Source organism: Oncorhynchus kisutch, linkage group LG23 (genome assembly GCF_002021735.2).
Source record: "Oncorhynchus kisutch isolate 150728-3 linkage group LG23, Okis_V2, whole genome shotgun sequence".
Lineage (NCBI taxonomy): Eukaryota > Metazoa > Chordata > Actinopteri > Salmoniformes > Salmonidae > Oncorhynchus > Oncorhynchus kisutch.
Window position 1 is genome coordinate 13,952,030 of NC_034196.2, and position 72,089 is coordinate 14,024,118.

At 41.7% G+C, this 72,089-nt stretch overlaps 3 protein-coding genes and 1 pseudogene across 5 annotated transcripts; 3 read left to right on the plus strand and 1 right to left on the minus strand.

The window, feature by feature from the left end:
• The first annotated feature begins 2,830 nt into the window (after positions 1-2,830).
• LOC109868172 (bone morphogenetic protein 1-like) lies at positions 2,831-23,007 on the plus strand (annotated as a pseudogene).
• A 1,524-nt stretch (positions 23,008-24,531) lies between these two features.
• LOC109868651 (zinc-binding protein A33) lies at positions 24,532-36,246 on the minus strand. Its single transcript, XM_020458356.2, has 6 exons — positions 35,459-36,246; positions 34,865-34,960; positions 34,550-34,783; positions 34,069-34,091; positions 33,844-33,959; positions 24,532-25,866 (listed from the first exon to the last, which is right to left on the minus strand). The coding sequence occupies exons 1-6, from the start codon at positions 36,089-36,091 to the stop codon at positions 25,322-25,324; spliced, it is 1,647 nt and encodes a 548-aa protein (XP_020313945.1). The 5' UTR covers positions 36,092-36,246; the 3' UTR covers positions 24,532-25,321.
• A 7,896-nt stretch (positions 36,247-44,142) lies between these two features.
• On the plus strand, positions 44,143-46,154 carry LOC109868641 (proliferating cell nuclear antigen). 2 transcript variants are annotated; one of them, XR_004205007.1, is made up of 4 exons: positions 44,143-44,286; positions 44,424-44,614; positions 45,285-45,410; positions 45,700-46,154. XR_004205007.1 is itself a non-coding variant. In XM_031802971.1 (3 exons), the coding sequence occupies exons 1-3, from the start codon at positions 44,158-44,160 to the stop codon at positions 45,286-45,288; spliced, it is 324 nt and encodes a 107-aa protein (XP_031658831.1). In that variant the 5' UTR covers positions 44,143-44,157; the 3' UTR covers positions 45,289-45,693. The 2 variants fall into 2 exon arrangements, 1 of the variants encoding a protein (XP_031658831.1); XM_031802971.1 differs by lacking the exon at positions 45,700-46,154 and having other exon boundaries at positions 45,285-45,693.
• Positions 46,155-53,009: 6,855 nt separating this feature from the next.
• On the plus strand, positions 53,010-70,189 carry LOC109868729 (calsenilin-like). 2 transcript variants are annotated; one of them, XM_031803018.1, is made up of 10 exons: positions 53,010-53,187; positions 63,314-63,494; positions 64,974-64,976; positions 67,553-67,677; positions 67,990-68,059; positions 68,410-68,480; positions 68,645-68,752; positions 68,985-69,089; positions 69,457-69,519; positions 69,811-70,189. In XM_031803018.1, exons 1-10 carry the CDS (start codon positions 53,053-53,055, stop codon positions 69,856-69,858), a joined length of 909 nt encoding a protein of 302 aa, XP_031658878.1. In that variant the 5' UTR covers positions 53,010-53,052; the 3' UTR covers positions 69,859-70,189. The 2 variants fall into 2 exon arrangements, with proteins under 2 accessions (XP_031658878.1, XP_020314051.1); XM_020458462.2 differs by lacking the exons at positions 53,010-53,187; positions 63,314-63,494; positions 64,974-64,976 and adding an exon at positions 66,596-66,823.
• The last annotated feature ends 1,900 nt before the right edge of the window (positions 70,190-72,089 follow it).

Sequence of the window (72,089 nt, forward strand, 5' to 3'; positions counted from 1 at the left end):
GATGTTGTTTCGCTTATCAGTTAATAAACTATGTGCCATGGAATTGGTACATCGGAAAACTATTTTGCAATCTATATAGCACAGCTGTCATTTTTTGGGGGTCTTTAAGGGAAATTCCACGAAAACGTAATTATGCTGAGATTTCAAAATGTTACCAAACAAACCTAGTGACTAATTTTAACAATTTCCACTGAACATTTGACAAAAACACATTTACTGGAAGAACTATGCAGATGCAAGGTTATTTTACCGGAATTTAGGTAATAACAAAAAATTAAGTGACCACATATGTGACCACACACGGCAGACGTCCACATTTTTTTGATGTGACCACATTTTCCAAAAACCCTGCTAAATATCTGTTCTGAATTAAGATTCATAGATGTCTGCCGAAAGAATGTGTCATCAGCTATGACTTGACATCTTGACTTTGATTTTTTAAAATTTTGGTTATTGAACTATAGTAAGTGAAATGGGTTTTACATCCGGTGACAGAATGAATGTAACGGAATTACATCATGGGTACCTGATCTGTACCATACAGAAACGCATAATTATGGATATGAATAGAATTCTCTTCATGGTGTATCCTGAATAGGTAAACAAAGGCAGAAATAAGCAATATATACCATTGAATATTTAGATATTATTATACAAACTGGCTATTATTCTAATGTGCTCTGCCCCCAAACAAAACCACATTTGGTTGGTCTGTACCAAACCAAATCTGAACCAGTCATAGACATGTATGTTTCACACGTTTTGACATTACAGGTCACACAGCAGGGAACAGTAGAGTTCAATAGAGTACAGCACAGTAGAGTTCAGAACAGTAAAGTATTATATTTAATACAATACAATACAGTACAATACAGTACATCATACTGTACTCTAATCTAGTATGCTCTGTTGTACTGTACTGAGCTCTACTGTACTATACTGTGCTGTCCAAACTTGTGAAACATAGACGTCTCTGATTGGTTCAGATGTGTGCTCGATTTTACACACCAGTCACCAACGGGTGTGGCTGAAATAGCCAAATCCACTAATTTGAAGGGGTTTTGTATATATAGTGTATTTACACATTAAATATCACACTTCTGTCTACTTCAACTTGTTCCTATATAACTACTGTAAAAATTATAAATATACAAAAATAAATTGTATTGTTGATGGTAGTTATGCAGGTATACAAGCACAGCCGGCACAGGCCCATAGTACCAAATCTTATAGACATATAAATCATTTAATCCAAAAGTCCATTGCTTTAGTCATTTAGTTTTTAACAAAAATGTAATGTTTCATGATGTGATGGTAATGTTTTCTGGAAAACTGAGTAAAATCCATAAAATGGTCACAGTCAATACCAGTTTATGGTTCCTGACAAAATGAAATAAGTATTTCTATTGCTAAAAGTTTTTCTTCAAGAAACTACATTTAAAAAAAAGAAGCCAAATGTGCCCGTAGTTGCAAAACCCCCCAGATCTGCAGGAAAGTAAATCCAACGTAATCCCTAATTAAGATGTTATTTTAAGGCCTCAAAATGTGAAGACTGTGCAAGGGGTGTGCAGACCTTCACTAGGCACTGTAAAACACAAATGGAGCAAACACTCACAGACACCGGCCCCTGTAGACTGGAGATTGTACCACTGCTTTCTGTATTCTGTTCTACAACCCTGTTCTCTCAGTTCTATATTGCCTGGCAATCTCACCATATATTTTACTCCCACACCAAGAGACCATTTACAAAAGGCTCATTAAATATTGAATGTTTCAAACAATCCCACTAGCCTCATTCCCTATGGACAGGTGTCAGCAAATTCCCAGAAGGCATCTACTTGACCATATTGCTTTGACTATATTTTAATGAATTTTGAGTATCACATCTGATATTTGCCAGTCTATTTGACACTTTGTTGCTTCTAAAGTTCAGTGTGACATGGCAGGTTGGATTTAACAACGTTCTCATTTGCAGCAACGACCTGGGGAATAGTTACAGGAGAGAGGAGGGGGATGAATGAGCCAATTATAAACTGGTGATTATTAGGTGACCGTGATGGTTCGAGGGCCAGATTGGGAATTTAGCCAGGACACCGGGCTTATCAGCTCTACTCTTACAATAAGTGCTATGGGATCTTTAATGACCTCAGAGAGTCAGGACACCCATTTAAAGTCCCATCCGAAAGATGGCACCCTACACAGGGCAGTGTCAATCACAGCATTGGGATATTTCATTTTTTTAGACCAGAGGAAAGAGTGCCTCCTACTGGCCCTCCAACACCACATCCAGCAGCATCTGGTCTCCCATCCAGGGACTGACCAGGACCAACCCTGCTTAGCTTCAGAAGCAAACCAGCAGTGGTATGCAGGGTGGTAAAGCATGTAGAGGTCTGTAATTTTTATCATAGGTACACTTCAACTGTGAGAGACAGAATCTAAAACAAAAATCTAGGAAGATCACATTGTATGATTTTTAAGTAATTAATTTGCATTTTATTGCATGACATAAGTATTTGATACATCAGAAAAGAATAACTTAATATTTGGTACAGAAACCTTTGTTTGCAATTACAGAGATCATACGTTTCCTGTAGTTCTTGACCAGGTTTGCACACACTGCAGCAGGGATCTTGGCCCACTCCTCCATACAGACCTTCTCCAGATCCTTCAGGTTTCGGGGCTATCGCTGGGCAATACGGACTTTCAGCTCCCTCCAAAGATTTTCTATTGGGTTTAGGTCTGGAGACTGGCTAGGCCACTCCAGGACCTAGAGATGCTTCTTATGGAGCCACTCCTTAGTTGACCTGGCTGTGTGTTTCGGGTCGTTGTCATGCTGGAAGACCAGATGGGTCTCAGTAAGACCCATCTTCAATGCTCTTACTGAGGGAAGGAGGTTGTTGGCCAAGATCTCGCGATACATGGCCCCATCCATCCTCCCCTCAATACGGTGCAGTCGTCCTGTCCCCTTTGCAGAAAAGCATCCCCAAAGAAGGATGTTTCCACCTCCATGCTTCACGGTTGGGATGGTGTTCTTGGGGTTGTACTCATCTTTCTTCTTCCTTCAAACACGACGAGTGGAGTTTAGACCAAAAAGCAATATTTTGTCTTATCAGACCACATGACCTTCTCCCATTCCTCCTGGTCATTGGCAAACTTCAGACAGGCCTGGACTTGCGCTGGCTTGAGCAGGGGGACCTTGTGAGCGCTGCAGGATTTTAATCCATGACAGCGTAGTTCATTTTTTAACCTTTATTTAACCAGGCAAGTCAGTTAAGAACACATTCTTATTTTCAACGACAGCCTGGGAACAGTGGGTTAACTGCCTGTTCAGGGGCAGAACGACAGATTTGTACCTTGTCAGCTCGAGGGTTTGAACTCGCAACCTTCCGGTTACTAGTCCAACGCTCTAACCACTAGGCTACGCTGCCGCCCCGTGTTACTAATGGTTTTCTTTGAGACTGTGGTCCCAGCTATCTTCAGGGCATTGACCAGGTCCTGCTGTGTAGTTCTGGGATGATCACTCAGCTTCCTCATGATCATTGATGACACACAGGTGAGATCTTGCATGGAGACCCAGACCGAGGGTGATTGACCGTCATCTGCGCCAACAGTTGTTGCCTTCTCACCAAGGTGCTTGCCTATTGTCCTGTAGCCCATCCCAGCCTTGTGCAGGTCTACAATTTTATCCCTGATGTCCTTACACAGCTCTCTAGTCTTGGCCATTGTGGAGAGGTTGGAGTCTGTTTGATTGAGTGTGTGGACAGGTGTCTTTTATACAGGTAATGAGGGCAATAAATCTACTGGTAGATGCTGCACTTCCCAGGAGTCACGTGTATCCCCTGTCGCAAGCGGAGACGGTGGCTATGGAGACATATGTCTCCGAATCCCTGTGTCAGGGGTACATTCGGTCATCCACTTCACCCGCCTCCTCAAGTTTCTATTTTGTGAAGAAAAAGGATGGAGGTCTGCGCTCGTGCATTGACTATAGAGGTCTCAATCAAATCTTGGTGAGGTACAGTTACCCCCTACCTCTTATCACCATGGCGATTGAGTCAATGCACGGGGAGCGCTTCTTCACTAAACTGGATCTCAGGAGTGCGTACAATCTGGTGCGCATCCGGGAGGGAGACGAGTGGAAGAGATCGTTTAGTACCACCCCAGGGCATTCTGAGTACCTCTTCATGCTGTACTGGTTGATGAATGCTCCATCAGTCTTCCAATCCTTCGTAGATTATATTTTCAGGGACCTGCACGGGCAGGGTGTAGTGGTGTATATCGATGACATTCTGATATACTCCGCTACACGTGCCGAGCATGTGTCCTTGGTGCACAATGTACTTGACGACAGTTGGAGCATGACCTGCACGTCAAGGCTGAGAAATGCCTGTTCTTTCAGCAGGCCGTCTCCTTCCTAGGGTATCGCATTTCCACATCAGAGGTGGAGATGGAGAGTGACCGCATAGCAGCCGTGCGTAATTGGCCGACTCCCACCACGGTAAAGGAGGTGCAGCAAATTTTAGGGTTTGCCAATTACTACCGGAGATTTTTCCAGGGTTTTGGCCAGGTGGCTGCTCCCATTACCTCACTGCTGAAGGGGCGTCCTGTACGTGAACAAGGTATGTTACAGGTTACAGCTTCCCCCCGATTACCATATTAACCCCTCGTTCCATGTGTCTCTCCTCAGGCCGGTGGTGGCTGGTCCGCTCAAGGAGTCTGAGGTATGGGAGGTTCCTCTTCCCCCACTGGACATCGAGGGGGCCCCGGCGTACTAAGTCCATTCCATCCTGGATTCGAGGCGTCGGGCGAGGGGCCTCCAGTACCTCGTGGAGTGGGAGGGGTACGGTCCGGAGGAGAGGTGCTGGGTTCCGGTGGATGATGGGGGGGGGGGGGGGGGTACTGTCACGACTTCCGCCAAAGTCGGCTCCTCTCCTTGTTCAGGCGACGTTCGGCGGTCGACGTCACCGGCTTTCTAGCCATCGCAGCTCCATTTTTCATGTATCCATTTGTTTTGTCTTGTTCCCTGCACACCTGGTTTTCATTCCCCAATCTATCTACAGTGGGGCAAAAAAGTATTTAGTCAGCCACCAATTGTGCAAGTTCTCCCACTTAAAAAGATGAGAGAGGCCTGTAATGTTCATCATAGGTACACTTCAACTATGACAGACAAAATGAGAAAAGAAATTCCTGAAAATCACATTGTAGGATTTTTTATGAATTTATTTGCAAATTATGGTGGAAAATAAGTATTTGGTCAATAACAAAAGTTTATCTCAATACTTTGTTATATACCCTTTGTTGGCAATGACAGAGGTCAAACGTTTTCTGTAAGTCTTCACAAGGTTTTCACACACTGTTGCTGGTATTTTGGACAATTCTTCCATGCAGATCTCCTCTAGAGCAGTGATGTTTTGGGGCTGTTGCTGGGAAACACAGACTTTAAACTGTGCATGAAAGCATTAAATCTTCTAATTCATATACATATTATAGTAACACCTCCTTCAAAACAAACACTTTGCACCTAGATCTGACTTCAAAGAACCCTGGGATGCCACAGGGATTGGGTCCTGATTGTGATTAGAATGATTTCACAGAAGACTGATACCTCATTTCTGTCTCGTGCATGTTGTTACCCTGTTGGTGCTAAGATTATTTTTTTTACCTTTACCAACACTTTGGAGGCCAAGGTCATGGTGGCAGGCCAGGGTAAATATAGGGGTATCAGTTGGGTCTTTGTTTGGGACAATCTAGGCTTTCAGTGCTGGGCTCCACTGAGCCCGTTGGCACAGCATAAAGCCCTCGTTTAGACAACTCCATTTTCACATGCCTGCCATTCAAGGGTGAATTACCATGGGAACTGGGTGACAACTGGCTTCTGGGGGGACAGAAAGGGAGGTCGATAAAGTAGAAAAGTGTCAAACCGGAACCCCGTGTGAAAATGTCTTTACTTTCCTGTATTGGAACTGTTGTTAATGATGGTGATGTCTAGGATGAATGGTTATTTTCCAGTATTGGAACTGTTGTTAATGATGGTGATGTCTAGGATGAATGGTTATTTTCCAGTATTGGAACTGTTGTTAATGATGGTGATATCTAGGATGAATGGTTATTTTCTAGTGATGGAACTGTTGTTAATGATGGTGATGTCTAGGATGAATGGTTATTTTCTAGTGATGGAACTGTTGTTAATGATCTTAGGATGAATGGTTATTTTCAAGTGATGGAACTGTTGTTAGTGATCTAGGATTAATGGTTATTTTCCATTGCTGGAACTGTTGTTAATGATCTAGGATGAATGGTTATTTTCTAGTGATGGAACTGTTGTTAATGATCTAGGATGAATGGTTATTTTCTAGTGATGGAACGGTTGTTAATGATGGTGATGGATGAATGGTTGAGTTTTGACAGTACAAAAAAGGCTTAAAAATCAGCTGAATACAAATGAAACATTTTGTTTTGCAAAGAGAGAATAGGGAGATGTCTCTCTTAAAGCTGGATCCGTAATGGCGAAACTACCACATCCATTTGCGATATTACAACAACAAAGAAGTTACTTCAAACAACAAACACTTTTTTCCCCCTCATTTTTGCACATGTGATAGAACAGTGGAGTACTCTAATTTGCCACGATTAATTTTAATTTTACCACGATGCTGGATGCTCCTCTACCTTTCATCAAATAAACAAAAACCAGAACAAATGCACTGGGGCGACGAGTGGCGCTGTTTCCCTTTATGCGGATTTCAACTTCAGAGGCATCTTCTTAAGCCCCAGGAACGGGCCACAGTTGTTACAATTCAACAACCAATCAATCAGCAACCATCAAGTGCTTGGTATTGTGCCTCCTTTTTAAGGCTAAGGGAAATCTTAGTTGAGACAGCTGAAACGAAAGCTTGTCTCTTGTATCCCAGCAAAGTTGATCTATTGTAGCTTACTGTATCCATTTCTGTGGTGTGTTTAGAGTGTGTTTCTTTTTCACTGTGTGCTGTGTTGTGTTTCGTGGGCAGGGTGTGGGGACCGCCTACAGGACAGTAGTGGAAACTTCTCCTCTCCTGGTTTTTCCCAATGGATATGCAGCCTACGTCCACTGTATCTGGAGGATCTCTGTCACACCTGAAGAGAAAGTAGGTTGAAAACAGCCACAGGCTAGCCGTCAAACTCAGTTCATATCTGTGCAGTGAGTTTCTCAGTGAGTTCTGTCAGTTCACTTGACAACAAACAAATCGTATCCTACAACCAAAGGAGATGATAGTTCTGGTTGAATTTTCTTGAGGTGCATTGGCTTCAGTCTTCCCTGTTTAGAATTGTTCAGAAATAGCCTCTTAATAGCCTCAGGAGTCTGTGGCTCTGGAGTTGAATCCCTGCCTTGCAGCCAATGGGTTGTAGGTTTACATCACAATTTTTTTGTGGATTTCTTGGGAGCAGCAGGTTTCCTAGCGGTTAAAACCTCTTAGGGCTGAAATCCCGTTAACGGGATCGATATGACAACAGCCAGTGAAAGTGCAGGGCGCCAAATTCAAAACAACAGAAATCTCATAATTAAAAATCCTCAAGCATACAAGTATCTTATACCATTTTAAAGGTAATCGTGTTGTTAATCCCATCACAGTGTCCGATTTCAAATAGGCTTTACAGCGAAAGGACCACAAACGATTATGTTAGGTCAGAGCCAAGCCACAGAAAACACAGCCATTTTTCCAGCCAAAGAGAGGAGTCACAAAAAGCACAAATAGAGATCAAATTAATCACTAACCTTTGATGACCTTCATCAGATGACACTCATAGGACTTCATGTTACACAATACATGTATGTTTTGTTCGGTAAAGTTAATATTTATATACAAACATTGGGAGCGTTATGTTCAGTAGTTCCAAAAACATCCAGTGATTTTGCAGAGAGCCACATCAATTTACAGAAATACTTATCATAAATGTTGATGAAAATACAAGTGTTATACATGGAATTAAAGCTATACTTGTCCTTAATGCAACCGCTGTGTCAGATTTCAAAAAAGCTTTACGGAAAAAGAAACCATGCTATAATCTGAGAACAGCGCTCAGAGAACAAATAAATGTATCCGCCATGTTGGAGTCAGGAGAAGTCAGAAATAACATTATAAATATTCACTTACCTTTGAGGATCTTCATGAGAATGCACTCCCAGGAATCACAGGTCCACAATATATGTTTGATTTGTTCGATAAAATCTTTAATAATATTCCAACCGGAGAATTCCTTTGTCTTCAGAAAAGCAAAGGAACGGGAGATACCTCTCATGTGAAATGCGCGTGACCATGGCGTGACTGCTGCCAGACCTCTGACTCATTCCACTCTCATTCGGCCCCACTTCACAGTAAAAGCCTCAAACAAGTTTCTAAAGACGGTTGACATCTAGTGGAAGCCTTAGGAAGTGCAAGATGACCAATATCCCACTGTAACAGGAGCTGAGTTGAAAATCAACCAACCTCAGATTTCCCACACACTGGTTTGATTTTCTCTCAGGTCTTTGCCTGCCATATGAGTTCTGTAATACTCACAGACATCATTCAAACAGTTTTAGAAACTTCAGAGTGTTTTCTATCAAACTATACTAATAATATGCATATATTAGCAACTGGGACTGCGGAGCAGGCAGTTTACTCTGGGCACGTCTGGGCACCTTATTCATCCAAGCTACTCAATACTGCCCCAAAGGCCATAAGAAGTTTTAAGAGCATTGGGCCAGTAACCGAAAGGTCGCTTGTTTGGTTCCCGACTAGCCGAATTGGTGAGAAATCTGTCAATGTGCCCTTCAGCAAGGCACTTAACCCTAATTGCTCCTGTAAGTCCATCTGGATAAGAGCATCCTGAATGGTTGCATCACTACCTGGTACGGCAATTGCTCGACCTCTGACCGCAATGAACTACAGAGGGTAGTGCGCACGGCCCAGCACATCACTGGGTCTAAGCTGCCTGCCATCCAGGACCTCTACACCAGGCAGTGTCAGAGGAAGGCCCTAAAAATTGTCAAAGACCCCAGCCACCCCAGTTATAGACTGTTCTCTCTGCTACACATGGCAAGCGGTACCGGAGTGCCAAGTCTAGGACAAAAAGGCTTCTCAACAGTTTTTACCCCCAAGCCATAAGACTCCTGAACAGGTAATCAAATGGCTACCCGGACTATTTGCATTGTGTGCCCCCCCAACCCCTCTTTTAACACTGCTGCTACTCTCTGTTTATTATATATGCATAGTTACTTTAACTATACATTCATGTACATACAACCTCAATTGGGCTGACCAACCAGTGCTCCTGCACATTGGCTAACCGGGCTATCTGCATTGTGTCCCGCCACCCACCACCCGCCAATCCCTCTTTTACGCTACTGCTACTCTCTGTTCATCATATATGCATAGTCACTTTAACCATATCTACATGTTCATACTACCTCAATCAGCCTGACTAACCGGTGTCTGTATGTAGCCTCGCTACTTTTATAGCCTCGCTACTGTATATAGCCTGTCTTTTTACTGTGATTTTATTTCTTTACTTACCTATTGTTCACTTAATACCTTTTTGCACTATTGGTTAGAGCCTGTAAGTAAGCAATTCACTGTAAGGTCTACATCTGTTATACTCGACGCACGTGACAAATAAACTTTGATTTGATTTGAGTGCCTGCTAAATTACTCAAATGTAGTGTGCTACCCTTAACAAACTTTACTCCTTCCTTTTCTTTTCTTTTCTTTTCTTTTCTTTTCTTTTCTTTTCTTTTCTTTTCTTTTCTTTTCTTTTCTTTTCTTTTCTTTTCTTTTCTTTTCTTTTCTTTTCTGTCTGTCTGTCTGTCTGTCTGTCTGTCTGTCTGTCTGTCTGTCTGTCTGTCTGTCTGTCTGTCTGTCTGTCTGTCTGTCTGTCTGTCTGTCTGTCTGTCTGTCTGTCTGTCTGTCTCTCACAGATCCTTTTGAACCTTACCTCCATGGACCTCTACAGGACTCACTTGTATTGGTATGACCATGTGGAGGACGGAAATGAGTTCTGGAGAAAAACCCCTCTGAAAGGTCTTTACATGGACGAAGATTTAGAGTGGAACCCATCCACAGGGAACTCTTCAGAGAGGCCTGCTGTCTACATCTGCCAATAAGTAATTTAGAAAACATCTGTGCCTAATTTAATGTTCACCTGAGATTTTTAATTCCTAGAGCAGAACAGTTTATGAAAATGTAGAGAATTTCAATAGAATGTACAATATGTTCAGAATAATACACTGAGGCATAAAGATTAGACTTCACCAGCTGTCTGTGTAACTGAGATTAACTAAGAGCTGCCCGCCTCAGTGTTGTTATTAGTCATTACCCTGGAGTTGTTGTTGTTGTGTTTTTATTTGTTTATCTTTCATATCAGGACGTTACTGTGGGGACAGTCTACCTGGCCTCATTGTTTCCACGGACTGTCGGCTATGGATAGATTCCAGGAGCAGCAGCAACTGGGTGGGCAAGGGTTTCTCAGCCATGTATGAAGGTAACATCAGCCATTTCACCACTGACCATATTGTCTGTATATTGTCTAAATGTCCTTCTTTTAGTGTCTGAAAAGCCTTAGTTTTCTGCAATATTCAAATGACGTAAGCGCTATAAACACTTAAACACAAATCTCATGTTTTGCCACTATATTCCCTTGATTTAAAAAAAGAGGGAAGTTGATATTGTTGTTAGAAGAATTCATGGAAGGTGTACCCCCCCTTCCTCTCTCACCAGTCATCTGTGGGGGAGAGGTGAACAGGAACAATGGCCAGATCCAGTCACCTAACCGCCCGGATGACTACCGGCCCAGCAAAGAGTGTGTGTGGAAGATCACAGTAGCACAGGATTTCCATGTGGGCCTCTCCTTCCAGTCATTTGAGGTAAAGATTATGAAGCAGAAAGGGAAGTGGAATGTCATTTTCACTCAATCATGTACTTGTATGCAGTGCTTGACTTGGACTGAAATAGATGCCGGAAATTATTTTGGGTGACTGTACTGTTTATATTTAGGTGCCGGTTTATATTTAGGTACTTTTGAGCTAATATTTTAAACTCAGCAAAATAATAAATGTTCTCTCACTGTCAACTGCGTTTATTTTCAGCAAACTTAACATGTGTTAATATTTGTATAAACATAACAAGATCCAACAACTGAGACATAAACTGAACAAGTTCCACAGACATGTGACTAACAGAAATGCAATAATGTGTCCTTGAACGTTCCTCTGCATTGCCACGCACAACCTTTTCTCAGCTGGCACAATTTGATTGGCTGCTGTCCGATTCAAACTGTAATTTGTTAAATGAAGAGTTGATGCGCTGCACACTTTTTTTAATAGCATCATTTTTAATATTTGTGCTTGGTGCTTTTATCAAGTCATAAGTCATAAGGCTCAAGTCCAAGTCAAGTCACGAGTCATTGTTGTTAAAGTCAAAGTCGAGTTGCAAGTCATCATATTTGTGACTTGAGTCTGACTCGAGTTCAAGTCATGTGACTCGAGTCCACACCTCTGCCAGGACGTATACTTGAAGCATACGCGGACCAACTGGCAAGTGTCTTCACTGACATTTTTAATCTCCCCTCACCGAGTCTGTAATACCTACATGTTTCAAACAGACCACCATAGTCCCTGTGCCCAAGAAAGCGAAGGTAACCTGCCTGAATGATTACTGGGCCCCTAACATTAAAATAATGTAGTGAACAATATGTGCTATTAATGTACTAACTATAAGCTTCTGCTGCTCTATACTACAATTGTGCAGATTCTAGTTTCCACCTTCATCCTTTGCCTATATTAATATTATTGCAAACAATTTTGGTTCCGAATGTTAGCCAAAGCTGTCTGTGTCATGAGATTTTTATGATGCTTTACTATAAATAACTACACAATAGGTGACTTGTTTTTTAATACACTGCTCAAAAAAATAAAGGGAACACTTAAACAACACAATGTAACTCCAAGTCAATCACACTTCTGTGAAATCAAACTGTCCACTTAGGAAGCAACACTGATTGACAATACATTTCACATGCTGTTGTGCAAATGGAATAGACAACAGGTGGAAATTATAGGCAATTAGCAAGACACCCCCAATAAAGGAGTGGTTCTGCAGGTGGTGACCACAGACCACTTCTCAGTTTTTATGCTTCCTGGCTGATGTTTTGGTCACTTTTGAATGCTGGTGGTGCTTTCACTCTAGTGGTAGCAATTCTCTCTCTTTCTCTCGGAGGACCTGAGCCCTAGGACCATTCCTCAGGACTACCTGACATGATGACTCCTTGCTGTCCCCAGTCCACCTGGCTGTGCTGCTGCTCCAGTTTCAACTGTTCTGCCTTATTATTATTTGACCATGCTGGTCATTTATGAACATTTGAACATCTTGGCCATGTTCTGTTATAATCTCCACCCGGCACAGCCAGAAAGCCTGGTTCCTCTCTAGGTTTCTTCCTAGGTTTTGGCCTTTCTAGGGAGTTTTTCCTAGCCACTGTGCTTCTACACCTGCATTGCTTGCTGTTTGGGGTTTTAGGCTGGGTTTCTGTACAGCACTTTGAGATATCAGCTGATGTACGAAGGGCTATATAAATAAATTTGATTTGATGTCTAGGGCCTTGATGATAGACTGTAAATTAGTTACCACTGGTTGGACCACAGCAATGTGCTCACTCCATTGCGTGTCTGAAAGGTGTTTAAGACAGGAGCCAGTCTTTTCCTTGAGAATGGCCCATCGTTCTGGGCTAGCACTTGACAGATTGTAAAGACGATTCACACAGCCAAAAAAGACTGATACTTCTGGGCACGACTGAGCTGCATGTAATCCCACAAGATTAAGAGTTGAGAGAGTGGGAGGCACAAGGTGAGTATGTGGCCAGTGGATTATTTTGCAGTATGTTTGCTTGAATTCCCTTCACTTTCCCTGACATATTTGCACCATTATCATAGCCTTTACCACAGCAATCTGCTATGTCAATACCATGCCCTTCCAATATTTCACTGCCTGTCTTTCTAGCAAAATGTTTAAATTCAAGAAAACGTTCAATTATTTCCCAGTGACCTTGTCACACCCTGACCATAGTTTGCTTTGTATATTTCTATGTTTTGTTTCAGGGTGTGATCTGAGTGGGCATTCTATGTTGTGTGTCTAGTTTGTCTGTTTCTGTGTTTGGGCCTGATATGGTTCTCAATCAGAGGCAGGTGTTAGTCATTGTCTCTGATTGGGAACCATATTTAGGTAGCCTGTTTGGTGTTGGGTTTTGTGGGTGATTGTCTCCTGTGTCAGTATTTGTACCACACAGGACTGTTTCGGGTTTTCACGTTTCTTGTTTTTGTAGTTTATTCATGTACAGTTTCTTTATTAAAGAACCATGAATTATAACCACGCTGCATTTTGGTCCGCCTCTCCTTCCCAGGAAGAACCCCGTTTACACACCTGTTCACTGAACTTTATCTTTGTGTACATATCTCACCAATAATAAATTTTGCTCAGTACGAGAAATGTCGGGAGTTGCATCACATATTACCAAGTAATAGATTGCATCTTCTCTTTCATAAAGTATTGTTTACAAAACCCTTTGACCACATATTCCTGAGAAGTAGTTTTGGCTCTCAGGGCTGAGGTAATGAGTCAGTCGTGCTCCTTTCTTTTTGTCCCTGACTTTCTGTAAGTGCTCACGTAATAGCAGGTCATAATTTGACAACAGTTCAAGTAAGCCTAGGCAATGTACATTACGCACATCAAGATGGAGTGATTTCCCCTGGAATGGCAGATTCCTAGATGCTAAGTACAGTGTCACATCCACAATCCTTTCTAGAAGTGCTCAGTTATTTTTTTCTGACTGGATTTGTTTCTGCCGCTGACTGTCTGTAGCTGTTACGGTATGCGGCAGATCTTTCCCTTTCCAGTAACAGCTCTTGTGAAACACACCCTCCTCATCCTCTGGTAGTTTGTCATACATGCCTCTGCCATTACATTGATATCTTATAGTCATCTTTACTATTCAGAACTGGGTGATGGTTTACTTTGCTCATGAGAAAAGAACACACAGAATGCAATATAATGCCTTTACACTCTTACTATAAATAAGCCAGTCTCTCTGCACCTTTTCTCTTCTGTTTGCTGACTTACTGTACTGTTAATAGTTGGGGAATGGCTTGCCTTCTGAGTCTGGGGGTATGATTTTATACAGTTTTGTCTCCTCACCACACCTGTTGGCTAGTCTGCGAACACTTGCTTCTCTTTCATGGTCTTGTACTTTCTCTGGCCACAGTGCTGGATCATCTAAAACCTCATCTTCCTCACTTCTAATCTGTCCATACTCTTCCTTTCCGTTATTACTTGCTTTACTTGCAATCTCTTCTGTCACTCCTTCACTGGCACTGCTGCTACGCCTATGTAGATATTCCATAAAAAAGCAGCCGTTTCCAGCTACAATAGTCATTTACAACATTAATGTCTACACTGCATTTCTGGTCAATTTGTTATTTTAATGGACAAAATGTTTTGCTTTTCTTTCAAAAACAAGGACATTTCTTGGTGACATCAAACTTTTGAATGGTAGTGTATTTACTAGGCCAGGACTGTGCAAATGCTGGCCCTGGGGCAGTATGCGGCCCGCAACCTGATTCAATATGGCCCGCGGAATCATGCTCAGATCACGTAAAGATTTTGTGATAGTAATGTTTTGAAAAACATTTGTTATTCAAATTAAAAGCCCAATGAATACTTGCCTATGTGTAATGATTTAACTCCTACCGCTTGTGGGACATTTATTTTCAAGGCACGTATAAATAACTGCACGAGGACAGGCAGTTGATATACACGTCACAGTTACAAATAGTAGCTAGCTAGAAATTGTGCCAAAATTAGTTTTTCAAAGATTTCAAAGAAAAGGAAAGTAGACAATTGAATGTAGGGTGTTCCAGCAAGAGTGGACATCAAAATATTTATTTATTGAGGTATCAGGGAAAGCTGTGTGCTTAGTGTGCAAAGAGAGCATCGCTGTCTTGAAAGACTACAACTTATCCCAACACTTCCAGGCGAAGCATGCAGAGAAATATAGAAATATGTCTTCTGAGCAGAGTGCAAGTACATCGAAATAGTTGCTTTCTCAGTTGAAAAATCAGCAATGACTTTTCACAATACAATAATGACAAAATGGTGAGAGCTAGCTATGTACTGCCCCACAAAATGGCTAAACATAGCAAACCATTCGCTGAGGGCGAATTCATTAAAGAATGTTTCATTGACTCTGCAGCAATACTTTGCACCAACAAGAAAGAGCTGTTTGAAAATGTTACCATGTCAAGACAAACAGTGACATGGTGTGTTGAGTACATTGCAGAGAATATAGAACAACAGTTGAAAGACAAGGTAAAATATTTCACCTATTTCTCCTTGGCCCTGGATGAGAGCAATGATGCACATGACATGGTGCAGTTGTTGATATTCTTACGAGGCATAACCCCAGACTTTGAACTTACAAGAGGAGTTTGCTTCAGTGCAGTCAATGAAGAGTGCCCAAACTTGACAGGAAAAACCGTTGGCCTCTTGAAAAGGATACAAGATCAAGTAACTTAGCTGAATCCAGATCAGAATAGTTTTTTTTCCTGCATTACATTATTCATCAGGAGGTGCTCTGTAAATGTGTTCTGAAAATGAGTCATGTTGTGGATAGTCACAAAAGTGGTAAACTTCATAAGAGCAAAATCGTTAAACCACAGGTCATGCAGATCTCCCCTACCACACAAACGTGAGATGGCTGCGTTTGGGAAAGGTGCTTAAAAGGGTGTGGGACCTGAAGTCAGAGATTGCTGAGTTTTTGCAAATGAAAGGAAAATATGTGGATTTCCCTCAACTGCAAGACAAAGAATGGTTGACTGACTTTGCCTTCACCATGTACATCATGGCCCTCATGAATGAACTGAATTCCAAACTACAAGGGACGGGCCTTTTTGCACATCAGATGTACAGCCTTGTCAAAGCTTTCGAGGGTAAATTACTCCTCCTGACCCGTCAAGTAGAAGCCAACAAATATCACCCACCTTCCCATTACTAGTCTGTCACTATCAGATGACCAGCAAGTACACATCGCTGCTGTGTGCTTTGAACAGTGAGTTTTCTCGTTGTTTTGAGGATTTCAAAGTGTTGGAAAATGACATGCTGTTGGTTTCCTCTCCTTTCACCTTCAATGTGGATAACGCTCCCACTGACCTGCAACTTGTGCATATTGATGTACAGTCTGATGCAGTGATTGGAGAACTATTCAAAACAATGTCACTGACGAGGTTCTATGCATCTCTCGATTAACAAAATTTCCAAAGATTAGGAGTCATGCTCAAAAGAGATTTGTACATTTTTGGGTCAACCAATGTATGTGAACAGACATTTTCAGTGATGAAATATAACAAGTCAAGGCACAGATCATCTCTTTCTGACTCTCACCTCTCAGCAATCCGACGCATAGCGACGTCAGAAACCATACCTAACTTCGCTACTCTAGTCAATGCCCATCAGAGATTTCACTCCTCACACTGATTGAGTAGTTTAAATGTAATGTTGAGCTCTCTCTCTTTCTTGTGTTTTTGTGCATACCCGTTAACAAGAGTTCTGTCCGTGGTGCTGAATGCGCAGTGTACTTTTCCCTGCTGCTACTCACTGCTTCTCACGGTTTATTATCTATGCATATTAACTTTACAAACTGTACCCACGCGCATTGACTCTGCATTGTACCGGTACCCCCTGTATATAGTCTCGTTATTATGTCATTTTCTTGTGTTGCTTTTTTATTATTATATATATATATATTTTTAACTTTAGTTTATATTCGTAAATATTTTCTTAACTCTATTTATCGAACTGCATTGTTGGTTAAGGGCTTTTAAGTAAGCATTTCCCGATAATGTGTACACGTGGTGTATTCGACGTATGTGACAAATACAATTTGATTGGACTTGTGATGGAGATTTCTATGTCAGTTTGAAATAATCATATTTATAACCGACATAGCAGAGTAGATGTGAATTTGTAGGACAGTTGAGCATCCTGTGTCAACATTCTCCAATGTGCCTTGCCTGTCCTCTACCACAGATTGAGAGGCATGACCGCTGTGCCTATGACTTACCTGGAGGTGAGAAACGGGAAGTCAGAGAGCATTCCACTGCTGGGCTGCTTCTGTGACTAAGACAAACCAGATGACATCAAGACCAGCTCCAACCAGCTCTGGATGAAGTTTGTGTCTGATGGGTCAGTGAACAAGGCTGGATTTGCTGCAAACTACTTCAAAGATCAGAGATCAAGAATAGTGTCCATCTGTGACTAGTGTTAGTGATGATGATGAGATGCCACAGGATTGGGTAATTTTGCACCAAAATCCTTTACAACATTTACTACCAGTGAAGGACTTGTCATAATATATTAGTTGACATGAACATCTGTGGAACCATCTTCTAACATGGCTGACTTATGGAATAAAAGAGTTTCGTTACGTCTTCCTCCGCATATCAGTTTATTTGATATACTTAGTATATCAGTACAGGTGCATCAAAGCTGGGACCGAGAGACTGAAAAACAGCTTCTATCTCAAGGCCATCAGACTGTTAAACAGCCACCACTAACATTGAGTGGCTACTGCCAACACACTGTCAATGCCACTGACTCTACTCCAGCCACTTTAATCATGGGAATTGATGGGAAATGATGTAAATATATCACTAGCCACTTTAAACAATGCTACCTTATATAATGTTACTTACCCTACATTATTCATCTCATATGCATACGTAGATACTGTACTCTATATCATCGACTGCATCCTTATGTAATACATGTATCACTAGCCACTTTAACTATGCCACTTGGTTTACATACTCATCTCATATGTATATACTGTACTCGATATCATCTACTGTATCTTGCCTATGCTGCTCTGTACCATCACTCATTCATATATCCTTATGTACATATTCTTTATCCCCTTACACTGTGTATAAGACAGTAGTTTTTTTTGGAATTGTTAGTTAGATTACTTGTTCGTTATTACTGCATTGTCGGAACTAGAAGCACAAGCATTTCGCTACACTCGCATTAACATCTGCTAACCATGTGTATGTGACAAATAAATTTGATTTGATTTGATTTGATTTATTTGTGGGCTTTAGATGGAAGGCAGGATGTCCACCTGTGTGTACACTATAACATTTTCAATCATTTTACTTTGGCCATTTGCATTATGATGTTGTGGTTAGTGTACGCTCCTTCAATGGGAGGGAAGTCTGAGGGTGTCTTCGAAATGTTAACTTCATTTTCTCTTTTTCCTTCATGGGATTTCACAACGGCCTTTCTGGATGAAAGAGATGGAGTATATTATGAACTCTTTATTTCTGTCGACTGGAAATACTATGTGAAGGAAGTGAAAGTATTAATACAATGTGCAGCAGAAGTGATGGCTTCCTCTGGTTCCTTTCTTCTTAATGGTATATCCTGACAGCTTCTGTGAGTGGTAGAGATGGACGAGTGTTCCAAGTCTGATATTGGGCTCTGTGAGCAGCGCTGTGTGAATACCCTGGGCAGCTACCAATGCGCCTCTGGCCCTGGCTTTGAGCTCGCCTCAGACAGGCACAGCTGTGAGGGTGAGTGCAAGGGGTGCTTACTTATCCATCTCCTAAAAACACCGCCAACGTAGTATGAATCACACAACTTCACCATCACTGGACAGTCTCAAGGTGTTAAACAACTCAAGCCACAGTCGAACATCACCAAATAGCCATCTGAGCAATTGTCCTAATGAAATAATGAGCTTCTCAGGAGATAAATATCCCAATAGTGACATCATTGTAGTTAAAAAACACTAATCAGTCCCTGACTTCTAACTAAATGTTGATATTCTTTATCACTTGGACATCAATTAGACACAAACTTATTCATGAACTCAGTGTCTGCCACCTCAACGATCCTCCTTTATCCGAGGAAACAGTGTGTTTTTAGAACAGTCATAGCACTTCATCACAGTTGTATTATCAACGATGCACTAAATGGATTTTGAAAAAGCTAGGATACATGCAAAGAGCCTTTTCACATATTCCAGAGCAACAAGACCTGATTCAAAGTCAATTATGAAAATGATTCCATCATGCTTTGATTGGCATCTGAGGATACATTCGTTTTTAATTTTTTAAACTTTATTTTGCATCAAGAGGACATGATTGCACTTTGCGTAGTATACATTTTCCATTGCTAGCGCTAAAGTTATTTTTCTTTCCTAATGCCACTCGAAATATGGTATTCAAAATTACTCTACTTAACGATAATGGATGCTTATTTCATTTTGTAGAGCTTTAGTCTACACCCTAGTGCATATTGAATAACTGAACAACATACAGTCAAAAGTTTGGAGACACCTACTCATTCAAGGGTTTTTCTTTATTGTTGCTATTTTCTACATTGTAGAATAATAGTGAAGACATCAAAACTATGAAATAACACATTTGTAATCATGTAACCAAAAAAGTGTTAAACAAATCAAAATACATTTTATATTTGAGATTCTTCAAAGTAGACACCCTTTGCCTTGATGACAGCTTTGCACACTCTTGGCATTCTCTCAACCAGCTTCATGATGTAGTCACCTGGAATGCATTTCCATTAACAGGTGTGCCTTGTTATAAGTTAATTTGTGGAATTTCTTTCCTTCTTACATGTGTTTGAGCCAATCAGTTATGTTGTGTCAAGGTAGAGGTGGTATACAGAAGATAGCCCTATTTGGTAAAAGACCAAGTTCACATTATGGCAAGAACAGCTCAAATAAATAAAGATAAATGACAGTCCATCATTACTTTTAAGACATGAAGGTCAGTCACTACTAAAGGACACCAAAAATAAGAAGACTTGCCTGGGCCAAGAAACACGAGCAATGGACATTAGACTGGTGGAAATCTGTCCTTTGGTTTGAATTAATAAGTACCACTTTTGACTGGTACTGTAGGTGGGACCTGACGTTCTCATTAACTTCACTTACTGTAGCAGTTTGTAGCAACCTAGTGAGCTCTCTCAGAGTCGTAAAGAATATCAACATTTAGTTAGAAGACAATGATTGATGACAGCTTTTTAAATACAATGGTCTCAATATTGGGATACTTGTTTCCTGAGAAGCTCATTATTCAATTAAAAACCTTGAGACTGTCCTGTGAGTGGGATGGTGAAGATGTGATTCATACTACATTGATGGTGTTTTAGGAGAACTAGGGTCAGAGGCACATTGGTAGCTGTCCAGGGTATTCACACAGCGCTGCTCACAACGCCCAATATCAGGCCTGATATTGAAAGGCCGTATCACCCAGAAAGGCCGTATCCATCCATCCAGGAATGACATAAAGCCCTTGACATCCTACTTTACATGGCTCATGAAATCAAAGAGCTGGGGATATGATCTGTCCTCTTGGATTACTGAGCTGTTCGGCAATGTTTCTTTTCCAGCCGGCTGTGATCATGTGGTAAGCAGTGTGTCCAGGCCTCTCCGCCAGCCCCAACTGGCCTGAAAAGTACCGCAGCAAGAAGGCCTGTACCTGGGCCCTCTCTACCACCCCAGGCCACATCATCAAACTTCTATGTTTACTGCTAATATCATGACAAGATTGGCATTGTTTTAATAGCACCGTTATGTCATGCTTGTAATTTACATTGTAACAGTACATAGACATGATCAGAATAAGGTTCATGTAGATTCTTACCACCTACCTCGCTGAATCTTCATACAATTTTCAGGTTTTCAAAGAGATCGACATGGAGGCTCATTCGGAGTGTGCCTACAACCACCTGGCGATCTACAATGGGCGTGACGGTTGGGCCCCCAGTCTAGGATGCTTCCGTGGCACCAAGAAACCCTCGCCAGTCATCTCCAGCGGCAACAAGATGTTCCTGAGCTTCTTCTCTGACAACTTAGTCCAGAAGAGAGGCTTTGAGACAGTGCAGGTGGGTGACACGTACACTGGCATTTGGATTTTGTGACACCAGAAAGGAAAGGACTGAAATGGATCCTTCTTACTTGTGCATGGGGAGATGTGCGAACTTCTATCATGTTTTTTATTTATTTCAGAGAAATTTGAATAATCAACTAATATTGATTGTATAATCAATTATTCAACTTTTTCATTTAGGTCTGGTCAATCCACTGCCATAGCCTATTTAAAATATTGATAATAACAATAAATAATCCATCAATCTCAGCAGACCAGTTAAGAGGTATTCATTGATCTTAGCAAGGCCTTTGATCCAGGTGGGCTCATTTTGTCTCTCAAATCATTCAAAAAGGCGTTAGCCCAGAGACAACTCCAATTATAGTTGGTTGAAAAGGATGGGCCACAAGGATTTGATCCTGGGACCATTGTTAACCTCCTTCATCATTAATGATCGGCTTTGTGTCCACTGATGCAAATTTCTTCTTGTATGCTGATGGCAATATTTCAGTTTTTTGTTTTGTTTGTATTATATCATCACTAAAGTACAGTACATTATGTTAGTAATGCATGAACAACATATGTGGTTTTGTCAGGACCCCTGAATAATGAGAGGATTCATCTCAAGGAATTAAACCTGCATAAATTGAGGGTTACAATGTCCATGTTGCCATCTGGTTCTGTGATTAGTGGTCTCTTTCAACTCACGCGTATAAAGTTACACAATACCACAGGGAATGTAGTGGATTTTTTGGGGGGAAAATAACTGGCTCTCAGAGAATTATGTGTTGCTAAATTGCACATTCCATATCTGAATGAGTTCCTTCTCTAAGCCTCGGTCTCTCATTTTGTGGCTGTGCGTTCTCAGAGTGTGGAGGAAGCATTAAAGCTGAGGTCAAGACCAAAGATCTTTACTCCCACGCCCAGTTTGGGGATAACAACTACCCAAGGGTGTCTGACTGCCAATGGGTGGTCTCTGCTGAGAAGGGCTACAGAGTAGAGCTCATATTCCAAACCTTTGAGATTGAGGAAAAGGCAGACTGCGGCTACGACTACGTGGAGCTATTTGACGGTGCTGATATCAAGGCCCCAAGGCTTGGCTGTTACTGTGGATCTGGGGTAAGGACGACCAAAGGTTTCAGTACACCTACTAGACTGTAACAGCTACTGTACATATGTTTACTGTATGTAGCATTTCACAAAATGCCAGGGGTGTTTGATACTTTTAAAATGTAGAAGTGTAAGATTATTTCTCTCTCTCTCCTCTCTCTCTGACTCTCTCTCCTCTCCCTCTCTGACTCTCTCTCCTCTCCCTCTCTGACTCTCTCTCCTCTCTCTCTCTGACTCTCTCTCCTCTCCCTCTCTGACTCTCTCTCCTCTCTCTCTCTGACTCTCTCTCCTTTCTCTCTGACTCTCTCTGACTCTCTCTGACTCTCTCTGACTCTCTCTCCTCTCTCTCTCTGACTCTCTCTCCTCTCTCTCTCTGACTCTCTCTCCTCTCTCTCTCTGACTCTCTCTCCTCTCTCACTCTGACTCTCTCTCCTCTCCCTCTCTGACTCTCTCTCTCTCCTCTCTCTCTCTGACTCTCCCCGACTCTCTCTGACTCTCTCTTTCTCCTCTCTCTCTCTCTCTCTCTCTCTCTCCTCTCTCTCTCTCTCTCTCTCTCTGACTCTCTTTCTCCTCTCTCTCTGACTCTCTTTCTTCTCTCTCTCTCTCTGACTCTCTCTCCTTTCTCTCTCTGACTCTCTCTGACTCTCTCTTTCTCGCTCACTTTCTTTCATCCCCCTGAGGAGATCCTACTCTGCTTGGGGATGCCATCGTTATATAGTCCTGATGTCACCAGCATTAAGAAGGGATTCCAGGTACGGTACACCAGCGCAAGGTTCAAAGACCCTTTGCACATGAACCCCTCTTCCCCAGACTTAAGAGGAGAATGTGCACCCCAATGCTTTGATACTCCCAGTTCCCTACGAGCAGAAGGGGCTTGGATAGCTGTCCCCCCACACTCCACCCTCCACCCACTGCCCAAAGCCTTACCCTCCAATCACAACTGTAAGGAGTGAAGCCATGCAGCAATAGACAGTGTTTTCAAGTTTGTATCATTTAGATTAGGGAGGGTGGATGACAGGGTAGATATGTGGGGGAGACTTTAATTTAATTCCCCCCAAAGATTTTCATTTTCTCAACTAAAAAGATCCCATAGGCCTGTAAGGAACAGTGGGGTGGTGGTATTACTGTACAGGATACACAATGGTCAGGGTACATATCTGACTCAGTTGGTAGAGCATGGCAATGTTAAACACCAGGGTTGTGGGTTTGACTCCCACAGGGGACCAGTATCGGTAAAAAAAGAATTGATCCGCTCAATACTGTAAGTCGCTCTGGATAAGAGTCTGCTAAATGACTCAAATGTAACATGTTATAGGGACTAATCCCCAGTTCCCCGGCCACCTGACTTTGGGTGGCGTTTGGGTAATTTGGGTTCTCAGCTGAGCATGATCTTCTTGGGTAGCTAACCTTGCTTTGGTGTGGCTTTGATAAAAGGTTGATTCCTAAATATGACAATTGACTCTTGACTTTAATTCTTGGCACTGAAACTACTGTATATCATTTCGGGTGCACGTGAATGATAAGGAAAGACAGAGAGAACCAGGGAAATGTGTTTTGAGCACACAGCTGTAATTTGTATGGTCCTCCACTGCAGAACAGGGATGACCCCCCCTAATGTTAGCCCGACAAGAAAAACAAACATTTGTTGTCATTCTTTTCAAGGGCTAAGTTAATAAACATAGTGTAAGATGGTGGTCTGTTCTTTTCCATTTGTTTCGATGATTTGGCCCAAATATATACTTCACAGAAGGACCAACATAATCATAAGTCCCATGCTGTCCTCAATAACTGTTCCTAATGTTTGTTTCACCGTTCAGTTTTTATCCCAGTGTTCTTCTCTCTCTCTCTCTCTCTCTCCCTCTCCCTCTCTCTCTCCCTCTCTCTCTCCCTCTCCCTCTCCCTCACTTACGCTCTATCTTTATTAATCCATTAAATCCATGAAACAATTACTGATTTATGTTTTTGTGTCAGCCTGCATGTTGGAATGACAATACTTTCCTTAAAGTGCTAGTAATGGTATACAACATTTCCATGTGCTTGTTTGAACTGCTCGCTCTCTCTCTTTCTCTTTCTCTCTCTCTCTCTCTCTCTCTCTCTCTCTCTCTCTCTCTCTCTCTCTCTCTCTCTCTCTCTCTCTCCCTCTCCCTCTCCCTCACTTACGCTCTATCTTTATTAATCCATTAAATCCATGAAACAATTACTGATTTATGTTTTTGTGTCAGCCTGCATGTTGGAATGACAATACTTTCCTTAAAGTGCTACTAATGGTATACAAAATGTCCATGTGCTTGTTTGAACTGCTCGCTCTCTCTCTCTCTCTCTCTCTCTCTCTCTCTCTCTCTCTCTCTCTCTCTCTCTCTCTCTCTCTCTCTCTCTCTCTCTCTCTCTCTCTCTCTCTCTCTCGCTCCACTGATAATAGCTTAGGCCTATGCCATTACGTTGAGTGCAGTTACCTTCTGAAAATAACTTGTGAATAATACCATTTTTTTTTTTATTAGGTGAAGGGAATGGGAAGGAAGAAAAAGCATATGAAATGTCCTCTTGTTGAGATTGTACAGACATGTAACTTCAAAGGATCTTAAATGTTACTCCAATAACTTTGACCATTACTCAGCTCAGTAAGAAAAGGACACAATCACACAGAAAACTATTCAAATGACATCTTAATGAGTTTTTTCTTTCCTGTGCTCTGATATTCACAAACAGAAGTGTGTTCATGCTTGTTGCTGTTTTTTGCTGAGACGGTTCATCTCCAAAAAATTGTTATATTTTAACACTGAGACACAAAACAAGTTAGTGTTTATTTTGAATTTTGAAACATTTACATGAAAAGTATAATCATGCATTGAAAATTACTTATCCAAATAATTGGCGCACCTTTGTCTCATAATACTGAACTGCCGTACATTGTAAGACAATAAGGCAATTTTGTATTCATCATTCAGTTAACACCAGGCCTGTACAAATGAACGCTGTAATATTGCAAAAGGTTATTGTGGATTAATAATAATGATGACAAAAACATTAAACATACCTTGATGCTGAAGCTCACTGACCCCCATCAAGATGACTTCAGTAAGATATTGAGACATTTCTGAAGTTGAACAGTTGGCCTACTTACTCGTTAACATCTTAAAACAAAATGGTAGTATTTTGTGTCCGTTTTTTTATGTTGCATATTATCTGACGGTTCTACTCTGAGGGAGGTTTAGCACCAGTATAAGGCTCGCCTCAGGCTTTGCGATGTGTAGATGCGTGCCGCGGCTGTCAGATTTTGGGAAGGAAAACTTTGAGGGGCTCGTTCTCGTGCACTTTATCCAGGAATCCCAGATTGAAGTAGGGGTACAACGTCTCTGTGAAGGTTTCACGGAAGGTATAGAGATGTGTCATGCTCTCTGCATTGTAGAAAGACACCAGACCCCTCTTATAATCCAGATACACCCCTATCCTAGCCAGAGGCTCCTCAAGTGACAGGACAGTAGGGGGCGATGTACAGGCCATGTACTGTATTCCATAGGACAAGGACAGGGTCCAGAAGCCATTGGCTGGCAGGGCTTTGATGACCCCCTTCCTGGATACAGACTCTCTGGCTACCCCCACGGTCCACACAGTGCTGCTGTAGACCTCTATCTCCCAGTAGTGGCGGCCATGGGTGAAGCCCTGACTGCCCAGTAGGGACAGGGCAGCATTGAAGCGGTGAGGGTTGTCCTGGACAGAGTGGTTGAAGGTCTGGTAGCGGACACAGGTGAGGGATGAGGTCAGGCTGAGCCACGGGTTGGCCGTGCTTGAGTTTAAGGTGATGGCAGCTGGAACTGAGAGCAAGGAAACCAAGTATAACAGTCCATAATACAGGTAAAAGTGGTACAGCAGTGTCATTCTCAATGCAACAGTTTAACCTTCTGTCTAAAATAAGTAAACAACGATTCAATTGTCAATTCTGTGTAGTAAAGTAGTGAATTCTGTGAAAATCACCAGTGTTGTGTTGGAGACCAGCTAAAGCGAGACCGATTCAAGCACAAGATCGGAGCAAATCGAATCTGAGTCAAGACCAAGACCAGAGGGGGGAGGGTGAGACCGAGTCAAGACCGAGACCAGAGGGGGGAGGGTGAGACCGAGTCAAGACCGAGACCAGAGGGGGGAGGGTGAGACCGAGTCAAGACCGAGACCAGAGGGGGGAGGGTGAGACCGAGTCAAGACCGAGACCGCGAGGGGGAGAAGGGGTCCGAGACGGAGTCAAGACCGAGACTAGCAAAATGCGAGTCCAATTAAAGACCATGATTGTAATTTTGTCTTATCACCACAACAATAAGAGTTGAAAATGTCCAGTATTTCTGTGTTCATATTACAAGACAACATATGGATTCTTTAGACATTCAGAATAGTAAATAATTCATGCTGAGGGAAAATAGAGCCACTCCACCAATGATTACTAACCCAAACACAGTGGGGAACAATTGGCCTTCTACGCCTTCAGATAAGGTTTAAGGATTTATAAAATAATGATTATAATAATAATAATGATATTATTATTTTCAAAGACAGTTCTGATTTAATCTCTTCAGTTTTTGTAAAGGAAAGAGTTAACACTGAAGAGAATTCCAGATGTTTTTGCTGGTCTCTGGGGGAGATAAATCTAGATAGCTAAGTCAGCCGTTGGCTAGGACATCAGAAGCTGGATAAAGGCATCTGCCATTTAACTGTATTAGGGCAACATTTTGGAGTGACAGTGGAATAAACCAATCACATTTTGACTTAATGAGTGGGACCGTTTTTACAACAGTCCCACTCATTAAAGTCCAACAGGTCACTGCGCAATAGCGAGCAGTAGTTTCCCCACAGTCTAGCTGACTAGGTTTTGCTGTCGGCTAGTTTGCAGCGGTTGCAGCAGGTGTTATCAAAGAGGATGTTGTTGATCATTCGTTAGCTCCTCCCTTTTCAAAAATAACTTTTAACAAGAAGTCAAGTTTTAAATGATCATCATCTTGTGAGTGGAACTGTTGTTTGCCACCTCTTTGAAAATAATTTATGTGTGTGAAACATTGTTGTACTTAAAGTGGAACATTCAGCATTTTAGAAACATGAAATCTTATTCAAATCTGTTCATATGCACCCCCAGGAAGAATTAAAAATAAACATTCTGACAAGCGACCACTTAGATATGTTCATGTTTTCATCAATTCTTAGAATGTTTGGGAAAATATAGAGCGGGAAAGTATACGTGCGTTTGGGTAATTTGGGTTCCCGAGTGGCGCAGTGGTCTAAGACAATCCAGGCTGCATCACATCTGGCTGTGATTGGGAGTCCCATAGGGACGGCACACAATTGGCCCAGCGTCGTCCGGGTTTGTCTGGGGTTGGTCGCCATTGCAAATAAGAATTTCTTCTTAACTGGCTTGCCAAGTTAAATGAAGGTACTAACATTTTTTTTAAAGCATAGACACTGCAGTCTATAAAAACATCTGTTTTGTCCATACAGAGTCTACACAGACCGGTGCGACATAGCCGATCAGAGCTGAGGTTGACCTTTATACAAACAATCCATTTGCCACACCGGCCTGCCATCATTCACGTTGAACTGGACTGTGTGTTTACAGGCAGTAGGGCCTGCCATCATTCACGTTGAACTGGACTGTGCGTTTACAGGCAGTAGGGCCTGCCATCATTCACGTTGAACTGGACTGTGTGTTTACAGGCAGTAGGGCCTGCCATCATTCACGTTGAACTGGACTGTGCGTTTACAGGCAGTAGGGCCTGCCATCATTCACGTTGAACTAGACTGTGTGTTTACAGGCAGTAGGGCCTGCCATCATTCACGTTGAACTGGACTGTGCGTTCACAGGCAGTAGGGCCTGCCATCATTCACGTTGAACTGGACTGTGCATTCACAGGCAGTTGCAACAGACAGACTTTAGATCATTAGAACGCATTTGCCAAAAGCCACAAAATACACCGAATGGGTTTTTGGATTTGGGAACTATGAAAATGTAGGCTCTCTCTCCCTCAGTTATGTGCATGAACAACAACAACAACAAGATCAACAACTATTGCTAGCCAGAGCAAAATTAGCGCATACCTTTTCAGCAAGTTGGCTGTCAAAATTGCACTCATAAACAATGGGGAATGTCTAGCCTCCTCGTCCTTCTGCAGCTTGCCTGCCAATTCATGCTTGTTGGCTAGCTTTCTAGCTAACTACTTCCAGACATAAATGTATCTCACTCTGACCATTTTACTCACTGTAGCAGAGCTGGTTAGGCTGTTTACATGTTATCTAAAGCATTCTTCACTAAATATTACTTGTTTTGCCTATGTTTATTCAGCAGGTGTTGCGCGTTTGTAAATTCATCAGTTGTTTTGTTTTGAATTTGTGAACGCAAAGGGATATGTTCATTTTATAACAGTCGCTCAAGTTCTTGCGAGCTAACAAAATGACACCTGCATCTCTAGCTTTGTACGGTGCATACGGAAAGTATTCAGACCCCTTGACTTTTTCCCCATTTTGTTATGTTACAGCCTTATTCTAAAATTGATTAAATATATTTTTTCCTTCATCAATCTACACACAAAACAGGTTTCAGACATGTTTGCAAATGTATTTAAAAAAAAATGAAATATCAATACGGTTTACTCCAGACATGACGCTTGGCCTTCAGGCCAAAGAGTTCAATCTTGGTTTCATCAGACCAGAGAATCTTGTTTCTAATGGTCTGAGAGTCTTTAGGTGCCTTTTGACAAACTCCAAGCGGGCTGTCATGTGCCTTTTACTGAGGAGTGGCTTCTGTCTGGCCACTCTACTATAAAGGCCTGATTGGTGGAGTGCTGCAGAGATGGTTGCCCTTCTAGAAAGTTCTCCCATCTCTACAGAGGAACTCTGGAGCTCTGTTAGAGTGACCATCGGGTTCTTGCTCACCTCCCTGACCAAAGCCTTTCTCCCCTGATTGCTCAATTTGGCTGGGCGGCCAGCTCTAGAAAGAGTCTTGGTGGTTGCAAACTTCTTCCATTTTAGAATGATGGAGGCCACTGTGTTCTTGGGGACCTTCAATACTGCAGAAACATCTCAAGGATGATCAATGGAAACAGGATGCACCTGAGCTCAATTTAGAGTCTCATAGCAAAGGGTCTGAATACTTATGTGAATAAGATATTTCTCTTTTTATTTTTAATAAATTAGCAAAAATGTCAACAACAAAAAATGTGCTTTGTCATTATGGCGTGTTGTGTGTAGATTGACGTTTTTATTTAATCAATTTTAGAATAACGCTGTAACGTAACAAATGTGGAAAAAGTCAAGGAGCCTGAATCCTTTCCGAATGCACTGTATAACCACTGAAAAACGATATGAGGGGGAAAAGTCAGTCACTCACCCACTTATGACTGACTTGTGATGCTTGCCCTTGCTAGTTTGATTGTATTGACATTCCCAGCCTTAGTTACATTTGTCAGTTTTTGTCCAGAATATTGAGTAATCGAAACTGAAACAGTGCATCCAGAATGGAGCAAACAATGTACATCGCCAGCTGTGATTTACAACCTGATAGCAATATTTTTTGGACTATCAAGAAATGTATTGGTGTTCTATTAATCATTCTTTTAACTGCATCCGTCTATTCTTCCAACAATGCCTTAATGTACATCATGGAATGTTGAGTCAAATATAAATATATATATATATATTTTTGACAGATATATGATTGATTTCATATCTCCAGTAGTAGTTAAAACACTCAGTTCCAATTTAAACTTGAAGTCACCGGTTATATGATGTGTTAAATATGCGATGGGAAGTAATAGTTGTACATTTAGATTGGGAAATGCCTAATGGTTGTGTTTTTGTATTTTTATGATTGGGACCTACTGGCTTACTGTGTCCTAGTTTATGGACGGCTTATCCTTTAATATCATTCTGTGTGTGACTGCTGTCTTTCCATCGGCCCTATGCAGTGGTGTAGTTGTGCCTTGAGAAGTGGGTATACTCTAATTTTGCCAAAAAGTCCCTAAATGGCCCGCCCAGAGAAGGAAAGGCACCCTGTTTGAAAAATCCAGTTTTCCTTCGTTTTTTAATGAGTTTTCAAATAGATTTGTTTGATTTTTACACTCAAAATCACAGAAAAAATAGACAAATGACAAAAGTCCACAGAAATGCTTAAACTACATCCAGAGCTGGTCCTGACCTCCCTGGGGCCCTAAGCAAAATTCTGCCAAGGGGCCCTCCTACCTGACCCGCGACCCATGTAAACCATTTGCCATTGCCACAGTCACACCTAACATGCCAGTGTTCCCACTACAATCCTCCCTCCTTTAAAACAGTTTGCTCCATCAGTCAGCCTAAGAATAAGTAGACTTATACAGAACAGGATGAGGTATAAACAAACAATATTTATTGAATATAATATTTTCTATAGAATCTTAAGATAAGTGAATATTAACATTAACATAAATAAGAAATTATAGAAAATATAAAATGTAAAAAATAATCCAATTTAACATTGAGCTTTGGCTCTGCTGCCTGGTAATGAGTCCAGTCCTCACAATATTATACAATTAGCTTCGTCTATACAATGTAAACATAAGCCTATAGGCTATGGCTGCAGCTATATGTCTCAAAATAGTACAATAAAACCTATACAGCTGTGTGATAAGCTTTGGCTCCCTCTACAGCCTGGGCATATTCAGCATCAGCATGGACACCAGTCTATCTGGGCACTAGTCTGTCTGGGCACCAGTCTGTCTGGGCACCAGTCTGTCTGGGCACCAGTCTATCTGGGCACTAGTCTGTCTGGGCACCAGTCTATCTGGGCACCAGTCTATCTGGGCACCAGTCTGTCTGGGCACCAGTCTATCTGGGCACCAGTCTATCTGGGCACCAGTCTATCTGGGCACCAGTCTGTCTGGGCACCAGTCTATCTGGGCACCAGTCTATCTGGGCACCAGTCTATCTGGGCACCAGTCTATCTGGACTGTCTGGAAGAAATTGAGAAAGTATGTCACATAGTTAAGCAGTCATTTACACAAATGCACTTCTGACATACAATCTTTAAATGTTACTAAGTGTGTAAACATTTGAATGTTTGAATTAAAATCTTACCGTCAAAATATTCCTATTCTGCATTTTCTTGAGGCAAAATCATCAATGATGTCATCATAGGACATGTGTTTCCCCACGTCATGATTTATGCTCAATGATGGCCAGACCACTCAAACACTCATGATTTATGCTCATGATGGCCAGACCACTCAAACCTTCCTGTGACATGGAAGACCTCAGGTAGATTTTGATGAGCTTTCATTTTGAAAAGCTCCTCTCTGCCGATGTTACTGGTAGGAGGACTGTAATTCTTAGGGCTGTCCAAAGGTTAGGATAGAATTCCTTCAGGTTTTTCTCACAGAGTAATGAAAGCAGCTCAAAGGCAGTCATTTTATCTGAAGGCAGATCAGGTCAATTCTAAATCTCGTGTGCCAGATCCATTCCACTGACGTCACAGTCATTTCTGAAGGTTAGAGTGTTTAACTTCCATGCAGTGAGCCTTTAAAGATTCACTGGACATCTGAGAGGCAGTGCTGAAGGTCAGCAGCACTCCATATTTGGTTTTCACCTGGATGAGTGTTTCAAATATTTCATCCATGGATGTTACAGCAGAGTCGACCACAATGTTGAAGCAGTTGACTTCAAGGTTTTTTATTGCATCAGTCACTGGTTCATCACGAGCCTCGTAGCTGAAATGCCTTTTGCTGTTTCTCAGTCTCTTCTCTTTCTGAACAGCCTCCACATTCATTTCTTCACAAATGCTTTTGGATGTTTTTTGGGCCTCAGAGAATCCAGTTTCCCGGTATGTAGTGAGGGAGGCCTTTGCATTTGAGATTAAATTCACTGCGATATCCAACTGCATTGAGGCGGATTGGAGGAGCTTGTTCACCTTGTTTGCCAATGTATCTGATGCTGGCTGTACACCTCTGGTTGTACTAGTACTGGCTGAGGCTGCCTATCCTTCACCTGGGTCTGTGTTAGTACTTGTTGAAGCCAGCTGCATTGGGTCTGTGTTAGTACTTGCTGAAGATGCCAGTACTGGGGTCTGTGTTAGTTATCTTTTCTGAGCTGCAGTTTATAAACACTGTTGGCTTTTATTAAACGTAATAAATAGTTTTATTTCAGTCTCACTTTTGTCAGGCACAAAGTCACGAAACACAACCCTGGAAGTGGCTGGCAAGCAAGACACAAACAGACCAAGAAATGCACTGCCCAGCTAGGTTAGCAAGACAGACAGACTAGAGAGAGATGCACTGCCCAGCTAGGTTAGCAAGACAGACAGACTAGAGAGAGATGCACTGCCCAGCTAGGTTAGCAAGACAGACAGACTAGAGAGAGATGCACTGCCCAGCTAGGTTAGCAAGACAGACAGACTAGAGAGAGATGCAGAGAGATGCACTGCCCAGCTAGGTTAGCAAGACAGACAGACTAGAGAGAGATGCACTGCCCAGCAAGGTTAGCAAGACAGACAGACTAGAGAGAGATACACTGCGAGCTAGCACATCAACTTAACGTTACTGTTATTTGCTGGCATCAAACTTGGAAAGTTTGAGAACACAAGTTTACCTGATTTCGTAACCAGAAGGATAGTTCCGCTTCATCCTCTCATACAAGTTGTAAACATTGACACCTGCTTTGACACGAGGGGGAGGCGGGGCCCTTGCGTAATTTGCAGGGCCCTACGCAACTTGCGTTGTGAGCGTATAGGGCCGCCCGACTCTGACCACATCAATCTGTCAGGGTCAGCCTCCCCAGTGGGTGGGCCTCTGTCCACCCAGGCTTAGCCATGTCTACACCCCTGATGCAAATAGTGCATGATGACAATTGCGCATCACAAATAGCCTACTAACCAACACTTCGGACTAAACATTTTCAATACCTGGTTTGCATACCCATTGATGCTTTAGTTAAGCATTTACTGGTAGATATCATGAGTTGAAATGTCTCTCCTACCCTACAGGGTACCGATGTCATTCTTCTGTGAGCTGCTCCATTCCAAAACCAGATGACAGCTGCGACACTCTTGCTGCCTGCAGATGATATTCCTCTGAAACTGGGCTGTGTGTGCTGCGAGCATGTGAATGTATTTCATGTGCCTTGCGATTGTGTAGGCTACTTTGTGCATGATTTCTCTAATATTATACTACATAATCGTAGTATAATATAAAAGTCGTATACCTCCACTACACTACTTTGATATGCATCAGTAGGGTTTAAAAAGTGAGTATAAGCAATGCCAACTGAAAAAAAAACGGCACATATTCTCCGCTACACCACTGGCCCTTTGTCTTTTACCAAAAGTGTTCTCTCCTACATGAGTAGGCTGGTATTATGGTTGCTGTCCTTTCAGAAACATGAACCTGTCACACACTGAAGGCCTATAGGTTCGCCACTGTGCAAACATGTCTATAATAGATATAAGGGCTGTTAAGATATTGTTTCAAAAAGGAGTGTATGTATTTGGCATGGAAAAACGGTTTTATGCGCTGACTGAATGGAAGCTGATAATTGACATTTTTTTACTCCACTGGTCTCAAGAAGAAATTGTGAGTCCTGGCTGTCCGAGACCGCGAGACCGAGTGAAGACCTAGTACAAATGTATCAGACACAGAGACAAGACCTAGACCATGTCTGGAGACCGCACTACAACACTGCAAATCACCTACATTGTAGAGCAAGAATAGTAGCTGAAAGCTCCTGAATTGCAACTCCTGCGTGCTGTAATTGACATTCACTCTATTCAAGATGAGTTATTTAAATTACAGTACCTGGGTAGATGCTTCCTTTCAGTGATTTCCACACTCTGTACTGCAGGGGCCCTGCGAACCGCCCCTCACATAGACTGGGAGCCGTGAGGGTAGGCTTCTCAAACTTCGGAGAAGGCCTGCCAAAGACAACACAAGCTTTAGACAATACATATCAGAAACAGGAAAACCCCATTATGGAATAACATGGTGAAAGCTAAAACGGCCCACGTCACGCCATGCTCTCACCTCTGGAGCAGGGTCTTGATATTCTGGAACGAGACAGGAAAAACAGAGGGGAGAGAGTGATAATCAGCTTTGGCAGTGGTTAACAAGTGGAAAAGCAGTGTTCCATATGACATCAGAGTCTGAGCTAATGCTGTCCCACCCTCTGGGATCTCCCCGTAGTTGGGGGAAAGTCCCTGGGTCTGAGCCTGTCCCTATAATCTCCTTATCCTCACCATCGACCAGGAGTGAGGTCATGGGCCCACATTCTGCCTGTGTTCCACCCTAAAGTGTTCCTCCCTCACTCTGGGGTCCTTCTGTAGAATGTCTAGAATAGATACTTACTACATTATTATAGCAGATATAAATGTCTAGAAGTGTGCAAGCTAGTTTGTCCTCACATCCATATTTCTGTTCAAACAGCACATGCAAATAATCTAAATCTAACCTAAACATTGTTCAGTGTAGTCGTTCAAGAATAAACAGTAGCCCTGTCCTGTCTCACCCGCAGCAGTGTAAAGGGGTCCTGCACCCTCAGATTGTCCTCGATCTCGTTCAGGGCCCTCTGCAGACGGCAGACCTCCACACAGAGCAGGGCCTTGTGTTCGTCTAGTCTGATCAGCTCCATGCGCTCCACTGTCTTCAGCTTCACCTGCAGCAGCTTCTCCTCCTGGTAAAGGAACTGGTGCAGGTCGCTGAACTGGGCCTCGATGCGTTGCTTCAGGTCCGCCGTGTGCTCCTAGTTTGAGAAGATCAAGGTTTAAGCGCAATATATAGATTGTTATCAGGTGTAGGTATGAGATACTATAGTTTTTCTTACCTTGAGCTTCTTGACCTCCTCCTCAGTCTCTCTCTCACACTGCAGGGCCATGTTCAGTTCCCCTTTCAGAGAGTCCATGGAGCTGTTGAGAGAAGCCTGCATAGCCAGAACAAAGCAGCAGCATTACTGTAAGTAGTCATCAGCCTTGTGTTCTCTACAGTTCACCAGAGATCATCCACGGTAAATACAGTAATCTGCCCTGGGAGTGAGGCTGGCACAAACAATGTTACGGGAAAAGAGCCGGATACAACTTGAAAACAGACGAACAGCGGAGGATAATGAGTGGTTTACAAAAATAAAGGGGCACCTGAAGTGGTATGACAAATCATTGCCATTTTAGTTGTTGATGCCAAGGCACTTTTTCTGTGCTATATTTGATCCCAAAAAAGGTTTTGCTTCAATTCCTCCCATGCATAATACTGCTACTATATCCATGGCCCAAAAATGGATTTTTCCTGTCCTCAATTTCCCCTGCATCTGTGACCCTTTGGCTTATTGTAAATATTTTGCCCTGTACTAAGCCTTTTACAAGAATTCTTTGTGAAATTTAGCAGTGTAAAAAGGCAACAGAAATCCATTTGAATTTGGATTTACCCTGTATCTCTGCTGTGCCTCCTGGACACACACCATGTTGTGGTTCCTGTGCTCCTGAGAGAGTCCACACACCAGACACACCAGCTCCTGGTCCTCCTCACAGTAGAGCTTCAGCTCCTCTCGGTGCCGGCCACAGCGTGGGGCAGGAGCAGGGCCAGAGCTCCTCTCTGGTACCCCCATGTCCCCCAGCAGCCCCCCGCTCTCCTCCAGGCCCTGGCAGTAGCTCTCCACTATGTTGGCCACGATGCGGTTGGGCCGGTAGCTCTGGCCAGGGAATACCTTCCTGCACTGTGGACAGGATCCAGACCCCCCCTGGACCTGGCCTCTGGGGCCCCCCCAGTAGCCAGCGATGCATGCCTGGCAGAAGGTATGGTCGCAGGGCAGAAAGACAGGCTGCTTGAAGAGGTCCAGGCAGATGGAACAGGTCAGGTCTCGGCTGAGTCGCTGTGCTGAGCTCTTGGATACTTGCCCAGCCATAGTAGACTGCCTAGGCTTTTCCTTTGTCGTTTGCTTTGAAAGCTCCCCCTCTCTGTATTTAAAACTTTTCTTAGCGGATTTCTCCACCTCAACGGTGTATTGAGACGTTAACTGGAGTTTCTCCACCTCTCTGTGATTCTTACTCCTTATGTTCATTCCTTTTGTCAGACTTCTCTTTTGTTTATGCTGGATTTGCAGCTATTTAGACGTCCTCCTTCTCCTGCGTGTTTGGCTCCTCTCTCTGGTCTCCGGTCTGACTTGGCTCAGTCTTCCTGTTTACTGTGGGAAAGGAAGGGGCTGGTGAGGAGGCGGCGGCCTCTGTCTCTTGTTCCATCCCAAAAAGGCAGGGGTGATTTTTGTGCCCCCTTCTAAACTCCCCCTCTGACGTCAGGGTGGTGTGGGTGTGTGTCTGGAGTTGTGTGTGTGTGTGTTTAGGCCTACATTGTGCAAATTGTGAGTCAAAACAGATGTGCCCTATTTTCTCTTTAGCTGGCTGGAAAAACAAAATGGTTGAAAAAGGAACTATCAATACACCAATTACTGCAAATGGTTATTGACAGGGCCCGTCAATGGCAAGATAACAGGGCTGGGTAATTTCCTGGAGAATGCAGCTACAAACAACTCCTGCACAATGAGATTGAGAAAACAGCCATCACTGTTCCAGGAAAAATATGAAGAAGTTTTAAGTCTGGATTGCCCTCTAGCAAACAGGTTTCTGTAATGTACGTTTCCAATAGAAGTGTATGACATTATTAGTCTAGTTCAAGCAATTATGTTCATTTATAGTACCAGTACAGTGTCAGCCTGCGCCAGCTACTTTCTATTAAAGGCCCAAATGCAGCCGTTTATACTGTAAGTAACTTGTTTCTCAAGCGAGAATTTAGCTGGGACTGTTTGTTGGGAGTGGTCTGAGTGGGGAGGGGAAACAGAAAACTAGCTGTTATTGACAGAGGTCTGAAACTCTTAATCAATTTACATTTGGACATTTGGTGATGTCACGATGGAAAGCCGGAACTCCTGCCCATGCAAACCTGCAGATTAGAAGGTCCTGTGTAGATAGTTGCTTGTTGAAAATACAACCAGGAATAACACTGATCACATTTTTTCACACATTTTCAGTGTTAGTTTCATCAGCTGTTGTACAATGTGATATAAAACACAGGAAAAACATACTTTTGACTGCAATGGGCCTTTACGTTCACTCCACTGTAGACAAACACCTTGTCAAACACTATGGGTTGATTTCATACTTTGAGCATATGCTCTTTTTTTATTTCTACTACCTTAAACACAGCATGCATGAGTCATGCTTCCAAAACTGTTCATGGCTCTGATACATTCTGTTCTGAAGGTGTATCTACCTTAGACTCAGGTTATGAACACAACATGCAACCATTTCACACTTGACAGGGTGCATATTTACTCTGCTATTGGTGTTCCAAACATCAATAATAATTAGCTTACTACTTGTTAATTAAGGATCGAAGCCTTTTTTCAATATTCGTCTAAAATGACGCCCAACTCTAACTGCCTGTGGCTCAGGACCTGAAGCAAGGATATGCATATTGTTGACACCACTTGAAAGGAAACACTTTGAAGTTTGTGGAAATGTGAAATTAATATAGGAGAATATAACACATTAGATCTGGTAAAAGATAATACAAAGAACAAAACACAAGTTTTTTGTAATTTTTTCATCTTTAAAATGCAAGAAAAAGGCCAATACATGACTTAGGAATCTAGGTGCAATTTAGACTTTGGCCAGCAGTGTATGTGCAAAGTTTTAGACTGATCCAATGAGCCATTGTATTTCTATTTCAAATGTATCAAGACTGCCCAAATGTGTTTTATTAATTCATTTTCAAGTTCATAACGGTGCACTCTTCTCAAACAATAGCATGGTATTATTTCACTGTAAAAGCAACTGTAAATTAGACAGTGCAGTTAGATTAACAAGAATGTAAGCTTTCTGCCCATATCAGATCTGTTTATGTCCTGGGAAATGCTCTTGTTACTTACAACCTCATGCTAATCACATTAGCCTATGACAACTGGGGGGGACGTCCCGCGGAGGGGACACTCTACATCCTGTAGAGGTTAAACTGAGTGTCTGACTCTTAACCCTTAAACTGTCAGTTAGTGTTACATTGCGTGTTTATACTGGTCTCTCTGTGGCTGACATAATAACGTAATAACAATGCGGGACCTGACCATACAGACTACTGTGTACTTACATACTAGGTCACTCACTGCATACTAGTTCACTCTCTGTGGCTGACGTGATGAAAATGATAGACTATAGTGTGTACTGGTCTTGCATACCAGGTCACTGCAGTTAAAGAAGAACAAATATGTCAGTAACCTTAGGAGACAGTTTAAACAGTTTTGGACAGTTTCAACTCAGTTTTACTCTGTTATAGATCCTTTACTGTCGATGACACTGGAGAAACGCAAGAGTTCAGGTAAGCAGTGCATTCATGCAAGTTATTGTCCTACATTGCAGAGGCATGCAGCCATCTGATAGGCTTTATGGTTGAGGACTCCACTGCTGATGCCTGTGTTGCCGAGGAGAACCAGAAGGAGATAGCGTGTCCGGCGCACGGCCACACCCCGGCTGGGCCTCTGTTTGGTGCGTAGCTCCATGGACCTCTCCCCTGGGGTGACCATGTTGTCCCTCACCAGAGCACAGCGCAGCCCCCCAGGCTTAGGGTCTGGATGGCCTCTCTCTCTCCCTGGCCAGCAGCCTCCTAATCTCACACTGGGTCAGATGTTCCAGTGATCCCCTGTGGTGGCCGCCATCACCTTGCGGGTACAGATGTTCATCAACCCATAGTCTGCACACTGGCCCTCAAACATCACTCTGTCCACATAGTGCTGCAAGCACAGCGATGCCATTCTGGAGAGGGGGTTGAGGGATGTGTGCTTGAAAATAAATTGTTATTTTAGCCTGAGATGAAAGTAGGGACTGCAGAATGGTGATAAAGTATGGAGATAATTGATTATCTACCAATTATGGGTTCATATTGGGAAAGTGCTATACAGGAACCCAGCCTAAAACCCCAAACAGCAAGCAATACAGATGTAGAAGCACGGTGGCTAGGAAAAACTCCCTAGAAAGGCAGGAACCTAAGAAGAAACCAACTTTAGCCAGTTAGCTTGGGTGCTTGACTGACGTTGTGAGGTCCGAAGGCTCGGATCAACCCTACTCCTTGGCCAGAACATCCAGTTTGCGCTCTGAACGCTCCGAGAGCGAAACTCTCTGAATTTAGGAACAGACAATCTGACAAGACTCTGACTTTATTAACACCCAGAGTGCACTCTGAGCACACTCTGGCTTTCCAGAGTGACTTTACAACACACCCTCCATCCCTTTTGTTCCTCGTAGCCTACCACTGAAATAGCCTACCACCTACCACTGCCTACCACTGAATCAGAAGCAGAATACCGACATCTAGTGGTCAAAGTGCCTGTTATCTTGTAGTGCACACACAGGACCCAGGAATGGAAGGAGATGGACATTTACTACACATGGAAATACTGAACTGGGGTGGAGAGAATAAGAAAATAAATTAATCCAGAATTAATCCAGAACTTGTTTATGTTTGATTCAATTCATAATTTCAGGAACAACCCGTCAAACAAAATGTTAGTTTTAAACAAAATACCTGATTTATTGCTGAAAACAAAATTATCCAGTACCATACAATTATGAATTGTAATCAACACAAGACCTCTCACGCATCACTGTACCTTCTATCAGTTGGCAGGATGGCCATCCTTAACTGTAAGTCCACAGACTCGCTGGTACATGGTTGTCTATAAAGCCATCTAATGGCAGCTGCCAATAAATTGAAGCACTTTACTCACCCCACAGAGTAACTGACATTACCATCTAAGATCACAGAACTGTATTTTATATCATGTTCCCAACACAAGAACTTAGTTTGGTAAAAGCCTTTAGCTTTGCTGCCCCATCATCTTGGAACACTTCGCAAAAGGACATAAAACTAGATCATTTTATTCTGCTTGATGATTTGAAATCCCAGATTGGATGGCTGTTGACCACAGATTGCACATGTTTTTAAACCTTTTAAATGATCTTATGCACTGTTTTAACTTGCATTCATTGTTATGTTTTATGTTGTGTTGTCTCATGTGTAACTTAATGTAAATGTATGCTGCTTTCTTGGCTAGGGCTCACTTGAAAAATATATTTAAATCTCATTGTGACTTCTATGATTAAATAAAGGATAAATAAATACAATTAAAAACAATTCTTACATCAAGTACCTAACATCATGGCAGAATATTTGTGTGGTTTTACTTGTGCAACACGTCTACTTTGTAGACGGTCTGGAACGCGGCCTACATTTAATTGTGGGAATAACATTAGGAGGGCTCCTTACGCATATTTCGACCTGTAGCAGCAGCTACCATCAGCTGATCCTAAATACTGCTTTCCAAATCAGCAAAGAAAACACAAACAAAAGCTAAATGTTTGAGGCACGATTGACCCCAGGTTTAATAATAAAGAACGTTTTGGACGCTCTGAAAGACCTTTTCACTGAAGCTTGCTGGGATGTGAGCTCCTCGGGTATCTCCCTCCAGAGTATGGACTCATCACATGTTTCCCTCGTGCACCTCAACATGCGACTGGTATCGCTGTGATCGCACACTCGCTATGGGAGTCAACCTAACCAGGTGCGTGAACAAAGTGTGCATTCATTTTCATGAGTTGGCATTCATTGACAACTCTGTTGAGTTTACCTAAAATGAACACTTGCTGGCTTACTGGCAGCATGTCCAAGATTTTGAGGTGTGCTGGGAATGAGGACATCATCACCCTACGTGCAAATGACACTGCAGAGACTCTTCTGATGTTTGAGACTGAAAGTAAGTAGGCCAGTAAGTAGGTCTCAGAGCATTTCATATGATTCTGTATGTAAATACAAGACACTCCATTTATACTGGACAAAAATAATATAAATGGAACAGGCAACAATTTCAATTTTTTTACTGAGTTACAGTTCATATAAGGAAATCAGTCAATTGAAATAAATTCATTAGGCCCTAATCTATGGATTTAACATGACTGGGAATACAGATATGCATCTGTTGGTCACAAATACCATTTAAAAAAGCTAGGGGCATGGCTCAAAAAAACAGTCTGTATCTGGTGTAACCACCATTTGCCTCATGCAGCGCAACACATCTCCTTCACATAGAGTTGATCAGGCTGTTTATTGTGGCCTGTGGAATGTTGTCCCACTCCACTTCAATGGCTGTGTGAAGTTGCTGGATACATCCTGTCATTCACGTCGATCCAGAGCAATCCCACACATGCTCAATGGGACATGTCAAGTGAGTATGCAGGCCATGGAAGAACAGGGACATTTTCAGCTTCCAGGAATTGTGTACAGATCCTTACAACATGGGGCCATGCATTATAGTGCTGAACCATGAGGTGATGAATGGCACGACAATGGGCCTCAGGATCTCGTCACTCTATGTTAAGGTATTTTTATGAATAATGACTAAATTATGTATACATTTCAGTCAGAACTATGACTAAACATAATACTACTATGTTACTGTATGGATGTATGAATCTTATTATAATCATAATACTGAATGTAATGTGTGTAGTTTTTGGACTGTCTGTTCCTTGTTAGAAACTAATGGAGTTATCGTCAGACTGGCTAGAATGCTGTGTTCCTTACGGGACATCTTATCTCTACACAGGGAGAGCAGAGACATTGGGCTAGTAGTAAATTATTGAACAGGTGGTGGACGATGTGGGAAGGCTTGTGAACTATACTGCCATTGATTCGGAGTGGAGGAGAGACAGTTTAAAACCTATGACGTCATTTTTAGTTTATAACCTGTTGTGAATTGTACCATGATCAGTACTCTCGAGAATAAACGCTAGTGATTGATTTTGAGACTGGTCTCTGTCTATTTTATGCAAATAAGTATCTTACAAATCCTTAGAAATGGGCAGAGTGTTTTAATTGAATTGGTTGATAAACATATAGGAATCAAATTCCTTTGACACTCTATCTCTATGAATTCAAATTGTCATCGATAAAATACGTTAGTTAGCTGTTAGTTGTCCGTAGCTTAAGCCTGCCCATACTGTAACCCCACTGCCACCATGGGGAACACTGTTAACAACAGTCAACAGCAAACCACTCACCCACACGACGCCATACAAGTGGTTGTGAGGCCGGTTGAACATGCTGTCAAAATCTCTAACACGACTTTGGAGGCGGCTTATGGTAGAGAAATTAACATTCAATTGTCTGGCAACAGCTCTGGTCAACATTCCTGCAGTCAGCATGCCAATTGCATGACATTTGTGGCATTGTGTTGTGTGACAAAACGGCACATTTTTAGAGTGGCCTTTTATTGTCCCCAGCACAAGGTGCACCTGTGTTATGATCATGCTTTTTAATAAGCTTCTTAATATGCCACACCTGTCAGGTGGATGGATTATTTTGGCAAAGGAGAAAGGCTCACTAACAGGGATGTAAACAAATTTGTGCACAACATTTGAGAGAAATATTATTTTGTGTACATATGGACAATTTCTGGGAAATGTTATTTCAGCTCATGAAACATTGTGTTTGTATTTTTGTTCAGTGTAGTATGATATGTCATGTTTCGTATGGTATATATTGTGGATGTCCATCACCCATTTCGTATGATATGGTACAAATTACAATTGGTATTACATGTTACGAATTTGCTAAACATACAGTATGTTATGAATTAGCAAAACATACAATGTTACAAATATGCTAAACTTATGATATGTTACGAATTCTAGCTAGGTGGCTAATGTTAGCTAGGCTAGGGGTTAGGGTTAAGTTTAGGAGTAAGGTTAAATGGTTAGGTTAGGGGAAGGGTTTGCTAAAAGGGTTATGGTTGGGGAAGGGTTAGCTAAAAGGGTTATGGTTGGGGAAGGGTAAACTAAAAGGGTTAGGGGAAGGGTTAGCTAAAAGGGTTATGGTTAGGGGACGGGTTAGCTAAAAGGGTTATGGTTAGGGGACGGGTTAACTAAAAGGGTTAGGGTTAGGGGACGGGTTAGCTAAAAGGGTTATGGTTAGGGGACGGGTTAGCTAAAAGGGTTATGGTTAGGGGACGGGTTAGCTAAAAGGGTTATGGTTAGGGGAAGGGTTAGCTAAAAGGGTTCATGTTAGGGGAAGGGTTAACTAAAAGGGTTATGGTTAGGGGAAGGGTTAGCTAAAAGGGTTAGGGTTAGGGGAAGGGTTAGCTAAAAGGGTTATGGTTGGGGAAGGGTTAACTAAAAGGGTTATGGTTGGGGAAGGGTTAACTAAAAGGGTTATGGTTGGGGAAGGGTTAACTAAAAGGGTTAGGGTTAGTGAAAGGGTAGGTTATCAAACTTGGTCCAGGGCCCCCCAGGTGCAGATTTAGTTTTTTGCCCTAGCACTACACAGCTGATTCAAATAATCAAAGCTTGGGGATGACTTGGTTATTTGAATCAGCTGTGTATTGCTAGGGCAAAAGCCAAAACGTGCACCCGGGTGTGAGAGTGTGCCCAGGACCTGGGTTAGGGGAAGGGTTAGCTAACATCATAAGTAGCTAAAAATAAGTAAGTAGTTGAAAAGTTGCTAATTAGTTCAAATACTAAAGTTGTCCGTGATGACATTGGGGTTGCTAGATGTTCGTGTTATATGCCTACCCACCCCGACCAACCACTCTACTTTAGTTTTTGCCTTAGCCCTTTGCTGCAGTCAATGACAAAAAGCATCGTCTTGGGTGAAATGTTTATTAATATTTTTCATAATACTTTTTTTTTTTACAACAAAAATCCGGTTTCTACAGTATGTCAAACGGTTTTGATATACTTCAGTCTTCTGTGATGAATATAAAGTGTAATATTGGGATACAAACTCAAGATTTAATACATTTCAACTCTATTTCTAACATGATACATAAGCCCATAACCATATGTGTGAGGTGTATACTTTTGTTTCAAAGTAGATTTGTTCAAGACTACCAAGAATCACTCTGTGTGACCCTGATTTAGCCCGCTGCAGTAAAAAGGATATTAAGTAACTGTCTTATGTAACCATACCAAACTTAACAAACTAATTTGTCCCGGTTTTACATTTACTATGTTATGTCTAGTCTATGAGACCAGGCTGGCCACATACACACACTCTTTGTAAACACCTGCTGAGTGACCTGTTCCAAGTATGAAGGTCATATATTTTCTGGGGCATGTCCTAATGTATAACCTTGTATCTGTGTTGTTAGATCAGGAGAAAGTCTCTGACTATGAGACTAAATTGATGGACTTGGATGTGGAACAGCTCCGTATTCCAGTAAGCAATCTTTATTCCTTATTCACAATCGGTTCAGTGCAAGTTAGATGTGATATTTTCAATGTCCATTGATGTACAGTGAAAGTGGAGGAGCTGGCAAAATGTTTAGCTCGCACCATAACCTGTTCTGTCTTTAGGAACAAGAGCACAATTGTGTGGTGAAAATGCCGTCTGGCGAATTCTCACGGATTTGTAGAGGCCTGTCCCAAATCGGGGATGCTGTCATGATCACTTGTGCGGAAGGCGGGGTCCAGTTCTCAGCCAGTGGGGAGTTGGGCACTGGCAACATCAAGCTGTCCCAGACCAACATTGTGGACAATGAGGATGAGTCAGTGAGAGAGGCCTGACTGCCTCCACACACATACTCACACGCCCTGACAGTCAAATCAACAGACACATAATTTGTAGTCAGGCAACTAACCACTAGGCCGACCACTTCAATAGCAATTACTGTAGTTGTTTGGATTGTTGACTTGAGCCAAGTGCACTGCACACTTAATAATTAGATGGGTGCTTACATTTATTTCACATGTACAAGTGTGTATTATACACATGTGTGAACTGGAAATGTGTTTCTTGCATATCCTGCTCCCCTTGAAAGCGGGATCAGGGCCAGGGATCATCCATTATTATCCAGTGACCCTGAAGCAATTAAGGTTAAGTGCCTTGCTCAAGGTAACATCAACATATTTTTCACCTAGTTGACTCGGGAATTCGAACCAGCAACTTTTCGGTTACTGGCCTAAGACTCTTAATTGCGAGGCTACCTGCTACCCCGACTTACATGACCTTTTAAATCAATCTGTCAAAATGCTCAGCACAAGTACTATTTTAAACGAGAACTTTGCATAATAAAACCATTTTGCAGAAAAATAATAATTCCTAATTTTGCTCCACCCTCTGGGTTATTTGAGGCTGATTACATTTAAATGGGTCAAGCTGAAGAAAGCGAGAGCCATAATTCCAAAGTGACCCATTTTTGATTCTGTCTCCTACAGGTGAACATTTAGATCAAATAACCAGTACGGCTGATCTTTACCCTCAACTACCTGAACTTCTTCTCCAGAGCTACTCCTCTCTCTCCAACACGGTCACCCTCTGCATGTCAGCTGGCGTCCCTCTAGGTACACCACATGCCCAGAGACTACAGAGGGAAGACTTCACAGAGAGTCACACCACTTACTTATTCATTTTTAATTGCAACTCTCAAAGCCAACCAAGGCCGTCCTTTACTCACGCTGCCTATTAGTAAGTAGCGGTACAGAACGGATTGAAGTGGTAATAGTATGGTCACAAGTTAGCTGTTCATAACTTCCATGATCACTGTTGGCCCTGAAAACTCAGGTCTGTGGAGTTTCTGTTCAAGGGTAACGTATGTAAGACCATCTCAACCTGTTTGCTTTTTCCCTCCAGTGATGGAGTACAGGATTGCAGACATCGGCCACATCAAGTACTACCTGGCACCTAAAAATTGACGAGGATGCATCCTAATCGTCAACCTGACCTAAAGCACGTCAGACAACACGTGGACTGAACCCTTTTAAGAAGACTGTCTGGTGCTAGTGGAAGGTTACCTTTAAAGACGTTTGGCGGTTCTGCACTTCCCAATATGTTACAGATGTCAGTTAAATCCTGTAGGAATGGTGTGTACTATATCATGGTTAATGACAATATAACTAGAGCGAGGTTGTATGTGTTATGTAAGAAACATTGAAGTTGTCTGGTGGATACAGTATGTTTGCCACGGATTGTTTATCCTCATCATACTGCTCCTCTCAATAATGTATTCTAGGCTAACTGTTTATTCCTATTTTACCCACATCCTTTGTAAATATGCTGTTTTGTTACACACAAATAAAGTTCTATAGAAGCTGAATTCATTATGGAACAGTGTTATATCCCTCATGTTGTTCATCAGAGTATTGAACTAGAGACACTGTGCTATTGCCACGTATGGCCACTTGATGGCAGTCAAGACCAAGCACAAATTGTCTAATACATGTAAAATTGACTCCAGTCCAACTTTTTTCTGCTTTCTATCCTCTGAGGTTATCTGGTAAATTGAAGTGAGTACAGTCACACTCTTGGTATTAAGAGTAATTCAGCTGTAAGCTTCGTTAATGTCTGATTAAAAACCACAACATAGCCTGCTGCTTAACTGCTCAGTGCTCAGCCCTCAAGTATTTAACAACTTAGGATGGAGTTCATTAAAGAGTGAAATGGCTTTTCAGTATTACTCTGTCTACTCTATGGGTCAAGTGTTTTAAAGAGGAACTCTAGCACAATTCCTACCTGGTCCTTTACTTGCTGATGAAAACCTGAAATCAGTTGCTCAATATTAGTTGCTCGTTTTTGTCTGTATACATTTTATAAGTACATACAAATAGGCTATATTGTTTTGACATACTCATACAATGCTTTCAGAAAGTATTCACACAGCTTAACTTTTTCAACATTTTGTTGTGTTATCAAATTGGGATTCAAATGGATTTAACTGTCATTTGTTTGTCAATGATCTACACAAAATGCTCTGTAATGTAAAAGTGGAAGAAAAAAATATATATCTTGATTACATAAGTATTCAGCCCCCTGAGTCAATACATGTCAGAATCTCCTTAGGCATTGATTACAGCTGTGAGTCTTTCTGGCCAGGTCCAAGAGCTTTGCACACCTAGATTGTACAGTATTTTTTAATTCTTCAAGCTTTGTCAAGTTGGTAGCTGATCATTGCTAGACAGCCATTTTCAAGTCTTGCCATAGATATTCAAACCGTAAGTCAAAACTGTAACTAGGCCACTCACAAACATTCAGTAAGCAAAAGCAACTCCGGTGTATATTTGGCCTTGTGTTTTAGGTTATTGTCCTGATGAAAGGTGAATTTGTCTCCTAGTGTCTGTTTTAAAACGGACTGAACCTGCTTTTCCTGTAAGGGGTTCGTACTGGCGGCAGAGAAGTCAGACGCAGGAGAGAAAAAACTGTGTTTCCAACGGCGCAGTTTAATAATAAAAACCCACCGGAAAACAGAACAATCAATGAATGGGTACATAACTGTCATGTCTTGTCATATTATGTCTTGTTCCTGTTCTTTCTCTTCACTCTGTCTCCCTCTGCTGGTCGTATTAGGCTACCTTCTCTTTCTCTCCTCCTCCAGCTGTTCCTCATCTCCTCTAACTACCTCGTTCACCCTTTTCCCACCTGTTCCCTTTTTCCCTCTGATTAGGTCTCTATTTCTCTCTCTGTTCCTGCTTCTTTCTTTGTCAGATTCTCGTTTGAGTTTCTCATGCCAGAAACAAACTATCGTCTCGTTTGCTTCACCCTTGTCCCGTCCTGTCGGAATCTGCCTGGCAAGTGCATCCTGTACTCAGCTAACTGTCTTATCGTTTGTACTGTGTCCAGTTCATCTGATGCTACGTGAGATCAGGTACCACTGTTCCTCTACGACCCGCGCCTACCCAGAGAGACCTGCAGCCTGTCGCCGCTAACCCAGCTATTCTCCTCTGCTGCTAAGAAGGGGTCTCTTTTGTAATTATCAGAAGGACTTTTTGTTTCATTTGTCGCCCTCTCTGCGGGTTGTCTATTTTTCCATTATCTACATCTGAAGAGGATCTATGTCTTCCCTGTGTTTACATTAAAGGACTCTGTTTTTGTTAAACCGCTTTTGGGTCCTCACTCAAGTGCACAACAATAACCCAACGCACACCAGACATAACGTGCACAAGCACTTACAATAAACAATACCAGACAAGGACTTGGGGGGAACAGAGGGTTAAATACACAACATGTAATTGATGGAATTGAAACCAGGTTTGTGGGAAGACAAGACAAAACAAATGGAAAATGAAAAGTGGATCGGCGTTGGCTAGAAGACCGGTGACGTCGACCGCCGAACGTCGCCCGAACAAGGAGAGGGACCGACTTCGAAGGAAGTCGTGACATTTCCTCTAGGATTTTGCCTGTTTTATCCCCCTCCCAAAATCCCTAGTCCTTGCCGATGACAAGCATACCCATAGCATGATGCAGCCACCACCATGCTTGAAAATATGAGTGTTATTCAGGGATGTGTTGGATTTGCCCCAAACATAGCGTTTTGTATTAACATAACGTTCATTTCTTTGCCACATTTTTTTTGCAGTTTTACTTTACTGCCTTTGGAATATTTATAGACTTATAGACTGTGCAGACTTCCTTCTTTTCACTGTCATTTCTGCCAAATCTACACTGGAGTTGCTTATCAAGAAGACAGTGAATGTTCCTGAGTGGTCAAGGTACAGTTTTGATTTATATCTACTTGAAAACCTATGGCAAGACCTGAAAAATGGCTGTCTAGCAATGATCAATAACCAATTTGACAGAGTTTGAAGAATTTTCAAAAGAATAATTGGCAAATGTTGCACAATCCAGGTGTAGAAAGCTCTTAGAGACTTACCAAGAAATACTCACAGCTGTAATCGTTGCCAAAGTTGCTTCTACAAAGTATTGGCTCATTGGTTGTCATTATGGGGTATTGTGTGTAGATGGGTTAGAAAAATCTATATGTTTAATTTTGAATTCAGGCTGTACCACAACAAAATGTGTAATAAGTCAAAGGTTATGAATACCTTCTGAAGGCACACTAACTACAATGTTGTTGATCCATCATCGGTTTTCTATCACAGCCATTCAACTCTGTAACTGTTTTAAAGTCACCATTGGCCTCATGGGGAAATCCCTGAGCAGTTTCCTTCCTTTCCGGCAATTGAGTTAGGAAGGACGCCTGTATTTTTGTAGTGACTGGGTGTATTGATACACCATCCAAAGTGTAATGTATAACTTCACCATGCTCATAGGGATATTCAATGTCTGCTTTAAAAATAAATAAAAATATCCGTCAACCAATAGGTGCCCTTCTTTGTGGACATGGAAACCTCCCTGATCTTTGTGGCTATAAATTCACTGCTCGACTGAGGGAACTGTGAGGTATAGACATGAGGTAGTCATTAAAAAATCATGTTAAACACTATTATTGCTCAAAGAGTGAGTCCATGCAACTTATTATGTGACGTGTTATGCACATTTTTACTCCTGAATGTATATAGACTTGCCATAACAGAGGGGTTGAATACTTATTGACTCAAGACATTTCAGCTTTTTGTGTGTTCCCTTGAGGTTGTCAGATCCTTTTTTTTTTGGTCTAACATAGTATGTCCCAAATAATGTATGATGTGAACTTCTGACATGATTTGTACATGGGTACACAACATGTGCCTCTGTTACGTACCTACTGTATATGGTACCTATATGGTGACGTTGACTTGTTTTCCCATTCGTCTCCCTTTTCCCAAGCACTCTGAATCCTAGCATTGGGAGTTTCAATACTGTATCACCCTAAATTAGTGAGGTATACATTTTCATTTTCTCAAAATCTCCAATACTTATATTTTGACATCTGCTATTATACTTCATGCATATTATCAATGCATAATAGATTTTTTGAATCTGCTTAACATCACATGATAGTCAGTATGTAAGCAAAAAAAAGGCGATACTGGATTGAATCTGCAGGCTGGCAGGAGGGGGGGGACGACTGGTACGGATGGGATGACAGAGAGGAGGTGTGTGGCAAGTAAAGCAAGCAGAGAAAAGATGACAGATAGTAGGAGTGAGATTGCAGAGAGGGAAAAAGAGAGATGACAGAGAAGGAGTGCAAGAAACAGGCTGAGGGATGAAAGTATAGAGAGAGGAGATGAAATAACGTGGCAAAGACTGAGGGGTTATTGTGTGTGTGAGTGCATGCACGTTTGCATGGTCCAACAGCATCCATTGTTGGAGAAGATATGATGAAAAAGTAAACACACACACTCGCATTCTCAATTAGACTCACCATTGGTGTGTAACCACCAGGGACACCAAGCGCTAGCTGGAGCGTACTAGTCACTAGGCTAAAAATAGCCATCGTGTCTGCAGGAATGAGATCGACCTGTAGGGAGATAAAGCACCCAGAGCCACACAGGGACAGACTCATGGAAATATGGAATCTTTTTTAGCTTGGTCCCTGTAACAGAAATTACAGTTGAATTTAATACATGTGGTGTAACGAAATACCAAAGAAAAGAATCACATTAAAGAGTATAAGCCTTACTTGGTAGATCGTTGTGGGACACTAATTGATTGGCTCTTAAAACATAATTACTTATTACTCTATTATTATTTAATGAATTAAAGAGACATCTGCACCTGCTTATACCTTCCCTTTCTCTCAGAGAAGATGCGTTTTTGGATAGCTGAGATGGCTGAGAGAACATGTTTGCATTGGTCATTTTAATTTCTACCTACAGCATGTCGATTTCAATCCTTGGGATCATTGAGTTCGAGTCTTCCCTTTATGCTGCTATCTGCTTGCTCTCTACTTCTTTTTCTTCATTCAAAATGTTCTTCTCATCACTTTGTCCACCTCCCCCTTATGTCTGTTTAACTTTATTCTCTCCTTATGTTCTAAGCCTCCTAAACACTGCTTAGCAACAGTTCCCACAGCAACAAACTGAAAAACTTCACTGTCTGTCTGTCTGTCTGTCTGTCTGTCTGTCTGTCTGTCTGTCTGTCTGTCTGTCTGTCTGTCTGTCTGTCTGTCTGTCTGTCTGTCTGTCTGTCTGTCTGTCTGTCTGTCTGTCTGTCTGTCTGTCTGTCTGTCTGTCTGGCTGGCTGGCTGGCTGGCTGGCTGGCTGGCTGGCTGGCTGGCTGGCTCTCTCTCTATATATATATATATCTCTATCTATCTTCTTTCCCTGGCTTTACCTTGCTCATTATAAAGTCACACAGTTCCACAGAAGTATAACAAGTTGACAGTTCTCGACAATAATAGCATCCCCAGGTGAAGACCGTCTGTTCCTGCTAGAGTCTATTGATCTGACTGTAATTTGAAAGTGATTTAATGGATTGATATACGATAGCACATACAGTAGACTCCGTTTTTACAAAGTAACAAGAACTGCTTCTTTTAAAATTGCAAGTGACACCATTGGTTTGCGGTGATAAGATAATCAAAGCAGTGAATGGAATGACATTCAGATATTTGGCAAGCAATGTGATCAAATGGCTTTGCTTTTCCAGTTCACATTCTGAATGAAACCCTACTTTCTGTAGGGAAGGTGCAGGAGAGGCTTTGAACACCTCATTAAGTCTGTTTATGCAGCAGGGAGATCAGTGCAGATCAAAAAATGCTCTGTCATTAATCGAATGATTTCGGAAGGTAACTAGAAACAAGGTCTTTGGGTGGAAATCTTAAGCACTCTTCAGGATAGACCTCTGTGATTAGCATTGTCTGTTTCTGTTATCTTGATTGAGTTCAATAGGAAATTAACCTCCTAATTGACTGTTGGAAGAAACGACATGAGAGGTCAAAGAGGACCAATCTCTAGTCAATCATCTGTCTATAGAAAAGAAAAGAGAAAGGACTCAGATCACTGTTTAAATAGGGAAAATACAACAGTGCAGGCTAATTTTAGAGGCAGGATTGTGTAAACATTGGTGACATGGCAATTCCCATAAAATATCTGGCAATACCATCAGCCTTGTATTAATTTCAAATGGATACTTTATACACTTTTATAACATCCAATAATGTCCATTATAATATACAATCACAGGTTCCTAAGGGATATTTGTACCTTGACCTTGCCACACATTCATCCTGTGTTCACTCTATCGTAACTGATAGAAAAACATCCTGAACTGCTAATAGCTAGCCTGAGTAGCCTCTGAATACAAGCCAAAACAGTGAGAAGTCATTCATCTCCTCATCCTCTCTTCTTCTGCTTGGCTTGTGCAATACTTCCAAGCCAAGCCACTCTTTTCAGTGCAGCACTGCTGTCTTTAAAACTGCTGGTTTTCTTTGGATATATTTTTATATATATTTCAACACTATGAGTTTGGAATAATACTGTGAAATTGTGAAAAGTATTATAATTCCCTTTTCATGTTAGAGCTGTTTGAAAAGGCTGCCTGAAATTGCAGCCTGTTTTGGTGGGATGGTGTTTTGGTCTGCCTGGTGACAGCAGGAAATTGGTTAATAGGCCAATAAGAAAGAGAGTTCCAAACCTCTCTGCCAATAACAGCTAGTTTTCCGTTTTTTTCTCCCAACTCAGACCACTCCCAGACAGTCCTAGCAGAACTCTTGCTTGAGAAATTGCTCTTTGCTAAGAAGCTATTTTTGTTTCTTTTTGACCATTTTAATTGTAAACAATCACAGTAAGTTACTTAATTGTTACCCAGAAATGACTTGATATTGATATAAAATGGCTGCATTGGACATTTAAATCCTGGTGATGTGTAAACTGAACATGTGCCCAATTGCACATAGTTTAACTCATCCACAGATTTAGGGATCTCAAGCTAAAATGTATCTTGCTCAAATAAATAATTGTTTAATCTGCTACAGGCTCTGTATTCCGTTGTTTAGCCATAGTCTACAATATTACATGTAACTGTCCTACTTGCTTATCACAATGACCAGCAAAATGCGCAAAAGTCTACAGAAAGAACATCAAAGTAAGATATCCCCAATGGGCTCCATACAAATGTAGCTCCCTGTGGGATCAGTTTAATTGGGGATCCGATAGTTGGCAAGGTTCATGGCTGTCTTGTGCTAGATTGGGAAAGACATTCTGCCAGCGGTCAGAATCCCGACCAGGAAAACACCACAGCATGTTCAGAACCACGGACAGCACGTGGAAGAAGGCATACTGGTGGTGCTCTCCTTGTCTCTCTCTCTCTCTCGTGCGGTGCTTTGAAATGAGCGAGTTTATGCCTCACAGGTTACGGTTTACATCAGGATTCTCAGAACAGAAAGTGCGCGCGACTAGACGAACGTCTCAGAGCGGTTTCCTGCAAAAAGCAAGAAATCAACATAACATCAACATCATGCAGGTAAATAAATAAAAATATGACATGTATATTTTGATGTGTTGTTTTAATTGTTGGAATAACCTAAACAAACTGCTCAAGCACATTCACTCTCAGGCACATTCACTCTCAAGTTTGAGTTCAGTACGAGGCATATCTGCCAAATCCATGCGCACGTCATTCGTGCAATAAGTTACCGCAGAAAAAAAATCATAATTGAGATTTTGCATGTCTCATAAAGTGGAAGCACGTGACTGTTGTTGAATCAATCAAATGCAACAGTAACCAAACTGCTTGGTGATGCCATGGAAAAGTTGTCATGTAAGCTGCTTGGTGTATGAAAATGTATGCACTCTGGATAAGAACGTCCGCTAAATGACCTAAATATAAATGTAAAATGTGTCACTGATATTGTACCTGCTCTGATAATGACTTTATTCTATGCCATGTTGTGAAAATGGCTAGGGTCAACTTAATTATATTGATTCTTACCATCTGTAGTATTGTGTGTCAGTAGCTTAATTGTGGTGTACCCATGTACTACTCAATTAATTATGAGTATCAAATTCAAGCAGGCGATTACTATTTCATTTTTTCAAGTTAAGACATTGTCCAAAGGCAGGCATTCAGATATCACTTAATGTATTGAATCAACTAATGGTGTGCATATTGATATATAGAGTGACTGACTGTTGATCAAACCATTGTAGCAATTGTGCTAGACAGAAGTCTAGTAGCTGCAACAAGCTATTTAATAATACAATAGTTGAGCTTGTTGCTGAAGTTGTAAGGTGTATGGGGGGATTCTTTCTCTCTTGAAGGTGCTCAGCATTCTGTCAGATTCAGTATGTAGACATCACTCATTGCAGCTGCAGCTGGAGTTTGATTCTGTTTTCAGCAGTTGCCTTGCTGTTTGGAGCCATATGTTGAGATTTGACATGAAAACTATTTTGGTTATGACAACTCCCTGTAGAAGCTCAATGTGTTTACTTGTTAATGTGCGAAAGGCTAATTGGGAAAAAAAACTGAAAAATATGGAGCTGAAATGTCATCTTGCTTTGAGGGAAAAACAGGTCAAGAAGTAGTTGCAAGTGCCCTCCAGTTAATACACTGTAAATAATGTATAATACACAACCCCCTTGCATTATAGAACACACACACACACACACACACACACACACACACACACACTGGGATGTTTAACTGTGATTTTTGATAATTGAACACATTTTTGTTGTTGTCTTCAATGCAAATGCACAAATCTGAATTTAGACAAGATTCCGTAAGTCAGGCATGCATCTTCCAGATGTGTGAGGGGACAGACATGCATAGCGTGACACACAAGAACAGTGTGATGTTGAACCACAACTAAAGGCATTATCCCCTTGGCTTATGTAATGGTGACCTCATGTGATGTCCTTTTCCATCACTCATCTTTCAGCAGCTGTCCTATGCGGTGTGTCTACTAATGCATTACTGCACTTACTGAACAATATCACTTCCTCTCTTGGACAAAATGTTGACTGTGTTACAAATCAGCCATTCTTTAGGGAGTGAAAAGGACAGAAAGCGCCACAGAAAGTGGTTGTTAAATAAGACCTTAAGAATCCACTCAACAAGTTTGACTGGCAGTTTCACTAACTCCCAAATTGTAATTAAACTGTGTTCCTTGCTAGATTCACATTGGGAAACAGAGAGGAGCCCTTGATCTTTGTGACCGGAGTGGAGGTAACAACAGAGAAAAAATTGATGAAGGGGAAACAAGGAGGGAGGACATTATGATCAGCCCAGGGATTAGGAGCACTGTGTTCTTTTTTGTTTCCTCTCTGTCTCTCTCTTTCTCTCACTCTCTCAGGTTGTTTGTTTCCACTGGCACTTTGTGGCACTTTAAATAGAGCCTATGGTGAGAGGCATCTACTTTTGTACAGAGCTTGTGGAACTAGCTCTGCGATGGATTCAGGGTCCATTAGTCCGTTTGAATTTGGTTGATGGTCAGGAAAGTATCCAATGCTCAAGTTAATAATAGCGTATTTGTGAGGGGGAGGGTTCACACACCTAAATGTGAGCTGAAGAAAAGTTGTTGCATAATGAACATAAAGACACACTCCATTGCTCTAAGCAATGTCTTCTGCACAATGACATATAGAACTGCAATGCAAGCCTCTGTACAGCCTCCCTTTTGTATGTACAGCATGCCTTCAAGACTTGCAGTCCACCCCCCAAAAAATGTCATACACTTTTATACTGCCTTCAGACAGTATTCACACCCCTTGACTTTTTCCATATTTTGTTGTGTTACAAAGAGAGATTAAAATGGAATTAATTTTCTTACTTGTTTTGTCAACAATATACACAAAATTATGTCAAAGTGGAAGAACAATTCTAACATTTGTAATAAAAAATATATATATTTAAAAAAATATATATAGATCTTGATTAAATAAGTATTCAATCCCCTGAGTCGATACATGTTAGAATCCCCTTTGGCAGCGATTACAGCTGTGAGTCTTTCTGGGTAAGTCTCTAAAAGATTTCCCCACCTGGATTGTGCAACATTTGCCTGTTATTCTTTTCAAAATTCTTCAAGCTCTATCATTGGTTGTTGACCATTGCTAATTTCATGTATTGCCTTAGATCTTCAAGCAGATTCAAGTCAAAACTTTAACACGGCCACTCAGGAACTGTCTTCTTGGAAAGCAACTCCAGTGTAGATTTGGCCTTGTGTTTTAGGTTAATGTTCTGCTGAAAGGTGAATTCATCTCCCAGTGTCTGGTGGAAAGACTGAACCTGGTTTTCCTCTAGGATTTTGCCTGTGCTTAGCTCCATTCCAATTCTTTTTATCCTGAAAAACCCAGTCCTTAACGATTACAAGCATACCCATAACATGATGCAGCCACCACTATGCTTGAAAATATGGAGAGTGGTACTCAGTAATGTGTTCCATTGGATTTGCCCCAGGCATAACACTTTGTATTCAGCACAAAAAGTAAATTGCTATGCCACATGTTTTGCCATATTACTTTAGTGTTTGGTTGCAAACAGGATGCTTTTTAAATTTTTATATTTGTATTCTGGACAGGCTTCGTTCTTTTCACTTTGTCAATTAGGTTAGTATTGTGGTGTAACTACAATGTTGTTGATTCTTCCTACATTTTTTCATATCACAGCCATTAAACTATGTAACTGTTTTAAAGTCACCATTGGCCTCATGGTGAAATCCCTAAGTGGTTTCCTTCCTCTCCGGCAACTGAGTTAGGAAGGAGGCCTGTATCTTTGTAGTGACTGGGCGAATTGATACACCATCCAAAGTGAAATTAATAACTTCACCATGCTCAAAGGGATATTCCATGTCCTTTTTTTAACCATCTACCAATAGGTGCCCTTCTTTACGAAGCGTTGGAAAACCTCCCTGGTCTACAGTATGTGGTTAAATCTGTGTTTGAAATTCACTGCTCGTCTGAGGGACATTGCAGATAATTGTAAGTGTGGGGTACAGAGATGAGGTAGTTAATAAGGGGTGTGAACACTTTCTGAAGGCACTATCTTGGGACCGTCCACAAAAGCAACGAGGGAGCATTATGTAAATGATATAACCATTTCCACTGTAGTTGTCCCACTCTACTGTATTTTGACTGAGAGAGAGAGACACAGTGCACAGAGATGATATTAAATACAACATAATAACAGTGTTCTGAGTTACAGTGCATCCCTCTGTGACAATAATCAGCTGATCCCAGCTGTTCCATGCAGCCAGGCATTATGAGTACAACGGAAGCCTAGAGCAGATGTTCTCACCATAGGAGGCACAGCGTGCCAAGGTCTTGTGTGGGGTACGCGGGACCTGGCTTGATTGGATTTTTTTATTTGTACTTTTTACGTTCGCGATTGTTTAGACCGATCTAAAACAACACATGATTTCGTGATACTTTAGGCCAGAACCAAGTGGTAAAATGCCAGAGGAAAATGCTACTCTGATGCACATAGGAACATCAGAGGGGTTTGTCTCTATGACAGAAGCTGAGTTTCTATCATCTACAGTCGAGGAGTCAAAGAAATTGGAATTTGCTAGGAAGTGATCTTATGTGGGACTCATTTGATCTGTTCATTTTCTGTAAAAGAAAATATGTAGAATTAAAAGGAGGGTTCATATTAATTATCATAATAAAAACATATGTAGTGGTGGAATAACATTTGGGGAAATCTGGTCCAGACAGTTTCCTTATCCATTATCATTATTATTATTATTAAATATACTATCTAAAATATGTCAGGAGTCTTTTTAAACTAAGTAGAATTGTAGGAAATGAGCTTAAAAACCCTCAAATTAAACAACATCAAGCTGGTGGCGTATTTAATATAGGCTATTTCAATAGACAATATTAATACAAAAGGGGTTCGGCTTTGGCGTGTGAAAATGTGAAAATGTGAAAAAGGGGGCACTTGTGAAAAAAGGTTTTGCAACGCCCTGCCCTAAAGGGTCTGCGATTTACCAGCCAGTAGCACTGTACCCTGAAGCTTCTCAACTGCTGGCCCCTTTCTAACCAAACTATACAAAACCGGAATAAATAGTTACAATTGCTTAGGAAATATGTAAAAATGAGCTCTTTCCCAAAAGGTCACAGTAGTTGAGGAACCCCTCAGGTCTGTAGATCTAAACAGAAATAATTTAATACATTGCGATTTCAGACTCAGTGGTCAAAAGTAACCACACTGTTGCTTCTATTGGATTGTTCATTGAACAATTCATACAGGCAAATAAAATGTATTTGTCGCGAAATCTGCTTTAGCTCGCCAATAGGAGAAAGGAAGCAGGATTGATTGAGAGAGGAAGAGACATCTTGGAGGAGTGTATGGGGACTATGGAGACTATTTGAAGTATTTCTGTAAAAAAGCGAAAATGTATTTGCTTGTCCAAGTATGTATTATGTAGTATATAAACATTTCTCTCTGGAATATTTCTCCCACAAGAAAATTTCCCTTGTGCATTGTCTTTAGCTAATGGCCAAAAAGTTACCTTAAACTGTACTGTAGTGATCCAGGTCAGGGCAGGGAAAGTTCATCTTTAGGGATTGTATACAGTCAATCTATATTTAGCAGTCCTGTTATGGGCCAGTTCTACTGGAGTGGTGAGTGTACCACCTCACTGTGATCCATGGCAAGAGAAGAAGGGGAAGGATGCTGTATCTGTGTTGCATGTCAATGAGCTCTGTGTACACTGTGTTCTCCTACTCTGTCAGGACCAAGGGAGAGGCTACAAACTCCACACACACGGGGAGAAAGAGGGGCTGACAATTAAGAGGGCATGTGTTGGTGACGTGTGGTGATCAGCGGATGGTGCAGTCTCCCGCAGTGTGCATGATGAGTTGGATTATTAAGGGAGGATAGATAAACCCTGCTGCATCTCCCACATGTCAGGCTAAACGTTAATAATGTAGTACTGCGGATGCCAGGGCATACATGTATGTATGTATGTATGTGTGTGTGTGTTTTTGGGTTGGTAGGGGATGGTCTCTCTTGTCCTGGTGTTTAACACATGGCTGGTACTCAGAGTTTAACACATGGCTGGTACTCAGTGTTTAACGCATGGCTGGTACTCAGTGTTTAACGCATGGCTGGTACTCAGTGTTTAACACATGGCTGGTACTCAGTGTTTAACACATGGCTGGTAATCACTGTTTAACACATGGCTGGTAATCAGAGTTTAACACATGGCTGGTACTCAGTGTTTAACACATGGCTGGTAATCAGTGTTTAACACATGGCTGGTAATCAGAGTTTAACACATGGCTGGTATTCAGTGTTTAACACATGGCTGGTACTCAGTGTTTAACACATGGCTGGTAATCAGTGTTTAACACATGGCTGGTACTCAGTGTTTAACACATGGCTTGTAATCAGTGTTTAACACATGGCTGGTAATCAGAGTTTAACACATGGCTGGTATTCAGTGTTTAACACATGGCTGGTACTCAGTGTTTAACACATGGCTGGTACTCAGTGTTTAACACATGGCTGGTATTCAGTGTTTAACACATGGCTGGTACTCAGTGTTTAACACATGGCTGGTAATCAGTGTTTAACACATGGCTGGTACTCAGTGTTTAACACATGGCTTGTAATCAGTGTTTAACACATGGCTGGTAATCAGAGTTTAACACATGGCTGGTATTCAGTGTTTAACACATGGCTGGTATTCAGTGTTTAACACATGGCTGGTAATCAGAGTTTAACACATGGCTGGTATTCAGTGTTTAACACATGGCTGGTACTCAGTGTTTAACACATGGCTGGTAATCAGTGTTTAACACATGGCTGGTATTCAGTGTTTAACACATGGCTGGTATTCAGTGTTTAACACATGGCTGGTATTCAGAGTTTAACACATGGCTGGTACTCAGAGTTTAACACATGGCTGGTACTCAGTGTTTAACGCATGGCTGGTACTCAGTGTTTAACGCATGGCTGGTACTCAGTGTTTAACACATGGCTGGTACTCAGTGTTTAACACATGGCTGGTAATCACTGTTTAACACATGGCTGGTAATCAGAGTTTAACACATGGCTGGTACTCAGTGTTTAACACATGGCTGGTAATCAGTGTTTAACACATGGCTGGTAATCAGAGTTTAACACATGGCTGGTATTCAGTGTTTAACACATGGCTGGTATTCAGTGTTTAACACATGGCTGGTAATCAGTGTTTAACACATGGCTGGTAATCAGTGTTTAACACATGGCTGGTAATCAGAGTTTAACACATGGCTGGTATTCAGTGTTTAACGCATGGCTGGTAATCAGTGTTTAACACATGGCTGGTAATCAGAGTTTAACACATGGCTGGTATTCAGTGTTTAACACATGGCTGGTAATCAGAGTTTAACACATGGCTGGTATGCAGAGTTTAACACATGGCTGGTATTCAGTGTTTAACACATGGCTGGTATTCAGTGTTTAACACATGGCTGGTAATCAGTGTTTAACACATGGCTGGTAATCAGTGTTTAACACATGGCTGGTAATCAGAGTTTAACACATGGCTGGTATTCAGTGTTTAACACATGGCTGGTACTCAGTGTTTAACACATGGCTGGTATTCAGTGTTTAACACATGGCTGGTACTCAGTGTTTAACACATGGCTGGTATTCAGTGTTTAACACATGGCTGGTAATCAGTGTTTAACACATGGCTGGTACTCAGTGTTTAACACATGGCTGGTACTCAGTGTTTAACACATGGCTGGTAATCAGAGTTTAACACATGGCTGGTACTCAGTGTTTAACACATGGCTGGTACTCAGAGTTTAACACATGGCTGGTACTCAGTGTTTAACACATGGCTGGTATTCAGTGTTTAACACATGGCTGGTACTCAGTGTTTAACACATGGCTGGTACTCAGTGTTTAACACATGGCTGGTATTCAGTGTTTAACACATGGCTGGTACTCAGTGTTTAACACATGGCTGGTACTCATCCCCACCATGGCAGCTGACTCTGATCTTTTATTCATGCTGTTTTAAGGAGTGTGAATTATTGAGTGAGTTCCTCAGTGCTCTGTACGCCTTGGCTTCCTTTCATATTCAAATAGGAGATGAGGAGATTACGAGGGGGCTGGGAATCTCCCCCGATATTTTGCTCCATTCTCTACTCAAATAATGTAACAAAACAAGAACGCATGTGTGCCGCTTTGCGCATGCATACATACAAACACACACGCATACATACACACGCATACACACACGCGCATACACACACACGCACACACACACACACACACACACACACACACACACACACACACACACACACACACACACACACACACACACACACACACACACACACACACACACACACAAACTGACCATCCTACCAATCCTCGACTTTGGCGATGTCATTTACAAAATAGCCTCTAATACCCTACTCAACAAATTGGATGCAGTCTATCACAGTGCAATCCGTTTTGTCACCAAAGCCTGATATACTACCCACCATTGCGACCTGTACGCTCTCGTTGGCTGGCCCTCGCTTCATACTCGTCGCCAAACCCACTGGCTCCATGTCATCTACAAGACCCTGCTAGGTAAAGTCCCCCCTTATCTCAGCTCGCTGGTCACCATAGCATCTCCCACCTGTAGCACATGCTCCAGCAGGTATATCTCTCTAGTCACCCCCAAAACCAATTCTTTATTTGGCCGCCTCTGCTTCCAGTTCTCTGCTGCCAATGACTGGAACAAACTACAAAAATCTCTGAAACTGGAAACACTTATCTCCCTCACTAGCTTTAAGCACCAACTGTCAGAGCAGCTCACAGATTACTGCACCTGTACATAGCCCACCTAAAATTTAGCCCAAACAACTACCTCTTTCCCAACTGTATTTAATTTTTATTTATTTATTTATTTTGCTCCTTTGCACCCCATTATTTTTATTTCTACTTTGCACATTCTTCCATTGCTAAACTACCATTCCAGTGTTTTACTTGCTATATTGTATTTACTTTGCCACCATGGCCTTTTTTGCCTTTACCTCCCTTCTCACCTCATTTGCTCACATTGTATATAGACTTGTTTATACTGTATTATTGACTGTATGTTTGTTTTACTCCATGTGTAACTCTGTGTCGTTGTATCTGTCGAACTGCTTTGCTTTATCTTGGCCAGGTCGCAATTGTAAATGAGAACTTGTTCTCAACTTGCCTACCTGGTTAAATAAAGGTAAAATAAAAAATAAATAAATAAATAAACACACACATTAACAGATAATATCTTTTACATAGTCACACACATGCAGTACTCTGCCATGCACACCCATATATACTAGTGGGCCTTCCATTCTCCATCAATCCAGGGGTGATAAAGCTTCCTCTCTCCTTATCTATTATTTTCTTCATCCATGTCATCCTACAGCCCATTCTCCTCTTATCTTCAGTCACAGCATCCTGTATGTCTTCAGCCTCGGTGAACTGACTGTAACTTTGATATGTGACCCCATTGGAGCACTTTGGATTTATAACTATGCACATTCCATTGTTTTATCACGCTTTATTCTAACTTCTAACCAGACAGTGTCGCTAGGTAATGCTTAGGTGGCAAGTTGAAAGAATTGACAACTTTAGAGGATTTATTTTTTTCATTTTGTTGTATTGAAAATAAAATGCAGAAATGTTTAATTTACATTAGTATTCACACCGCTGAGTCAATACTTTGTAGCAGCACCTTTGGCAGCAATTACAGCTGTGAGTCTTTTCTTATTAAGTCTCTTTGAGTTTCCAGACCTAGAACATTTGCCCATTTATTCTTTTAAAAAACTCTTCAAGCTCTGTCAAATTGGTTGTTGATCATTGCTAGACAACCATTTTCAGGTCTTGCCATATATTTTCAAGTAGATTTATGTCAAAACTATAACTTGGCCACTCAGGAGCATTCACTGTCTTCTCCTGAACTTTTTTAGGCTTATCATAACAAAAGGGTACCATCTCAGCGGTCTTCGAGTGTCCACCCTGACATTGGAAGGTTGGGAGTTCGATCCCCGGCCGAGTCATACCAAAGGCTGTAAAAATGGGACCTGATGTGTCTCTGCTGCTTGATACTCAGCATTAAGGAGATAGATTGTTTGATATTGAAAGAAAATGAAGGCCCTGCAATAGATTAGCGTCCTGTCCAGGGAGTGTATTTGTACATCACATGCCAAGGCTCGTGCAAGGCTACAAAGTGATTGAATACTTATTGACGCAAGACATTTCAACTTTAAATTTTTAATTCATTTAAAAAAAACGTAGTTCCACTTTGACATTATGGGTATTGACAAAAACATCTCTAAGCCATTTTAAATTCAGGCTGTAACACAACCAAATGTGGAAAAAGTCCAGGGGTGTGAATAATTTCTGAAGGCACTTGTATAACTTTCGAAATACAGCTGCTATGAGGCATTTTGCAAAAACGCACAATCATACAGTATGATGCCAAATGGATGGCTTTTTTGTACACATTTTCCATAATATCATGTTCTTTCTCTTCCTCCCCCTCTCTGTCCAGCCTATACATTCTCCTCTGTGCATCCTCTAACCCTTCTCTACCAACAGTCTTCTCTGTAGTGTCCTTACCCCTCTCTCTGTCATCTGTTAACCAAGTTAGTTCTGTGTCCCCCAGGCTGATGGAAAAGGAGTGGACGGTGGCCTGCTGCCTGATGCCAACGGGAAGGAGCCCAGCCCAGGAGGACAGAGGGAGGACAGAGGGAAATGGCAGAAGCCCCGAATCACTCGTAAATCTCTGATGAAGTGCTGCCTCGTCAAATGGATCATTGACAGCACCACAAACACTCAGGGGCCAGGTAGGTCAGGGACAGTGCCAAACTTACATGAGGCTCAGTCATCCCAGCTACAGAGTTGTATGTGTTCTTCCCTGTGTGGGATAGCTGGGGTGGAGTGAAGACGAAGGCAGAGGAGAGGGGGAGGGGATGCAGGTAAGATTAATTTGAATGCGTCTACCCCATTTTATAGGACTATATTTTAACTCTGTCATCTCTCTTGCTGTCTCTCAGTGGACTTCTACTGTGCTAGCCACTCGTCTTTTTGTGTCACTTCAATATACTATCAATAAATCTCTATTCGTTCTCCACAATCCCAGCAAACTGATTGCCGTAGGCTTACTGCTGAGACTTGCCCTGTTAACTCTCCTGTAAACTCCCCTGTAAACTCTCCTTTAAACTCTCCTGTAAACTCTCCTGTAAACTCTCCTGTAAACTATCCTTTAAACTCTCCTGTTAACTCTCCTGTAAACTCCCCTGTAAACTCTCCTGTAAACTCTCCTGTAAACTCTCCTTTAAACTCTCCTGTTAACTCTCCTGTAAACTCTCCTGTAAACTCTCCTGTAAACTCTCCTGTAAACTCTCCTTTAAACTCTCCTGTAAACTCACTCTCCTGTAAACTCTCCTGTAAACTCTCCTGTAAACTCTCCTGTAAACTCTCCTGTAAACTCTCCTGTAAACTCTCCTTTAAACTCTCCTGTAAACTCTCCTGTAAACTCTCCTGTAAACTCTCCTGTAAACTCCCCTGTAAACTATCCTGTAAACTCTCCTGTAAACTCTCCCACTCTCTCCTTTTTCTCTTCTTTCCTTTTCCTTCAGTTATTTTAGTAGGGATTTAGAAAGCTTAAAATGACTATTGAAATAAAAGTCCCAGTGTTGACAGTAATGTACCAGTCATCTCTTACTGAAGGGAAGCTGCCTCCAGAAAGAAACTATGGCCAGTCATTTTGTCAAATTGGTAATGATCAATGACTTTTGTTTCAAAGCCTTTGTGGATGACTTGCTATACCCTTTTTCAGGAACACGTACAACACATGCAAAAAGATATCTTTAAGTAAATAAGGGTGTTGTTGAAAGAGTACATTATTTGTTTTTTCTGTCCAGCACCTGAACTAGTTTGATATTTGTAATTTTATACGGGTGGAAGTATGAGCTGAATATGGAGGGAGTAGCAGAGTGTCTGTTACTGCTTGTACCCCCGGTATGCCCTCGTTTTCTCTATCTATCTAAATTATTGACATTGCCCTTCTGTGCATGCATACTGGGGCTAACATGTTCATGTGCACTCACCAGAGCGAAGAGACCCCCAACCACCATCCCCAACCACCATCCCCCCCCCCCCCCCCCCCCCCCCCATGTTAACCCCTCCACTGCCCTGCCCTGCGTCAACTCTAAGCCCTTTCCAGTAAGGAACCACCAATACAACCATGTCTAGGCATTGCCATCTGCTGGATAGTATTAATCATTACATGACACAATATAAGTACTCTCTATGTACACCAGATGGTAGTCACACACTCTGGCAGTCTTAGAACCTTTCAGAGGGAGGGAGGGAGGGAGGGAGGGAGGGAGGGAGGGAGGGAGGGAGGGAGGGAGGGAGGGAGGGAGGGAGGGAGGGAGGGAGGGAGGGAGGGAGGGAGGGAGGGAGGGAGGGAGGGAGGGAGGGAGGGAGGGAGGGAGGGAGGGAGGGAGGGTTGTACTGTAAGCAGATGGTTGTGTTTTTGTGAGTTGCTGTCGTATGATTGATATTCTGGGGCTATTCTGGGGTTATTAATGTTTGCTCTGAAGAGTGCAGAAATGCCGATATGCCAGCATTAAGCCTTGTCCGTCTTTAATGAAAGGGATAGATCAGCATTTAGGGAGCATGGACATTTTGCTGCTGTCTTCGTTTTCAATGGTTTATTACATGAGCTAACCTTGTACTGTATGCATGAACACAAGGCTCTGCCTGACACTGTTGTGGCAGTTCTTACGGTTATAGAGACCTGTTCCCATTCCAGTCCTAAGACCAGTATTTTGCATCTCATTGATTTATCCTCCCCTGCTCCCTCTCTCAGCTCCTGCTTAAACTCTCTCCAATAAGATGTGCACACTCATCAGTTATGAACTCTACCTCTATTCATATTTTTTACTGCCTCACACTCATGCACACCACAACTGATATCATGAAAGCATTGGTGGATTGTCAATGAATGTTGCTGAAACTTTACAGAGACTTTGTAAGGTGTTTTGGGATAGGAAAAAGTCATTAGGGCACTCTGTCTACCTCCACTATTCTTCTTTTTTAAAGTCCCTTAATAAACTCAATTGAAATATCAGTTTGTTGAATTAGAACCACAATGTGAGGTTTCTTTTTGAATCCAGTGTTATGTTGGCCGTGTGAATGGGGAGATAGACACAGGCAGCGCCACACAGGGCAGGGCAGACTCCTTCACTCTAAGTGCTGCTGGTCATATTCCAGCCATCAGTGGATGTGGATCAATGCCTGGTTTACAGCTTTACATCATCCTTGAAATGCCTGGGAAAACAAGGAAACGCTCAGACCGTCAATTAGAAACTATTAGTGAAAAAACAACACATAATCTCTCCGGTCTCGCTGCCCTACTCCCCTCTCTCATCTTCCTCACTCGCTCCAACTGGAGACTGCACTAGAGGGATAATTCCTGTCTTGATGGACCTGTAGGACAGACTTACCCAAAAAGGGAGACACAGGGGATTCAGCCCTTAACTGGTGCAGAATGTATACTACGGAAGATACTTCACAGAGGATGGAGATATTTGGGAGATGAGGAATCAAGTGGTATATGTTTGTTTTCAACTCAATACCATGCACTGGATTTGGATTTAGAGGGACTTTTTGAAGACAAGAAGATATTATCATCAAACTCACCTTTTTGCTTTTGCTGAATATCAAGGGGTTAAATGAAGGGCACCTGGAACAGAGTGACTGTTAATGGATCTCTACCTTCACTCTATCTTTACCGTCTTCATCACGGGGAGCATCGTCACCTGAGAGTTCACTTCCTTTAACACTGTGTGTGGGTGGGAAAATGGGGGGAGTAAAGTGTGACCCATAGATTTCAGGGTTCGCAGCTATTTTTCAGACATCTTGTTCAATTGTTTGTTTTGATGTTTTCTTAGACACACACATCCAGCAGCAAACATTTGTTAAGTTGTGGAAAACGCATCCAATATGTTCAGAGCTGGCCAATAGCAAGCTGATAAAGGTTCTTATTCAAACAAGTCAGCCATGGTGCTGGAAGGCATGGAACTGATTGCAATTACTGTAGTCATTGGCCTGTTTTTTGTAGTGTTCAAGCAGTTTGGTGTCTGGGAGCCCTTGACATTAGATGGTAAGTAACAAGGAGAGACTCTACAGTGCCCTGTTCTTTTCAAGGCCATCATATTCCTCACAGATAGACAGAAGCTTCTTGTACTGTGTTGGTGATAGTTGAAGATATACATGGATTTCAGTGTTGTCACTTTATGAGAGAAGACGGGCTTCCACTGCAACTCTAGACAAACTGCCTCAAGACAACGAAGGTTTCATGTCTTATTACTGGTTTATAGAGAAAGAAATGACTTAAACCAAAATACTGTGACTGTCTGGCTTAATCTGATTGTATGTGTTCCCCCCTTCTCACTTCCCTACATTTCAATTTCTCCCCTGTCTTCCTCTCCCCATTCCACGCTCTGTTTGTTTGTATTTCATAGATGGTGAGCACACACACAGTAGTAACTCCCTGTATTCGTAATTTCCTTTTGTTATTCATTCATCATCCTCTCCCACTTTATTGTTCACATGTCCACCTTCTTTTTGCCAAAATATTGTACACCATTTTCATCAAATCCAATTTCTCTGTTACCCACCACACAAATTGCTCTCCCTCCCAATTTGTTCTGATTGTCCCGTCTTCCTCTCCTGATTTCAACCTTTCTCATCCGCTCCCGTCCTATTCTTGCCTCTCACCTGATCCACATTCTTCCCTCCCTTTCACCTTTCACCTCTCCCCTTCTCCCGACTCTCCTTCATTTCCCTGGGTTCTCCTCCTCTCTCTCTTTCCCTCTCCTCTCTCAAACAGAGAGTAGCGACTGTGAATTGGAGCTTTCTACTGTTCGTCACCAGCCTGAAGGCTTGGAACAGCTCCAGGTCCAGACCCAGTTCACCAAGAAGGAGTTGCAGTCACTCTACAGAGGCTTTAAAAACGTGCGACTGGGACTTGGCTGGGCGTAGAGCACCGAGTAGGAGTGGGGTAGAGGTTAAACACACACTGTCAGGGACTTGAAGGACTGCAAAGATATCATCTTACAATATGTTTGATATACTTGCATAGCTACACACATTTATTTACACAGATATTTACACTCACTCACTACGAGCTGTTACACATATATTAGCCGATAACAAACCGTTAGATATATCTATTTTCATAGATATTTAACTACATTTATAAATACATACAGCGCATTCAAGTTAAGCACTTAGTACTTAAATATATTTTAATTTCCCTCTGAACAGGAGTGTCCCAGCGGGCTGGTGGATGAGGAGACTTTCAAGAACATCTACTCACAGTTCTTCCCCCAGGGAGGTAGGAGTCTGCCCTCAAGTGATGTAAGGGAGGCACAATGGAATAGTACAGCAGAGAGGTAGTACTGCAGATAGGTGGGAGACTCCCTTTCAACTGCTGCTACGTTGTTAGCTCTTTCAATTGGGCTGTGATTTAATAGAGAGCATTAATCATACTGTTTTGTAATCAACATTTGATAAGAAATTGAAGATTCTGAACCTCACCTATTGATTTATATATGCTGTAAAGACTGACCCATTTCACCCAGAGCGACCTTCAAAGTGGATAAAAGGGGAAAGAGAATAAATAACCAGCTGTCACCCACTGTATACCTGCCTAATGTTAACTACATTATCGGTAACCCTTCTCAGATGCCACCACATATGCACATTTCCTGTTCAACGCATTTGACATGGACAGAAATGGCTCTATCCGTTTCGAGGTAAGCAAAGCTCCTCTTAAATTAGGTCAGTTGTCCTCTCGTATTAAACCTTCCAGAACAATCAACCTTAGCCATCCCGATAACATGCTCAATCTATAAAACAAATTGCCTTCAGTAGATGAAATACTTCGACAGTCAGTAAGGTTTTCTATGTTTTTTTGCAGGACTTTGTGATTGGACTATCTGTACTGCTCAGAGGTTCAGAAACAGAGAAACTCAGATGGGCCTTCAATCTGTATGATATCAACAAGGATGGCTACATCACCAAGGAGGTACAGTGTAAGGTCATGCATTTCCTGTTTGTTGCATAGAGATGCTCTTCTGCTAGACATAACATTCCAAGACCTGGCGCTGACTCATGACTGTATGTGTGTGTGTGTGTGTGTGTGTGTGTGTGTGTGTGTGTGTGTGTGTGTGTGTGTGTGTGTGTGTGTGTGTGTGTGTGTGTGTGTGTGTGTGTGTGTGTGTGTGTGTGTGTGTGTGTGTGTGTGTGTGTGTGTACAGGAGATGTTGGCCATAATGACGTCCATCTATGACATGATGGGCAGGTATACCTCTCCCAGTGTACGAGATATTGATCCATCTGAGCATGTGGATAAGTTCTTTCAGGTACATAAGCTCCCAGTGTATGACCCCCTCCCATCTCACCCCCATGTCTAACATTTTACCTTGATTAACACCTTCTGTCCTTATGTTTGTGTTGTTTCTGTCCTAAAGATGTATTTTTTTGGCTATTGTGTAATAAGAACTCTCGTCTGTTTGAGTTTTCCCAACCTAAAAGCTTCACATTTTGTTACTGTGGAAGCGCACAACCGGCCCAGCGTCGTCCGGGTTAGGGTTTGGCCGGGGTAGGCCGTCATTGTCAATAAGAATTTGTTCTTAACTGACTTGCCTAGTTAAATAAAGGTTAAATAAAATTCAAAAATTGTAGTTCTGTATGTAATCGTATGAGATATTTAATGGCTAGCTTTTTCAGAAAATGGATCGGAACAGAGACGGGGTGGTGACCATTGATGAGTTCATAGAGACTTGTCAGAAGGTAAACACATCCTCCACAATCTTTACTGATGAAAAGATGTACTGTACATCATGTTAGAATGCCCAGACAAGCCACATGCTATTACATGGCTTTAACTCGCCTGGCTAACATTCCAGGTATTCCTGTAGCTGGCAGACAGCAGGTTAACTGACAGGTTTGTCTTACAGAACCTGTTCATGTCAGAGGAACACAAAGCATATGAAGAGCTAAGAACAGTTCTGCCATAAGTAGTGTTCAATTGACATTGTGTCCTTAACAACTGGTTCCTCAACTTTTTATTTCTCTCACCAGGATGAAAATATCATGGCCTCCATGCAGCTCTTTGAGAACGTCATCTAGGTCTAGGAACGGAAGGAGAACATGGATAGAAGTATAAGTCCTGATGACCTTTTATTGCTTCCGATACCAGACCCTACAAGCCCCTCTACACTTTAACCCCTCACCGTTTGATAATAGAAAAATATTCACACACATCGAGATGAGGACAGTAAACATTTGGCAGGGGGCATAGGGAAATGACCTTTTAAACGTTTGATTCCACTACGCACTGTATATGGGAAAATAATCCCTTCAATGGTTCTATTGACAGTAGAGGTCGACCGATTATGATTTTTCAACGCCGATACCGATGCCGATTATTGGAGGGCCAAAAAAGCCGATACCGATTAATCTGACTATTTTTTTTTACACTTATTTGTAATAATGACAATTACAACAATACTGAATGAACACTTATTTTAACTTAATATAATACATCAATAAAATCAATTTAGCCTAAAATCAATAATGAAACATGTTCAATTTGGTTTAAATAATGCAAAAACAAAGTGTTGGAGAAGAAAGTAAAAGTGCAATATGTGCCATGTAAGAAAGCTAACGTTTAAGTTCCTTGCTCAGAGCATGAGAACATATGAAAGCTGGTGGTTCCTTTTAACATGAGTCTTCAATATTCCCAGGTAAGAAGTTTTAGGTTGTAGTTATTCTAGGAATTATAGGACTATTTCTCTCTATACGATTTGTATTTCATATACCTTTGACTATTGGATGTTCTAATAGGCACTTTAGTATGCCAGTGTAACAGCATATTTTCCATCCCTCTCTTCACTCCTACCTGGGCTCGAACCAGGGACACATCGACACCAGCCACCCTCGAAGCAGTGTTACCCAAGCAGAGCAAGGGGAACAACTACTCCAAATCTCAGAGCGAGTGACGCTATTAGTGCGCAACCTGCTAACTAGCTAGCCATTTCACATCGGTTACACCAGCCTAATCTTGGGAGTTGTTGATAGGCTTGAAGTCATAAACAGCTGCTGGCAAACGCACGAAAGTGCTGTTTGAATGAATGCTTATGAGCCTACTGGTGCCTACCATCGCTCAGTCAGACTGCTCTATCAAATCATAGACTTAGTTTTAACATGATAACACACCGAAATACGAGCCTTAGGTCATTAATATGGTCAAATCCGGAAACTATCATCTCGAAAAACAAGATGTTTATTCTTTCAGTGAAATACGGAACCGTTCCGTATTTTATCTAACGGGTGGCATCCATAAGTCTAAATATTCCTGTTACATTGCACAACCTTCAATGTTATTCTGGCAAATTAGTTTGCAACGAGCCAGGTGGCCCAAACTGTTGCATATACCCTGACTCTGTGTGCAATGAACGCAAGGGATGTGACACAATTTCACCTGGATAATATTGCCTGCTAACCTGGTTTTCTTTTAGCTAAACATAAACGTTTAAAAATATATACTTCTGTGTATTTATTTTAAGAAAGGCATTGATGTTTATGGTTAGGTACAGTCGTGCAACGATTGTGCTTTTTTCGCAAATGCGCTTTTGTTAAAACATCCCTTGTTTGGTGAAGTTGGCTGTCTTTGTTAGGAAGAAATAGTCTTCACACAGTTCGCAACGAGCCAGGCGGCCAAAACTGTTGCATATACCCTGACTCTTTTGCAAGAGAAGTGACACATTTTCCCTAGTTAAAAGAAATTAATGTTAGCAGACAATATTAACTAAATATGCAGGTTTAAAAATATATACTTGTGTATTGATTTTAAGAAAGGCATTGATGTTTATGGTTAGGTACACGTTGGAGCAACGACAGTCCTTTTTCGCGAATGCGCACCGCATCGATTATATGCAACACAGGACACGCTAGATAAACTAGTACTATCATCAACCATGTGTAGTTAACTAGTGATTATGATTGATTGATTGATTGTTTTTATAAGATAAGTTTAATGCTAGCTAGCAACTTACCTTGGCTTACTGCATTCGCGTAACAGGCAGGCTCCTCATGCAATGTGGTTAGAGAATTGGACTAGTTAACTGTAAGGCTGCAAGATTGAATCCCCGAGCTGACAAGGTAACAATCTGTCATTCTTTATTTGTATTTTTATTTGATTTATTTCACCTTTATTTAACCAGGTAGGCTAGTTGAGAACACCTTTATTTAACCAGGTAGGCTAGTTGAGAACACCTTTATTTAACCAGGTAGGCTAGTTGAGAACACCTTTATTTAACCAGGTAGGCTAGTTGAGAACACCTTTATTTAACCAGGTA

Bases quoted from the DNA above. Each gene is read 5' to 3' on its own strand.
- LOC109868651 (XM_020458356.2), bottom strand. From the start codon at position 36,091: ATGAACATAAGGAGTAAGAATCACAGAGAGGTGGAGAAACTCCAGTTA. The intron at 34,961-35,458 runs GTAAATCCAAAT...CTGGCTATGCAG, and splicing joins AGGCACAGCAGAGATACAGG to GCTTCTCTCAACAGCTCCAT. The intron at 33,960-34,068 runs GTGAGAGCATGG...TGTCTTTGGCAG, and splicing joins ATCAAGACCCTGCTCCAGAG to GCCTTCTCCGAAGTTTGAGA.
- LOC109868641 (XM_031802971.1), top strand. From the start codon at position 44,158: ATGAAGGTCATATATTTTCTGGGGCATGTCCTAATGTATAACCTTGTA. The intron at 44,287-44,423 runs GTAAGCAATCTT...TTCTGTCTTTAG, and splicing joins TGGAACAGCTCCGTATTCCA to GAACAAGAGCACAATTGTGT.
- LOC109868729 (XM_031803018.1), top strand. From the start codon at position 53,053: ATGAGCGAGTTTATGCCTCACAGGTTACGGTTTACATCAGGATTCTCA. The intron at 68,481-68,644 runs GTAAGCAAAGCT...GTTTTTTTGCAG, and splicing joins ATGGCTCTATCCGTTTCGAG to GACTTTGTGATTGGACTATC. The intron at 69,090-69,456 runs GTACATAAGCTC...TAGCTTTTTCAG, and splicing joins ATGTGGATAAGTTCTTTCAG to AAAATGGATCGGAACAGAGA.